Source organism: Geotrypetes seraphini, chromosome 3, assembly GCF_902459505.1.
Source record: "Geotrypetes seraphini chromosome 3, aGeoSer1.1, whole genome shotgun sequence".
NCBI lineage: Eukaryota > Metazoa > Chordata > Amphibia > Gymnophiona > Dermophiidae > Geotrypetes > Geotrypetes seraphini.
In genome coordinates this window covers 102,268,778-102,340,866 of record NC_047086.1, presented here as the reverse complement: position 1 = coordinate 102,340,866, position 72,089 = coordinate 102,268,778, and the positions used below count along the sequence as shown (strand labels likewise).

At 40.6% G+C, this 72,089-nt stretch overlaps 1 protein-coding gene and 2 long non-coding RNA genes across 4 annotated transcripts; 1 reads left to right on the top strand and 2 right to left on the bottom strand.

The window, feature by feature from the left end:
* Positions 1–26,959: 26,959 nt before the first annotated feature.
* Positions 26,960–58,566, top strand: LOC117357346 (protein odd-skipped-related 1). 2 transcript variants are annotated; one of them, XM_033937782.1, is made up of 6 exons: positions 26,960–27,091; positions 28,331–28,421; positions 48,316–48,464; positions 55,044–55,124; positions 56,318–57,014; positions 57,576–58,566. In XM_033937782.1, exons 5-6 carry the CDS (start codon positions 56,374–56,376, stop codon positions 57,709–57,711), a joined length of 777 nt encoding a protein of 258 aa, XP_033793673.1. In that variant the 5' UTR covers positions 26,960–27,091; positions 28,331–28,421; positions 48,316–48,464; positions 55,044–55,124; positions 56,318–56,373; the 3' UTR covers positions 57,712–58,566. The 2 variants fall into 2 exon arrangements, with proteins under 2 accessions (XP_033793673.1, XP_033793672.1); XM_033937781.1 differs by lacking the exons at positions 26,960–27,091; positions 28,331–28,421; positions 48,316–48,464 and adding an exon at positions 49,712–49,921.
* Positions 46,385–49,537, bottom strand: LOC117357347. The gene is made up of 2 exons (XR_004538787.1): positions 49,404–49,537; positions 46,385–48,095 (listed from the first exon to the last, which is right to left on the bottom strand). It is a non-coding gene; the product is annotated as an uncharacterized LOC117357347 (long non-coding RNA).
* On the bottom strand, positions 50,672–55,133 carry LOC117357348. Its single transcript, XR_004538788.1, has 3 exons — positions 54,883–55,133; positions 53,260–53,331; positions 50,672–50,820 (listed from the first exon to the last, which is right to left on the bottom strand). It is a non-coding gene; the product is annotated as an uncharacterized LOC117357348 (long non-coding RNA).
* Positions 58,567–72,089: the final 13,523 nt, after the last annotated feature.

Genomic DNA, 72,089 nt, shown 5'->3' with positions numbered 1-72,089 from the left:
GAGCTACAAGTGTCAGGACACATCTCCACGTGTGCTGGAATGCTAGTCAGGAAACAAATATCAGTATTAACAAACATTTATTTCACATAGCATTTTTGTGATGCTAATATTTATGTACAGAATAACATTCCAAAAAACATACAATATTTTTTCTGCTCAAACCTACATGCCGTGTCTTTCCATTCTGTCTTAGCAGTTCTGGGTATAGTTATATTCATAAGAAAAGGAAGAAACTGGCACAAAATGTTCATAGATCGTACTGCAGAAAAATGAGCTAACCCTTCTGCAACTCCTCAGATCTAGTGTTCATGTCTTCGCCAAATTTCTCTGCACTGGAGATAAATAGCCTGTAGCCTCATTATTCATTTTAGCATGCAGTGCACTCTTGTCCAATGTAACTTCTGCACAAGACTCATTTCTGCATTGTGCACTGAGAAACTTTTATACAGTCTATCTTTCTGCTTTGGGTCCTCAGACTATAAGCCCTCCAGGGACAGGAAAATGCCTAGTGTACCTTGTACCACTGAAAATGGTGTGAGCTACATCTAAAACACTATCACTTTTTTACAAATTTCTCAAATATACTCCCAGCCTTTGCAAGAACTAGAGGCTGGACACGGCATACCTCCACAAATAAGCCCTTGATAAATGCAGTGGTCATCTGGTCAGTTTGAGCACCTTTGTAGCACTTACACACTTCTAAAATAGGTCTAGTTTCATATGCATAAGTTCTGTCCAGGATGTCTTGAAATATGTTTGATTATCACTGTAAGACGTCCATGTCTAACCCACCCTTGAGATTGTCCAAAGCCTGCCCATATCATGCCTCCACCACACCCACCTCGGGCTCAGGACGTACAGAGGCTGGAAAACCTTGCTAGATGTACAGAAAGATGGTTTTGATTATCGGCACTTGGACGTCCTGGCAATTAGGACGCACAAGTGCCATTCTAGAATGCTTTTTGGACATCTATACTTTTTGATTATGAGCCTGATATTACAGGAGGTACATTATTTTTTTCCATTTTTGTCAAGTAAGCAATAAGACCTTAAACATGCTACATTTATGCATGGGCAACCAATGCAAGCTGGTTGATGTGGTGTATCTAGATTTTCAGAAAGCTTTTGACAAAGTTCTTCATGAGAGGCTCCAGAGAAAATTAGAGTCATTGGATAGGAGGCAAATGTTCAGTTGTAGATTAGGAATTGATTATCAGACAGAAAACAGAGAGTAGGTTTAAATGGCAATTTTTCTCAGTGGAGGAGGGTAAATAGTGGAGTGCCACAGGGATCTGTTCTGGGACCAATGTTGTTTAACTTATTTATAAATGATCTGGAAATTGGAACTATGAGTGAGGTGACTAAATTTGCAAATGATACTAAACTGTTCAAAGTTGTTAAAATGCATGTGGACTGTGAAAAATTGCAGGCAGACCTTAGGAAATTGGAAGACTGGCCATCCAAATGGAAGATGAAATTTACCCCCTCTTCTACTAAGGTGCACTATGTTTTTAGCGTGCTAAATATTAGTGCGCACTAAACACGCACTATATGCAAACGTGTGCATTATACTATGGATGCGTTAGCAGTTAGCGCACGCATTGATTTAGTACACGCTAAAACGCTTAGCGCACCTTAGTAAAAGAGGGCCTTAATGTGGACAAATGCAAGTTGATGCATATTGGAAAGAACAACCCAACTCATAAGTTACCAGATGCTAGGGTCCACCCTGGGGGTCAGCACCCAAGAAAAAGATTTAGATAATATGGTAGACAATATGCTGAAACCATTCACTCAATGTGTGTGGTGGGCAAAAAAGCAAACCAGATGCTAGGAATTATTTAAAAAATGATGGTAAACAAGACTAAGGCCCTCTTTTACTAAGGTGTGCTAACTGATTAGCGCGCACTAATCAATTTAGTGCGCGCTAAACGCTAACACGTGCATGTTAGTCTATGGACATGTTAGCGTTTAGTGTGTGCTAATTTAATTAGCGCACCTTAGTACAAGAGGGGATAAGAATGTTATAATTCCTCTGAATCACTCCATGGTATGATCTCACTTTGAGTATTGCGTTCAATTCTGGTATTATCCCAAAAAAGATATTGCGGAACTAGAAAAGGTTCAAAGAAGAACAACCAAGATGATAAAGGTGATGGAACTTCTCTCGTATGAGGAAAGACTAAAGAGGTTAGGGCTTTTTAGCTTGAAAAGAGACTGCTGAGGGGGAGATATGATTGAAGTGTACAAAATCCTGAGTAGTGTAGAATGGGTTCAAGTAGATCGATTTTTTTATCCATCAAAAATTACCAAGACTAGGGAGCACTTGAAGAAATTACAGTGAAATTCTTTTAAAACCAATAGGAGGAAATATTTTTTCAGTCAGAGAATAGTTAAGATCTGGAATTTATTCTCAGTGGATGTGGTAAGAGTGGTTAACATAGATGGTTTTAAAAAAGGTTTGGACAAGTTCCTGGAAGAAAAGTCCATAGTCTGCTTTTGAGACAGACATGGGGAAGCCACTGCTTGCCTTGGATTGATAGCATGGAATGTTGCTACTATTTGGGTTTTTGGATTGGCCACCTTGAAGACAGGATACTGGGCTAGATGACCAAGTAAGGATATTCTTATGTTCTTATATTCGTTGTGAACCATTTGTTCTCTTTGTAAGAAATCTAGCTACTGTATTCTGGGGAACCTGCAATTTTTGCAATAAATTTCACTATAGACCTACTGTATATAAAAAGCAAACTGTTCCAGATAGACCCTTATCCAGAAAAGGTCTGAAATTTTTGCAATAAATTTCACATAGACCTACTGTATATAAAAAGCAAACTGTTCTAGATAGACCCTTATCCAGAAAAGGTCTCAATTTTCTAATAAGCTGAATCTTAAAATAAATTTGCAAAATTTGATGTGATCTGCCTGTGCTAGCAACTCTGTTGAATGTCTGTGTCAAACTGTACATTGTAACTTCCTGGGTAACTGACCTAACCTCTTATAATATAATCCAACCTTGAACTGAATAGGTAAAGGTGGAATAGAAAACATTACATTACATTACCTTAGTGATTTCTATTCTGCCTTTACCTTGCGGTTCAAGGCGGATTACAAAAAGGATCTATCTGGCCATTTCCAGAGGAATTATAGAATAGTTAGGGATCAGTCAACTTGGTTCTTAGAGATGAGGTGGTTCTTGTGGCGTTAGGTTGTTTTAGAGAGTGGGGAGGCGTTAGGTTGGTTTCGATTGTTGGGTATCAGGGATTTTTTTAATAGTATGGTTTTTATTTCTTTTCTAAATGCTCTGTAATCAGTGGTCGTTATCAGCAAAGTAGAGAGTTGGCGGTCTAATCTCGCTGCTTGTGTGGCCAGGAGGCCATTATACCGTTTTTTCCGTTTGACTTCTCTGATTGTGGGGTATGTGAATGGAGCGTGGGTTCTCCTTTGTCTGGTTGAGGTGGTTCGGATTAGACGGTTGTTTAGATATATTGGGCTGTTTCCGTTCATGGTTTTAAATAGAAGACAGTAGAACTTGAATTGTATTCTTGCTTGAATTGGAAGCCAGTGTGAGTGGAGGTACACTGTGATGTGTACACGGTGATGTGGCCATGTTTTCTCAGAGAGTAGATGAGTCTCAGGGCTGTGTTTTCGATTGTTTGCAGTTGTTTAATCATGGTCGCGGCGCAGGGTAGATAGAGAATGTTACAATAGTCTAGTACAGTGTTCTTTAACCTTTTTACACCTATGGACCGGCGGGGAAAAGAAAATTATTTTGTGGACCGGCAAACTACTAGGACTGAAATTTAAAAACCCCGTTTCCGCCCCGTCTCCGCAAGCTCGGTCCTCGCAAACCATCTGATCCCATCCGCACAAGCCTCAGTTATGATTTTATACTGAATGTATTTTATTAAAGTATAAAAAGAAACAATATTCTGTACAATTGTCATTTTATAAATACAAATAATACGGAGCAAGGATCAACAAAACCCCTGCTCCCCTCCCCTTCACATATATCCCCTCTACTATCAAGAAAACTGAATAAGCCAAATTATTACACAATGCTATACAGAAATATCATGCTAACAGAATACCGCAGTCACACATAGCAGGAATAGGGATAGGGGAGTGCAACTAGGGCAACTGCCCCCCTGGTCAGAGAGATCCCTAAGCCACTGCCTGGACTTTGCAGTCCCCAGTTATGTCTAACACCAGCTCTAGCAGGATATATATTTCAAATCTGATATATTCTAATCACAAAATAGAAATAAAATTATTTGTTTCTACCTTTTGTTGTCTCTGGTTTCTGCTTTCATCTTCTTTTCACTCTCTTCCTTCCAGCGTCTGCCCTCTCTGTCTCTTCAATCCAGCATCTGCCCCTTCCATCTACTGTCTGACCTCTCCCCCTTCCATATGGTATTTCTCTTCTTTCTATGCCCCCCTCCCCTTTCCATCCAGCCTATGCCCCTCTCTCCTTTTTACACAATTCATTCCAGCTTCACTGCTCTCTTCATTTTTATCTCTCCTACACCAGATCTAGCATCTTTGTCCCTCTCAATTTCTCTGCTGACTCCCCTTCCCATCTCATTCCTGTCTCTCCCCTTCCCTCCTCTAATCTCCCTGCAAGCCGTTTCCTTCCTTTTTTCTTCTCCCTTCCATCCTCCCCCTGTCCAGCAGTAACTCTCTTCCCTTTCCTTTCCCTCCTCCCCTCCCAGCAGCATCTCTCCTTCTCCCTCTCCAGGTCCAGTAGCAGCTGTCCCTTTTTATTTTCACCATGCCCAGCAGCTTCCCAGACTCCTTTCCTTCCTCCCCTCCCAGCAGCATCTCTCCTTCTCCCTCTCCAGGTCCAGTAGCAGCTGTACCTTTTTCCACTTGCCCAGCAGCTTCCCAGACTCCTTTCCCTCCTCCCCTCCCAGCAGCATCTCTCCTCCCTCTCCAGTTCCAGTAACAGCTGTCCCTTTTTCTTCACCATGCCCAGCAGCTTTCTTCCCTCCCAGCAACTATCCTTACTTGCCAGTGCTGCGATTCAGTAAGGCAGCCTCGGGTCCTTTGTTGGGTCGCACCGCCTCTGAGGAAAGCGGAAATTGCATCATCAGAGGCGGCCCGACTCAGCAAAAGCTCCAAGGCTTCCTTCCTGAATCGCTGCGCTTGTAAGGAGAGCCGCTGGGAGGGGAGAAAGCACAGTCTGAGGCTCCCCATTATCTCTCCGGCCCTGCGCAACTACAGCTCCTCGATCTTGCCGGTCCTGCGCGGACCGGCAAGAAATTGAAGATGTTGATCTCGCCGGTCCTGCATGGAGCAGCAGGAATTTTCTGCGGACCGACATCGGTCCGCGGATCGGCGATTGAAGAACTGTGGTCTAGTAGACCCAGCATTAGGGCTTGAACTAGGATCCGGAATTGAGTTTTGTCGATGAATTTTTGCACTTGTCTTAGGTTTCTCATGATTGCAAAGGATTTCTGTATTATTTTATTGATTTGTGGTTGCATGGTACAGCACCTGTCGATCGTCACTCCCAGTAGTTTTAGAGTGGTTTGCATGGGGAATGTGGTTGAGTTGATTTCTAGGTTTGTAATGGATGGTGTCCTATCATTTTCTAGGAGAATGAATTTTGTTTTTTTCTGAGTTTAGTTTCAGTTTGTGGTCTTTCATCCATGATGTTATTGTTTCTAATGTTTTATGTATAGTGTCTGTCATGGAGGGTTTTAGTTGATCAAAAGGGAGAAGAATGGTGATGTCAACTGCGTAGCTGTAGGAGATTATGTTTGATTTATCTAGACAGGTGCCGAGGGACACGATGTAGAGGTTGAATAGTGTGGGGGATAAAGGGGATCCCTGAGGTACACCACAGGGGTTGGACTAGGGTTCTGACTTTTCATTGCTTGATTTTACTCTGTAGGATCTGGTCTTTAAGAATCCTTGGAACCATGTGTGCACTTTATCTGTGCACACATAGTTCCAAGTATGTTTAACATAACATAAACATACTATTCCTTCATTTTACAGAATCAACCCTAATACCCTCAAGTGAGTTACCCCCCTTCAGAGTCATCTTCTCTATTAAAACTTGCAAATGAAGATCTCCTTAATCAATGTCCCTGAAGAACAATGTAGCTGATTTACGTACACTCCACACTAACCCAAACTGAACAAAGCAACAAATCCCTGCTAGGCATTATGGGGCACTCAACCCAGAGCACAAATACCCTTTACAGAATAACAGTGAGCACTAATTTTTCCCAGTGCCTATTTTTCGGCACCATTTACTGAATCCAGCCTATAGAATACATAGATGAAAATGATAAAATATTTTGGATGACCTCCTTATGAGAGGCTAAAGCAGCTAGGGCTCTTTATCTTGGGGAAGAGATGGCTCAGGGGTGATATGATAAGAGGTCTATAAAATACTGAATGGAAAGGGTAGATGTGAATTGCTTGTTCATTCTTTCCAAAAATGCTAGGACTAGGGGGCATGCGATGAAACTATTAAGTAGTAGACTTAAAACAAACCAGAGAAAATATTTCTTCACACAATGTTTAATTAAACTCTGGAACTCGTTGCCTGAGAATGTGCTGAAATCAGTTAGATTAGCAGGGTTTAAAAAAGGCTTGGATAATTTCCTAAAAGAGAAGTTCATTTAAGATTACATAAGAATTGCCGCTGCTGGGTCAGACCAGTGGTCCATCGTGCCCAGCAGTCCGCTCCCGCGGCGGTCCTTAAGTCAAAGACCAGTGCTCTAAATGAGTCCAGCCTTACCTGTGTATGTCCCAGTTTAGCAGGAACTTATCTAACTTTGTCTTGAATCCCTGGAGGGTGTTTTCCCCTATAACAGCCACTCTCTGGGTGAAGAAGAACTTCCTTACGTTTGTACGAAATCGATCCCCTTTTAACTTTAGAGAGTGCCCTCTCGTTCTCTCTACCTTGGAGAGGGTGAACAACCTGTCCTTATCTACTAGGTCTATCCCCATCATTATCTTGAATGTTTCGATCAGGTCCCCTCTTTTCAAGGGAGAAGAAGCCCAGTTTCTCTAATCCAGGGGTAGGGAACTCCGGACCTCGAGAGCCGTATTCCAGTCAGGTTTTCAGGATTTCCCCAATGAATATGCATTGAAAGCAGTGCATGCAAATAGATCTCATGCATATTCATTGGGGAAATCCTGAAAACCCGACTGGAATACGGCTCTCGAGGACCGGAGTTCCCTACCCCTGCTCTAATCTCTCAATGTATGGCAACTCCTCCAGTCCCTTAACCATTTTAGTCACTCTTCATTATTGAGATGGCTGGGGGGAAATCCACTGCTTATTCCTAGGATAAGCAGCATAAAATCTGTTTTACTACTTAGGATTTAGCTAGGTACTTGGGATCTGGGTTGGCCACTATTGGAAGCAGGATACTGGGCTTGATGGACCTTTGGTCTGTCCCAGTGTGGTAATTCTTATGTTCTTAAATTTGTGCACTGACATATTTGCACTGTTGGGGCTGGGTCAGATAACCTTTTGCTGTCTTTAATGGATAGGCTTAAAATAGGTGCTGCTTTGGTCTTCTGTTATAGACATCCTGTTATAAAATCAAGTCCTATGAAGGGATTCAGGTCTGAAATGTATGAGATACCTTATCCTTTTTCAGTCATTAAAAAAATTGGCCTCTTAATATCAGAAGCATCTGGGGTTGGGTGGAGAACCATGGAACAAAGTTACAGTGTGATGTCAGTGTAATCTAAGGACAAGAAATCAAAATCTTTTATCCAGCTTTAATCAGTTCATTGCTTCATTCACACGTATGTGACCTGTCTCCATACTAACTGATGTGCAGGAAAGAAACAGCAATGCATGCACTGAAAATTATTATTTCCCTCAAAGGAAAATGTCAGTAATTGAGAACACATGATGAATTGCAGTCACCGAAGGACAGTATGGCCATTAGTTTGGAAACATTAAACTGATGTACAGTACATAATGGTGTTCAGACATGTATGTCACACATGCACATACCAGTTTCAGAATGCCACTGATTACTTGTGAATATCAACACCATATAGAGTTTCATGGGGTGTGGTTTGGGCATGACATCATTGAGACTAATGGGCGGGGCTTAATTTGTGGGGGGGGGGGGGGAACAGTCTGAAACAAGTTCTACCACTTATTTTCGGACTCTGGTCCAGCAGGGGCATTCTGCTTTATCCCTTCCATTCAAAGCAGCGTGCAGGAAAGGGGAGGGGAGGTGGTGATCCTGGAGCAGTGCAAAGAACAGTTACTAATCCAGACCTTCTTCTCCTGTTGCTCCTGGCCCACCCAAGCCTCTCCTGGCTCCAGAGTTCCAGAGCTCTCCTTCCTTTTTATCTACAAATTAAGCCCTTCTAAGGGGCACGCTTACCAACGTGCATTATGCTTTTGCACTTAACATGGGTTAACAGCCGTAATTAACCTGAGTTAAATGCATCAGCCCTTCAGTAACTGTTAGGGGCGTGTCCAGCATTCCCACTGTGGTTTCTGCAAGGACGTTTCCTAATGTACTTGACATTCAGGTGCTATGAAAGAAGATACATTTAAAGCCATTTATTGAAGTGGTTTTAAGTGAAGCAACATTAACTGCACATTTGCCATTTAGTGCAAGCTACCCACTGCAGGTCAAGCCCAGCCTCTGCCTTATTCCACACTAAACAGTGGGGGCTGAAGTTTTAGCACACTTGTATTAATGAGTGCATGCTAGTTGTGATAAAACTCATGCTGTTTAAGTGTGCTATAGTATACATGCGCCTAAAATCTACATGTGAACTCTCCAGGTTTTTTTTTAAGAGATCACTGGAAATCAAACTGCTAAAAATAGTGTAGTCCAGTTCTTAGTGCAGTTTAATAAAAGGGCCCCTTTATAACATATCTGTAATATTCTTAATACATACTGTATCTATAATACATTTTTAAGGCCACTCAAGCAGCCAAACTAGACAACCAAATCGCCAATCTACTGATGGCATCCCTCGACTACAAGACTTTTAGAAAAGAAATAAAGACCATACTCTTCAAGAAAGCCCTGAAAAAAGAAATAACACCGCTAGTTTCAAACACCACCTCTCACTAAAGCCAATTACCCCAAACAAATAACAATTCTCATTTCTTACTCTCTTTGAAAATGACCAAATTTCTCTTTTTTTTTTGGTAAGTTCTAGTTGTAATACATCCTTGATAATTCTTTTGTAATCCAATTGCAAGGTAATGGCGGAATAGAAATCCCTAATATAATGTAATGTTTGCATACACATATATAGCTATATATATTTATATATTACATTAGTGATTTTTATTCCGCTGTTACCTTGCAGGTCAAGGCGGATTACATAAAGGATCTATCTGGACATTTCCAGAGGAATTATAGAATAGATAGATTGGTTCGTAGAGATGAGGTGGTTCTTGTGGCGTTAGGTTGTTTTAGAGAGTAGAGAGGCTTTAGGTTGGTTTCGATTGTTGGGTATCAGGTTTTTTTAAAATAGTATTTTTTTATTTCTTTTCTAAATGCTCTGTAGTCTGGGGTCGTTAACAGCAAAGTAGAGAGTTGGTGGTCTAATGTCGCATATATTTTAGAGTGGCTGTATGTGTGTGTTTTTCTTTTTATGACTCCTGATAAAGGCATAGTGCCGAAACACAGCTGTGTCAAGTCAGTCAATAAAGGATTTCTTTTTTGGGAGTTTTATCTCGGTTTGTGGTCATTTCTGTTCCTGTTTGGCCTATACTATAGTCTGTGGAGCTTTGTCTTCTCTTAGGGGAAGATTCTCAAAACTAAACTGTGTCTTTAACGTGCTTGGTAAACCGGTTCCAGCCAGTTTAGCGTGCATATATTTTAGTGGTGAATTATCAAAATGGCTTACCATGGCCTTTTCTAAGTTTTTTAGCAGTCTCTGATACTGTCATGCAAATGTAGTATAATGAGGTCATTAATATTAAAATGAGCACTCCGAGCGAGTCTCTATAATCACCAAATGATTCCCTAACCTCATTGTGCCACATTTACGGCCAAAATTTGCCAGCAGGTCAAAGCTGCCATAGCCTTACTTTCTCATGAGTGCCTGAGTGCTGATTGACTCAGGCACTGACAGGAAAGTAAGGTTCGACAGCTCAGACCCATGGGGGGGGGCTCCATGAAAATTAAAATTAAAAAAAAAACCCAAATCAAAGATTGGCAGGAGATATGCCCACTCTCTCCTGTCACACCCGCACAACCTCTGGACACCAACCCCTGGAAGTGGGATAGATGCCCACTCTCTCCCGCTGAACTCACATAATCCCCTGATTCTATTCCCCCCATGCAGAAGAAGGGATGCCCACTCCCTTCTACCGTTGCACAATCCCCCCAACAACTTCCCCCATGTCTCTGACAATCCCCCACCCCTCCCTACTTTATTCAGGAAGTTCAGCCAGAGGGACACCTACCCTGCTCTGGATGGCATACCCGCCTTTTACAAAATGGTGGGCCTTCCCCTTCCCAGTACATGCTGGGATGTACTAGGGTGGGGCCTAAGGCTCCGATTGGCCCAGGTTGCTTAAGGCCTTAGGTGTCTGGACCAATCAGAGCATTAGGCCCCCTCCCTAGATGTGACATTTTGGTAGTATTTTAGCCATAATGGGTGCATATAACCACAATATGCACATGCATGACTTCATGTAAAATACCAGCTGTCACAAAAGTATATGTTTTGACGTGATGGCACATTCTTTGCTGGTGGATGTGCATAGGAGTGGAATTTGGATGAAGCAAGGGAGAAGTGCACATGTATGTCTGAAGATTATAAAATAGTATAATTTATGTACATACTTGAAAAATATTGGCCCTAGGGCTGGTGTAAATATCTGTGCCTGCCACTTATGTTACTTTCTTTTTATAAAAAGTAGCACGCACCTGATTTTATAAAATAGGCATTAACGACTGGATTCTGTATACAGCACCACTATCGGGGGCCACCTAAAAAGCTGATCACGTGTCAATCATGTGACAGCACCAAATACGGAATCGCACCTCCAGACACTAGAAATGTGGGCCAGTTTCAGCGCCGGATATAGAATTTCCCCTTAAATGTGCTTTAATCAAAGTCAAAGGTTAACAGAGAACTTGCCCCCTTTTTTACAAAGGTGCGCTAAGCTTTTTAGCGCGCCAAATATTAGCGCACGATAAACACGTTGTAAACACTAACACGTGTATGTTATCCTATGGACACATTAGCGGTTAGCGCACACGTTGATGTAGCGCAGTGGTCTGAAACTCAAACCCTTTGCAGGGCCACATGTTGGATTTGTAGGTACTTGAAGGGCCGCAGAAAAAATAGTTAACATCTTATTAAATAAATGACAATTTTGCATGAGGTTAAACTCTTTAATAGTTTATAAATCTTTCCTTTTGTCTAAGTCTTAATAATAATGTTGTAATTTATAGCTATAGAGACACATGATCAAGAAACTGTTTTATTTTACTTTTGTGATTATGATAAACATACCGAGGGCTTCAAAATAGTACCTGGCGGGCCGCGAGTTTGAGACCACTGATGTAGCGCGTGCTAAATCTGCACTAAAACACTTAGCGCACCTTTGTAAAAGAGAGCCTTGGTTTAAGACAACTATTCACAGAGTCATGAAGCATTGACATCGATACAACGGCACTTAAAAACAACATCATTAATATGATTCAGTCCATTTGTCTTAACCTGTTCATATCCAACAGTCAGATGCCATCATATCATGTCATCAGTATGAGCCTACTTTTCTTGTCCCTGAGTTTCTAGTTATGCCATGGTCCCTGATATGGCCAACTTCATCTTGTTAACCTTCTGCTTTACAAATTAGTTCCCCCAAGTTCAAAGCCACAATTCTTGTTCATGTCCAGTGGCTTTGAACTGCACTCGTTAAACACAGCTACTGAAATCCTTATGTGGATGACATGGATCCCTCTGAATAGCAAGATGAAAAATGTTGTACATCTGTCAGGGTTTAGAAACAGGCAGTATCTTTTGCCATATGTTATTTTATTTTATCTTGGTCTTTTAAAAAGTAGTGAACCCTAATAACAATGCAAGGGTTATTTATTTATTTATTTTTTCCTGGACTAAAATAACTGCCACTGCAGAACACTACGGTATAGAAGATATCACATTTTACCCCTGTAAACAGAGAAATCACTAGGGAGTGTAATCTTACATATTCATTTATTTTCCATGCTTATAGAAATGTTTGTGTACATAAAAATGACCGGGTCACTAATCAAAGTGAAGTCAACCATGCCGTGTACAAGAACAAGCACTTTTGTTGCCCTTGAGGCAGTGATTTCCTTCCAGCTCATGAGACTATGCCTCAACTGACACAAAATGTACCCCTGAGGTAGACTCTCTGAGCCAAAATACAGTCCATGTCAGGTCAAGTCAATAAAAAGTTTAGGAAATAATTCCTTGCCATTGGGACTCTATTGTATTTACATATCACTATTCTTTTGGAATTTCATGGCTAGTTAAATCACTGGTTGTGGTCTAACTGGTTGTTTTCAGTGGAACTTAACTGGTTAGTACTGCAGAAAATGTCCTATTTCTAAACCAACTATTTGGGGGGCATTCCAGAGGGGGGGGACTGAGTCAACACTTAGCCAGTTAAGTGCCATTATTTAGGGGTTCTTTTATCAAGGCGCGGTAGGGGTTTAACGCGTGGAATACCACATGTTAAACCGCCTTCCGCGCTAGTCGCTAACACCTCCATTGATGAGGCGTTAGTATTTTGGCTTGCCGTGGGGGTTAGCGTGTGATGAAATGTCCGACGTGCTAACTCCCATAGCGCACCTTGATAAAAGGAGCCCTTAGCATCTAACTGGCCAAGGTAACCATATAAATTGGATTGCCAAAAAGTCAGTCCTATTTTTATGCGATGCGCCTTAGCAAGTTAAGTGCTGAATATTGCACTTAACCAGCTATGCTTTACTTGGATCCACATACTTGGAAATTCAGTACTGAAGCTTAAATATGGCCTGTCAGTTATTTATTTAAAATATTTATAGCCCGTTCCATCTACAGTTCTGGACGGATGAATTTTTGGGCACAGCACCAGTGTCAATCAACAAAATGCCGAGTGCTACAGTTGAATATTGAGCCTTATATGTAAAATGCATTTGCACATGTAAAATACTGCAAAAAAACTAAAACAAGCAGGAAACATAAATATTGGGGAAAAAATTACTTCTTGTTGAATAACAAGAGCAAAACACCCAAAAACTTTTTCTTGCAGTTTCCTAGAAATCAAAAATAATAAACTACATTAGTTCTTTGTAAGATACTGTGGGCTATGAAAACTCCGCATGTACTGCCATAAATGACTGATACTGATCCAAATTAACTAATTTGAATTATTTTCAGGATTCATAGACATGAAGGACTGAATTCTGTAAATGGCACCCAAATCAGCGGGCGCCTTGAAAAAAGGCACTGGCCGCATATCAATCACACTTAGAATCGCAACCTAACAGCGCCTATCACAAAAATTAGGTGCCAGTAATGTAAGGCAGGGTTTTACTGACCTATATTGCAGGCGCCTATCTCTATCTCTGCCCCCAAACATACCCATTAAGTGTTAAGCGCCGCTAAAAATCGGTTAGGTGCCCATCAGCCAATTATTTTTTTTCCAAATTATTCAAGTTTCCAAGTTTATTTATCATTTTATATACCATCTATCAGGAAAATAGCTAAATGGTTTCCAACAAGAATTATTAAAGTAAATATGGTAAAACAAAAATGACAAAGACAATTAAAAATAAGATCATGTAAGATCAAATAAAACAGGGGACTAAAAATGAACAAGAACAGACATTGGCAGAGGGAAAGAACACTGGGGAGTAAAATTATATAAAGTTATACAGTAACTAAAACAAAAGTGATGAGGGGGGATGGAAAAGCACGAGAGGAAGGGGGTTGTTTCTTAGGAAGCGTTTGTTGTTCTCTGCTAATGTATTTATCCATGTTTGGAGAAGAGGAGAGATCTCTGGTGTTGTAGGAATCCTTGAAGAAAAAGGTTTTGATTCTGGAACGGAATTTTGCCAGAGAAGGTTCTAGCTTGATATCTAGTGGTAATGCGTTTCAAAGCGAGGGAGCAGTAACCGAGAAGATTGCCTTTCGGGTGGTATCATAGAATAGTTCGCGGGTACAGGGAATTTCTAATGAATTCTGGTTATTGGATCGTAGTGTTCTGGTGGAAGAATAAGGAATCAGATGTTTATCAATGAATGCAGGTATTGTGTGTTTGGTTTTGTAAGTAAGGTTTGTTTAAAGGTGATACGGTATATTATGGATAACCAATGCGCATCACGAAGGAATATTTGGAGTCATCAAATTTCTTTCTCATTATACCTTGGTACAGTGAGTTACAGTAGTCGATATGTGACATGACTAAAGAGTGAATGAGCTGTTAAAGATTGTTAAACCTCATTTACCCTCCCCACCCCTTTTATGAAGCCACGTTACGGCTTTTTAATCGCAGGATATGGCTGTAAAATCTCTGACGCTTATAGAATTCCCATGAACATCAGAGCTTTTACTGCCATGGCCTGCAATAACAAACCCTAATGCAGCTTCATAAAAAAAGGGGGGGGAGGGGGTTCATTAATGTAAGCACCAATTTAGGCTCCTCTTACAGAATTTGGCCCAAACGGTCTATACTTTTGAATCCCACTGGTTGTTTAGAGAGGCATATGTCTTTGAACTTCTTTATTTGACTTTTTCTTATGAATTTTTGAAAACTTATTTTTTTGCAACCCATGACCTCCGCAAAACACTTATGCTCAGTGTGAAAACTGACAAATTCAAAACTTTTACGGCAATGAACACTTTAGCATATAGGACTGGCTTATTGCTTCTGGAGGTAGAAGCAAACGGCAACTGCAGTAAAATCAAACAAAAAAAAAAGCATCCTGGCAGCCAAAGAACTCAAATCTAGCTTGTTGGGCCAGTCCAATAGACTATCCATCCAATTTAATAGAAATTTGTGGACTGCTTCCTCTTGAAATGAGTAAGAGCAGCTAAAGTCTTAAGTTTTTACTGTGTTAACTCTGGTATTTGAAATAAATAGTAAAAAGCAATGTAATGCATACAATCTCATCTTGATGTAATTAAAGTAATATGAATTTGAAATTAAATTAAATTTAACAGCTTAAATTGTTGTTTGGAAGGCTTAAAAAGATTTAATTTTCTTTGGAATTGCTCTAGCTGGAGTGGAGGAGTAGCCTAACTGTTAGAGCAGTTCCCTGAGGTTGTGAGTTCATTTCCCATTGCAGCTCCTTGGGACTTAGGGCTCCTTTTATCAAGCTGCGGTAGAGCCTTTTACCACAGGCCGGTGAGGTGGACCCTAGCATCCAGTAACTATGATTTGGATTATTCTTCCTAAAGTGGATCACTTTGCATTTGTCCTCATTAAATTTCATCTGCATTTGGATGCCCAATTTTCCAATTTCCTAAGGTCTTCCTGCAGTTTTTCACAGTCCGTATGTATTTTGACAACTTTGAACAGTTTAGTGTCATGTACAAATTTAATCATCCAATTTTCAGATCATTTATAAATAAGTTAAATAGCACCGGTCCCAGTACAGATTCCTGCATCATATCATTATGTACCCTCCTCCATTGAGAAAAATGGCCATTTAACCCTACCCTTTGTTTTTTGTCCAATAACCAATTTTTAATCCACAATTGAACATTGTCTCCTATCCCATGACTCTTTAATTTTCTCAGGAGCCTCTCATGAGGAACTTTGTCAAAACCTTTCTGGATATCTAAACTACATCCACCAGCTCACCTTTATCCACATGTTTATTTACACCTTCGAAGTTAGGGAAGGCTGGAGAGGGACACGAGAGGCTGGGAGAAGACTGGAGAGACTGAATAAAGGATTTGTGATGGCGGTATGAGTGAGCAAAGAAGTCACGCAAATTGGTGAGGAAACACCTGTCTCTGCTGAACCCATGCTGACTCTGTATCATTAAGCCATGTTTGTCTACATGTTCCACAATTTTATTTTTTATAATTGTTTCCACTATTTTGCCCGCCACTGAGGTCAGGCTTACCGGACTGTAATTCTTCGGATCTCCCCTGGAACCCCTTTTAAAAAATCGGTGTAACATTGGCCACCCTCCAGTCTTCAGATAGTACAGACGATTGTAGTTCCTGAAGAAAAAGTCCATAGTCTGTTATTGAGGAGTGGCCTTGTTAGAGAAGCCGCTGCTTGCCCTGGATCGATAGCATGGAATGATGCTACTATTTGGGTTACTTTAGGTACTTGACCTGGATTGGCTACTATTGGAAACAGAAAACTTGGCTAGATGGACCACTGGTTTGACCCAGTATGGCCGTTCTTATATTCTTATGTTCTTTTCTCTTTCTTTCTACCTTACTCATCCTTTAAGGAGAACTCAGAGAATGTAAAATATGTTCCTTGATGGAAGGCATTTGACTTACATAATGCATTGCTGCCTTTCCCACTGTGACACAGCCACCATCCTCAGGAAGTGAATGGAAAGTTGGGTTTAGCTTTTTTTAAAAAAAATATTGTACTTTTCTTTATATATATATATATATATATATAAGTTGTGCATTCTAGGCAGAGATGGCTCAAGGCAATCTGCTGCCTGAGGCAAGGGATTACCTGGTGCTCCCCCAGAGCATCCAAAATAGGGATGAGGCAAGGGCTGCCTCAACTATTAGGCAAGACTGGCCAGCTGCTTACAGTAGTAGTTTCTTAGAGGGTAGTAGCTTCAGTAACACAGTAAATGACAGCAGAGCCTCGCACACCACTCCTTTTAGGCCCAGGTCACCCATGTTTAAAGCAAAACAATAAATCTTGCCAGACAAACTCAAGAACCATGTTTCGCGGCAGGGTTGCTCTGTAAATCACTGCCGCCACCGACAGGGGGGAGGAGCGGAGAGATAAAAATGCCAATAGGGGGGAGAGAGGGGGAAAAGATTAGATGCCGGGACGGGGAGTGGCAGAGAGAGCTGTCCAGTAGGTGGGCTGGCCAGCAGCAAGTTACCGCTCCCTCAATAAATACAATACAATACAACTTCTTATATCCTGCAGTTTTCAACAGGGAATCATTGCGGCTTGCAGCAAGATGAGTTACATTTGTGATATAGTGTTAGAGATAAATGAATTTAACATTGTTACGTTAGTTTTAGGGTGGCAGTCTGTGGGATAAAGAGGACTGGGATGAGTTGAGACTACTCGGGGGAAGAGATACGTCTTTAATCTTTCCCTGAAAAGGCAGTGTGTGGGGAGTTGTCGCAGATAGGCAGGTAGACTATTCCAGATATGTGGTCCTAGGAACTCGAAGGTGGAGTTAAACATCCTCTTCTGATGTACAGTACAAGCAAAGTCCTTGGCATCATCATAGACTCCTCTCTCTCCTTCAATGACCACCTCAACTTCTTGGTAAAAAAATGCTTCTTTAGTCTTCATATGCTGAGGAAAGTGAGATCGTACTTTCATCATTCTCACTTCATTCTCCTTGTTCAATCCACCATCCTCTCTAGACTGGATTATTGCAACTCCATCTATTTAAGCCTAACTAAAAAAAAACTCCATAGACTTCAGCTAATCCAGAACGCTGCGGCCAAGCTTATTTTCGCAAAAGGCACGTTCGACCACGTCTCCCCACTCCTGTCCAAACTTCACTGGCTCCCAGTTCACTCCAGAGTCCTCTTTAAATGTGCCTGTTTAGCCTTCAAGATCCTACATGGCATCCTCCCTCCCGTTATCCCACTCTTCTGGAATTCCTCTAACCCTAATTCCACTAGATCCTCCCCAAAACTGAAACTATCATTCCCCTCTACAAAAGGTATATCCCACATAGGAAAACTAGGAACATCCCTCCCCTTTAGAACCACAGAACTCTGGAATAACCTCACATCCCCGCTCAGAGTTTCAAGTTCCCTCCAATCCTTCCGCAAACACCTGAAAACTTGGCTCTTTTCAAAAATCTAACACTTCCTGCTTTTTGGTTCCCTGTCCCTCTTTATCTTCCTAGCTCCTTTCCTATAACCCTTCATTGTAGCTCCTTTTCAACCTAACCCTGTAAACTGTGCCGAGCTCTACGCTTGTGGAGATGGCACGGTATACAAACTTAAGGTTTAGTTTAGTTTAGGATGGAAACGGTATCTTAAATCGCTGCATAGTCCTTGAATTGAGGAAGGTGTGTGAGACCGAAATGCTGGCCACTAGTCTGCTGTTGGCCTTATTATAGGGCTGTCCCTGATTCTAGGGGAAAATATCTTTACATTGCCTAAAGTCAGCCACCAGGATGATTAGAATTAAGCTCAAATTCTATAATGGCAGTTCTGCGCACAAATGCATTATAAGATGTTAGCCTAACTTTAGGTATGAGCACATACACTAGCTCAACGGCTGGTTCAAATGCTTGCATCTAACTGTAAGTAGTTAGGTGTTAAATGCTAGACTTTGAGAACCCATGAATGTAACTCTCTGATAGGCCTCTTCTAGGTCCAAAACTTCCTTGAAGTTGCATACTCTGGAATTAGAGCACACAATTTATAGAATACCGTCCCTAGGTAGTTATGCAGTAACCCCCAAATTCTGTATATGACGCCTAAGGTTGTACTGTATATGCATATCGTCACATGTAGCTGATGTTCGCATACAAATTAATTTATTAACTTAATCGGTGCTGAAAATTGGTAACTAACACCTTATAATTGATACTAATTGGCATTAATTAAAAGTTGCATGCACAACTCAGAAAGTGCAATTCTATAAAGAGTATCTGTCAGTTCCAGTACACAAATTTGAAAAGGGTCCATGGTCAGGGGAGGATCATGGCATTCCTAAAAGTTAGGTACATTGTTATAGAACATGCCCGATTCATGTACAACATAGGCATAGGCACTTAGGCCTGGTTTTAGCTGGTTTAAATGGGTGCGCCTAACTTATATAATACATATTGGCACTGTTAATTAATTAAAAAACACCATTTAAAATGGCAAAAACCCACAATGTTAAAGTATCTACCAGTGCCTAAATAAAAGGCGTCTGTATCGTGCTTTATGGTGCCTAAATCCACAGTGGGCCTGGCTAACATCAGAACTGGTATTAGGTACCATAAAGCACATACGTAGGCACAATTCAAGGCAAGAGAGGCACCAGAAATGTAGGCCTGGAAAACCTTGGCCTACATTTCTAGTACCTATCTTTCTCGGAGGCGTGATTCTCTATATGACGCCATTGTGTGATTGACACATGATAAAAGGCCACTTTTTAGGCAGCCACTGATATTGGCGCCCTACAGAGAATCCGGTCCTAAGCATGATTTTATAAAAGGTATGCGCACCTTGTAGAATAACACTAAGCATCATTCTAGTTGGTGTTGATTTTTTGGACACCATGAATAGAACAAGGCCCTAAATGCAAATTACTGCCTATTTGTGCCAATTATAACCAATAACTGATCAAAACCAATTTGCAGCTAATTAAGTCATTAAGTTACACATGCAACCAAACTTATTCTATAGGCTGTACACATAGGGCTCCTTTTATCAAGCCGCGCTAGCGGGGATAGAGCGTGTGACTTTTAATCATGCACTAACCCCCGCCCTGGCCAAAACACTACTGCCTGCTCAAGGCAGGCGTTAGCGGCTAGCGCAGCCAGCGGTTTAACGCGTGTTAAACCGCTAGCGCGGCTTGATAAAAGGAGCCCATAAATTTGCACACTTTTCTAGAATAAGGAAGTCTGTGTATTCTATTGAAACATGAGTTTCAGTGCTGGTGTGTGAATCCACATGAACAGCAAGTGCAGCCAATGTAGGCATGTGAGAATTAATGTGAGGAAAAAATCTGAATGCTGAACAATACACACATAATTAGTGAGTTTGTTGGGATACCTTTGCGTTTCAGTAATCAGTGCTTCAAAGTATAGCAACAGATGTTTTTATCTTGTTATGGGCTCCTTTTACGAAGCCGCCTTAGCGGTTTAACGCGTAATAGCGTGCACTAAACCGCCGGACGCACTAACCGCTACCGCCTCCTCTTGAGCAAGCAATAGTTTTTCAGCTTGCGCGGGGGTAGCACGTGACTAAAAGTCACATGCGCTAAAGAAGAACACCAGATTCATCTGGTGTGATATAACATTAGCTGAGCTGATGTCACCAGCTGGTAATATTTATTGAATGATGGTGTGGGTAAAATGGGAGGGGGGACAGATAGTGAGGGGAATATATGAGGTGTTATCAAGGGTCTGTAGAATAAGGATTGACAATTTTATAAGAGGAGGTAAGAAAGGGTTAATAGATAGAGCTTGTAAGAAAGAAAAATGATTAGGGAGGTTGCTAAGGTGATGGGGTGGAGCAGTCATGTGATTGGTTGGATGTTGTGGCACTCTGGAGTGAATTCTGTGAGGAAAGGGGAACAGTAGAGTAGTCTCTTCAGGAAAAGATTATCCCTCCCTCCCTCCCATTTGTGCTGATGTTATGTTTTGTGTCAGTGTTGTGGGGTGGGGTGGGGGGTTTACATGTTATATGTCAACTTGAGTGGGTTTGGTGGAGCTTATGGGGTTGGGGGGGAGGTGGTCGCAGCTTTGGGTGGGGCGGAAAATGGGGTTTGGCCCAGTTGGATCTGGGAGATGAGCAGTTAATAAATAAATAAATGTGACACTCGTATGCGATACCGCTGCGAGGGGAAGCATGACCTTGCGTCACCGTGGATCATGTTTGGGGGGAGGGGAAGCATGACCTTGCGTCACCGTGGGTCATGTTTGGGGGGAGGGGAGGGGAAGCATGGCCTTGCGTCACCGTGGGCCGTTTGGGGGAATGTTATAAATTTAAAGACTTAACTGGAGCTAGTTTCGACACCGAATAGCTCCCTTGGGGTGTGTGAAATATGCATTGGGGGTTTGTTGGTTTTTGGACACAGATTGCATTGTAAGTGAAGATAATATTCAGATAGATAATAAAGCTGCGGCCAAATATTTATTCCAATAAAACTGAGTTGTGTGATTATTGATTGATGGTGATTAGCTTTCAGTTGCAGGTGACGGGAATGCGAATGCTAATGTTAAGAAGAACACCAGATTCATCTGGTGTGATATAACATTAGCTGAGTTGATGTCACCGGCTGGTAATATTTATTGAATGATGGTGTGGGTAAAATGGGAGGGGGGACAGATAGTGAGGGGAATATATGAGGTGTTATCAAGGGTCTGTAGAATAAGGATTGACAATTTTATAAGAGGAGGTAAGAAAGGGTTAATAGATAGAGCTTGTAAGAAAGAAAAATGATTAGGGAGGTTGCTAAGGTGATGGGGTGGAGCAGTCATGTGATTGGTTGGATGTTGTGGCACTCTGGAGTGAATTCTGTGAGGAAAGGGGAACAGTAGAGTAGTCTCTTCAGGAAAAGATTATCCCTCCCTCCCTCCCATTTGTGCTGATGTTATGTTTTGTGTCAGTGTTGTGGGGTGGGGTGGGGGGTTTACATGTTATATGTCAACTTGAGTGGGTTTGGTGGAGCTTATGGGGTTGGGGGGGAGGTGGTCGCAGCTTTGGGTGGGGCGGAAAATGGGGTTTGGCCCAGTTGGATCTGGGAGATGAGCAGTTAATAAATAAATAAATGTGACACTCGTATGCGATACCGCTGCGAGGGGAAGCATGACCTTGCGTCACCGTGGATCATGTTTGGGGGGAGGGGAAGCATGACCTTGCGTCACCGTGGGTCATGTTTGGGGGGGAGGGGAGGGGAAGCATGGCCTTGCGTCACCGTGGGCCGTTTGGGGGAATGTTATAAATTTAAAGACTTAACTGGAGCTAGTTTCGACACCGAATAGCTCCCTTGGGGTGTGTGAAATATGCATTGGGGGTTTGTTGGTTTTTGGACACAGATTGCATTGTAAGTGAAGATAATATTCAGATAGATAATAAAGCTGCGGCCAAATATTTATTCCAATAAAACTGAGTTGTGTGATTATTGATTGATGGTGATTAGCTTTCAGTTGCAGGTGACGGGAATGCGAATGCTAATGTTAAGCCGTTAACGCAGCTTCGTAAAAGGAGCCTTATGCTTGTCTTCTGTAGTTTGTGATTTATGTTGTAGATATCATCCTTGGGCCTATTATTCAAGCTGGCAATTAATAATTTGATAGATAAAATAATAATAATAATTTTATTTTTATATACCAAAAATGGTTCTAGGCGGTTTACAACAAAAAAGCACAAGTCATACAGTGGAGAGTACAATTTAAAAGGAAAAAACAATTCAAAACAAAATACAATAAATAAGAATTGGTCCTACAGTTGAAAATATGATTTAAAAGAAAAATGCAATTTAAAAGAATGGTTCTTATCGAATTACAACAAATAAGAACTGACCATACAGTAAAAATACAATTTAAAAGAAGATACATTGCAAGACAGAAGCATAGACATTATTAAACGAAACAACCAGTTAGGATACAAATTTTTCAAACAGTTGAGTCTTCAATAGTTTTCTAAAATCAAGATAAGAAGAGGATCCTAGCATTATGAAGCCCAAATAAAACAAAGTAATCCTACTGGTCAACTTCTCCAAAATAAGACTGCAAGGGGTCAGTCAGATTACCTTTATTAGGGATAGTAAAGAAATCAATTTCTTCCTCTATCCCTTCAGTTTTCCTTACAGAACTAGGAACATTTGTATACTGATGGTGTAGCCAGCAGGGTGTCTGGAAAGAGGTATAGTACTAAAAGTATATACAAGTTGAACACTTCAAAAGGAGTGTTTCTCTGTGGGTGTCTCTATAAACATAACTATATAGACATATTATGTATTAATAATGCAGGTGGTTCATTGTGTGAGGTCTTTTTAAATGAAATCTTCACAGTAACCTAAAATAATATAAAGGAGTTTTGAAGTAGGGGTGTAACAGTGCCTTTAGAAGATAATTGGAATCTGATTCAATGAAACCATTGAAAAATCTATGGTATTTTTTTACCTGTCTAATGAACTTGGGTTTATTAACTTTATTGCTGTTTCAGAGCTACATAATAAACGATGGCAGACACAAACCTGCATAGTCCTTCCAGTCTATCCATCAAGGGCAGTTAAGTTTAGTTGGTTCAAAGATTGTTTTTTTGCAACTGTTGTATTTTTGTTGTTTTTCTTTTTGTAATACAGGGTAATTGTTTGACTTCGGTCAGACTTAGAAAGTTTGTGAGAATCTTTGTGCATAATTGCTGTCTGTGGTTTGAAGGAGAGTGTTTTGATAATTTTATGTGCTTTCAAGGTTCCAGGTGGGATATGAGAGCTTCAGGCAAGATTTTTGGGAGTTTTATGGGGTTTGTTTTAAAATTGGAGAGGACTTACTTATGTTAAACATTGGCTAGAATAACCTTTTATTTTTAATATTGGGGAAATATGTTGTTGGAAATGGGGAGTTAATAAAATTTCAGTTATGAATTTTGATCGTTATGATCGAAAATTTGCCAGGGTGCCGGATCAAGATATTAATACCTAATTCAATATGAATTATATATGAATAAATTGTATTGAGTTAATCAATTTTCAGGAATCAGGGAACAGAGAAAGTTATAAATCTAATAAGCTGCAATATAAGCAAAAACAGCAATCGATTGTTCTTAGGATAATAAGATTTTGTTTGTCCTAATACGAAGTTATTCAGAGTAGTGAAGATGCAGGGGGATTGTGAAGATCTGCAACGTGGCATAACCACACTCAAGAAATGGGCAGCGACATGGAAAATGAGGTTCAACGTGGATAAGTGTAAGGTGATGCATGTCGGTAACAAAAATCTCACACACAAATACAAGATGTCCGGGGCGACACTTGGAGAGACCCCTCAGGAAAAAGACTTGGGAGTACTAGACGACAAGTCAATGAAGCCGTCTGCACAATGCACGGCAGCGGCGAAAAGGGCGAACAGAATGCTAGGAATGATTAAGAATTGGATCATGAACAGATCGGAGAAGGTTATCATGCCGCTGTACCGGGCCATGGTACGCCCTCACCTGGAATACTGCATCCAGCACTGGTCGCCGTACATGAAGAAAGACACAGTACTACTCGAAAGGGTCCAGAGAAGAGCGACTAAAATGATTAAGGGGCTGGAGGAGTTGCCATACAATGAGAGATTAGAGAAACTGGGCCTCTTCTCCTTTGAAAAGAGGAGGCTGAGAGGGAACATGATTGAAACATTCAATATAATGAAGGGAAAGACTTAGTAGATAAAGATAGGTTGTTCACCCTCTCCAAGGTGGGGAGAACGAGAGGGCACTCTCTAAAGTTAAAAGGGGATAGATTCCGTACAAACGTAAGGAAGTTCTTCTTCACCCAGAGACTGGTGGAGAACTGGAACGCTCTTCTGGAGTCTGTTATAGGGGAAAACACCCTTCAGGGATTCAAGACAAGGCTAGATAAGTTTCTGCTGAACCGGAATGTACGCAGGTGAGGCTGGTCTCGGTTATGGCACTGGTCTTTGACCTGGGGGCCGCCGTGTGAGCGTACTGTTGGACGCGATGGACCACTGGTCTGACCCATCAGCGGCAATTCTTATGTTCTTATGTTACTCATCTTGCAGCACTCAAATAAATGGGGGTGGAGGTTACATATAAAGGCAGAAAGAATACAAAAGTATAGGAAAATAAGAAAGAAAGAACTGACAATGTGTCTACAATCCTTCATATTGGACAAGAAGCCTAGAAGCACAAAGTATCTTCTAGCTTTTGGGAGGAGTCAAAAACATATACTTCACTTCTTTATATTTAATCACACATTTACATGAGTACTTCAGTAGGAAAGTAGCTCCTACAGTAGTTGAAGTACTTTTGGCCACAATAGAAGGAATTCTTGCCTCATCTTTCATGTTAAGCATGCAACATCTGGAATAATTTGTATTTTTAAACCACATAAGGGTAGATCTCTGTGTGGAAAAAACAATCTCACTATTTTATCTTTATCAACCTCAGATACCAAAGTCGCTATTAAAGTAATTGGAACAGCTTGCTTCTCTATAGAAGTGTCAAGAAATGTTCTTAAATCAGTATTATAATCCTGTTGTCTAGGTTACAATGAATCTTCCAACATTTCTGGTTGCAAAGACTATTAGGCCTGGATTCTATAAATGACACCATTGTCAGTGGCCACCTTAAAAGTGGCTGCTGATTACGTGTCAATCAATTGACGGCACCGTTTAAAGAATCGTGGCTTTGGAAAAGGTAGGCACCGGAAATGTAGGCCAGGGTTTTCAAGACCTACATTTCTGGCGCCTACCTTTTACACGAATCATGCCTATGGAGGCATTTCACGACACCTAATGCCACTTCCGGCATTAGCCACACCTACAGGGATGAAGGCGCCTACATTTTCCATTGTAAAATGCTTTAACAGCGTTTGCAACTTAAGTTAGGTGCCAGTAGAGTGCCTATTGGTGCCGAACTTAAGGCGCCATTTATAGAATATGAGCCTTTAGGGATACCAGGAAGATAATAGATATTCAGTACAGGTGCAAGTAGTGACTGGAATATTTAACATCTCTACCATATATTCAATGAATATCTTCAGGTGATATATTTTTAACTTTGGCAATTTGATAAAACAAAAATTTATTTTCTTTGAGATATTTTCTAGAATCTCTATTTTATTATGAAATAAATTAACATCCTTCATTAATGCACCTTTATTTTGGTAGGCAGATTCAACCACTTGTTCAACCTGCACTATTTGAGTCTTAAGCTCTCCCAGTTTTAATTCTTGTATGTCATTCCTGTAGAGGAAAGCTGAAGATATAAGTCTTACCAAATGATTGCCAAATGGAATCCAATGAAACTGATTTTGGTTGCTGAAGTAAAAATACAAAGCTTGGAGGTTGCTCACCATCAACAGCCTAGTCACCCTATGTTCCAAGTGTCTTTGGGGGCAACTTCCCCTACTATGTTTCTTCCATCGACTGCTGCATTTCCCTAACTGGGTTGGATCTTCTGGCAGCTGGATTAGGAGGAGCATGTAATTCATCCAGGCTTAAAGATATCTCTGATGCCTTTTCAGACACTTCTTCCATCAACCAAACAGTCCCATTGCTGTGCTCATGGGCCTTTGAACAGTCAGAGCTGAGCATAAAATGTGTTAATCTATTGGGCCTGAATGTGGAGCTACAGTTGCATCTAAAAATAACTACTGCCCTTCCTTCTCCCCTCCCAATACAAGGCCTAAAGATAAGAGGAATATGAATGAAGAAAAAGCTCTCATACTCAGAAATCCATGTCAGCCATCTTGTTCCAACCATTCTTCCCCCAATACCAATTTTAAATATAAATTCCAGATCAGTTGTCAATAAAGTGGATGTTGTTAATGACTGGCTTGTTGAATAACAGCCTAGCCTGGTATTTATAACTGAAACCTGGCATCAATTTAAGGATGACCCAGTTATTGGAGATTTATGCCCAGCTGTTTACAAGTTTTGCCATTTTTCAAGAAATAAAAAAGAGGAGAAGAAATAGCATTAATATAAAAATCATCTTTAAAAAGTTCAGGTGCACTCTCATTTTATATCTCCATCATTAGAGATTTTTGCTTGCACAATTCAAGATGACTTGTTGCAGAGTGATCTACTACTACTATTATCAATTCTATAGTGCTGCTAGACGTATTATATAAAGAGAACAATAATTGAATGTTTGTATGTTTGTCTCAGAACTCTGAATTTGATCTTGAAAACGGTCCTAAGGATTTTGATAAAATGGGGTGAATGTATGGTTTTCGGGTTTGATTTAGCTACGTCTGGAGTACAGGAAAAATAATTTTGAGGGTCATCCGGGGCTTGGAATGCACAGAGAAAATTTATTAGAGCACCAGAATGAGGCTTGAAACACACTGAGAAAGACTGTTGGAGCACCAGAGTGAGGTTTGGAATGCATTGAGAAAGACTGTTGGAGCACCAGAGTGAGGTTTGGAATGCATTGAGAAAGACTGTTGGAGCAACTGACTAGAACTGTGCTGCAGTCAAGAGGTTTCCTGACTGACAGGCCCAACATCCTAGAGCCATCAGGGCAGAAGGAACACAAAGTGGTGACTGCTTGAAGAATTCCATTTCCTAAGGTACTCTCTCTGTAGCAAAGGGGTTCTGAAGGAAACAGAGCCAGAGGGAAGAGATAAAAGGGAGAACACAGCTGAAATTAAAATGGATACAATGATAACTGCAGCACATTGGTCAGACGTTGCTAAGGAAGCTTAGCCAGCCAATAGGCTGCAGAAACAAAACAAGACTCAAAGTTGCTAAGGTACTGCCTCCCCCTGCAGCTCATTGGTTAATTATTCCTAAAGAACCTTAGTCAAGGTTGATGTCTCATAAGCAATTGGTCCTATCTCCTCTGCAACTTATTGACTGGCTAAGGAATCTCTGAGCAATGGACTAACAGCACACAACACAGAAGAACTGTACTGTTGTTAAGGAGTTGCGAGGGGAAGAGAGGCTGAGGGAACACATATGGAATGAAAAAGAGAGAACAGAGCAGAACTAAATGAAAGCTGGGGAAGGCATGCACATTGATACAAAGATAAGTAGCTGAGGGATCGGCTGAAGAAACAAACAGATGAGGATAGAGGAACTGGGTGGAATTCAAACAGAAGGGCTGATAGAGGTTTCTCAGAAGAGAATTAGGTTGAAAAGAAGAAGTGCTAAGGAGTGAGAAAAGGGTGAAAGTGGCAATAGAGCTTACAATCTTGGCGCTGTTTTATTCTACTTTCCACCTGGCCAATGGAAACAACTAAAAATATGTTTTTGAATTTATAGCAGGTTTTAATTTGGAAAATGGAAATACTGTTTAATTTTATTGGTTGTCTATAGGAGTCACCTTCATTGTCAATTCATTATTAAACCAACAATCCAACAATGTTACTATCAACCTTTTATTTGCTAATTTCAACCTTAAGGCGTCTTTGCCTATCCCAGGGTTAGGCAATTCCGGTCCTCAAGAGCCGGAGCCAGGTCAGGTTTTCAGGATATCCAAAATGAATATGTATGAGATGGATTTGCATGCACTGCTTCCTTGAGATTCAAATCTAGCTCATGCATATTTTTTGTGGATATCTTGAAAATTTGACCTGGCTCCGGCTCTCGAGGACCAGAATTACCTACCCCTGGCCTATCCCACTCTGGTACACAGCACTTGCACTCATTGCATATAAAATGAATGTAATATAAAATATACATATTTGATCCTAATTTATCTTTACTACTGGAGTTACATTGAAGACTGGTCTAGCTCATCCATATTCAGGACCCAGATTGCAGAAGTTTGACATTATTCTTAACTGCTGGAGTTTCTCTCTTTTCAGCTCTTCATCTTTGAATGCTGTTTCCTGGATAGCATGTCCACTTCCTGCTTGATATGTCTACTTCTTGGATGATATACCCAGTTCCTGGATGGTATGTCCACTTTGTTCTAGGAACCTTTGAAATCCCAAGGGTTAGAGGACTGTTTTGTGTGCATCACATCCAGAAAAGCCACTTATTGGTTGGCAGCAATCACCATTGTTGGGATAACCTTTTCATTTCCCAGCAATTCACTCTGTGATATGACCTGAATAACAGGTCTAAATTAAACAGTTTTTACCTCGATAGCAGCTGAATATCACTGTTATCCAGATAACTTTAAAGCCTGCGCTAACTCCATCCACACCCATACTCATTATACAGGCAGTTCAGTCTTAGGGCTCCTTTTACTAAGGTGCGTTAGCATTTTTAGCGCATGCTAACCCCGTGCTACAAGGCTAGAACTAATGCCAGCTCAATGCTGGCGTTAGCTTTTAGCGCGCACGGCATTGTAGCGCGTGCTATTCCGCGCGTTAAAGCCCTAACGCGGCTTAGTAAAAGGAGCCCTTAGTTTCGGCCCAATAATCTCAGCATAATTTTTTTTTTAAATAAACTCATCAACCACTAGTGAATTTAAACTTTCAATATCAGCTAAAAGTAATTTTCCCAAGCTCATGTTGAGAATTAGCAGTAGGGTTAGACCCAGCATTTCTCTAGTTTTTAGCATTTTAACTAGTAGGCGCAGTGCTAAGGGTGCCAGTATAGTGCTCTGAGACACCACTCCCCTCTTACATAAGACAGCACCAAAGACCAGCACCCTACTGCCTTCAATCTATAACCCTACTCCACACTGCCCTCCAACCCAGCCAACAGATTAACCATTCCCATTAACTGTATCCATGACATCCTGTTTGTCTGTTTACACTTCTCCCTCGGTATTCACGGGGGATAGGGGAAGAGCCGAACCGCGAATGGAGAAAAAACGTGAATATCTTCTCGTCCGGCTCTGACCAACCCCCGCCTCCCTCCTGCCTCCCCCCCCGGCATCCCGGCCTCACCTGGTGGTCTAGCAAACTTTCGGACTATGGCGGGAGCTCACAGCAGCCATTTCCTATTGGCGATCTACACGGAGAAGGAGCGTAGGAAGATCGCTCCTGCCCCGAAAGCCTGCTAGACCACCAGGTAAGGCCGGGATGCCGGGAGGAAGGTGGGAGAGAGGCAGGAACATGATAAAATATGGTTTATCCCCCCCCCAAAAAAAAAAAAATCACAAATTTGTGAAACCGCGAGTGTGGAAACTGCGAATAGGGAGGGGGAAGTGTAGATTGTAAGCTTTTTCGAGCAGGGACTGTCTTCTTTGTGACTCTGAACAGCGCTTATTATGTCTAGTAGCGCTATAGAAATAATTAATAGTAGTAGTACTGAGATCTCACATATAAGATGGAACTTCAAGTGTGATTTTTATGACCTACGACACAAAATTTCACTTTTAAATATCTTAAGGATTTCTTGTAAGCATATTCATTGCTGTGGTGTTAGTCTCTCTTAGATATATATATATTAAATAAGGAACGTGTATTCATTTTAATGACAGGAAGAATGGCAGCAAAATATCCCATGTCAGTTTTTTTGCCTGAAATGAAATTTTGAGTTTGCTCTTGAGTTGTCAATAAAGCACATTCTTTTATGATATTTTACCTGAAACAAAGAAATACAAATAACAACATGAAAATTCTTGGAAACAACATTGGAAACTAAACAAATGCAAATTTTTTTGGCTACATACTCCTAATAGATTATAGATAAGAACATAAGAATAGCCTTACTGGGTCAAACCCATGGTCCATCAAGCCCAGTAGCTCGTTCTCACGGTGGCCAGTCCAGGTCACTAGTACCTGGCCAAAACCCAAGGTGTAGCAATATTCCATGCTACCAATACAGGGCAAGCAGTGGCTTAGATATCTGGTATGAAAGATGAACAAAAATGTACTAATTTGTTGGGATTTATTAATTGCCTCTTCATGAAGAGATTCACCCAAAGCGGTCTACAATACATTGACTGGTAATCAGGTATTCTTAATTTTCTACCTACATCCAGTTTTATAGTTTGAGTTAATATGTAGAAATAAAACAAAAACAAAGGAAAACAATAATACCTTTTTTTATTGGACTAACTTACCCCCACTTTTTCGAACACATAGCGTGGGTTTTAGCGCCGGCAGTGGCGGTAACTGCTCCGACGCTCAAAGAATTCCTATGAGCATCCGAGCAGTTACCGCCACTGCCGGCGCTAAAACCCACGCTCTGCGTTTGTAAAAGAGGGGGTTAATGTAGTTTATGATTAGCTTTTGAAGGTAACCCCTTCTTTCTCAGATCAGAAGTTCATAATGCTCTTTTCTCTTTGCCTAGAAAACAACAGTAATAGGTTATGGACTAAAATATGCCACTTCAACTACTCCAAGCTGGAATATGGAGGAAGTAATATTTCTATTCTGCACCTGGTCCACATAAAAAGGACACTGCTGCACTTGACCTGTTCTGCCCTTACAAATCATGAGCCTGTTAGCTGGGCTTCACAAGAAGAGAATGATCCCATATTTGACCTAATTCCATATGAATCTGGTCAGAGAAAGCTGCTGCTCTAGAAGAGGTAAAATTGCATTAAAATTCCCCAGAACAACATGAATAACAACTTAGTAGAGCTCATACATACAGTGAGCACTTCTGGCTAGCTTTAGCATATTTTGAATGATGCTTCCTGGAAACAGCGCACTTATTAAGACTGACTATTTTAGCTGTTATGGAAAACATTGCCTATTTGTGCAATAAGAATAGATTTAAAGGCACTAAAGCAGTGGCTTGTACATCAGTGTTAAAAGCTCTAGCGCTGAGTTGTGAATATCTTGTCATTGTTAACACTGTCGTGAAAGGACCTATTTTTACAGTTATTTTCATGCACATATAACATTGAGACATCCGGATTTTACTTCCATTGAAAGCAATGGAAGTAAGGAAGACAGCCTTACTGGGTCAGACCAATGGTCAATCAAGCCCAGTAGCCCGTTCACACAGTGGCCGAACCAGGTCCCTAGTACCTGGCCAAAACCTAAGGAGTAGCAACATTCTATGCTACCGATCCAGAGCAAGCAGTGGCTTCCCCATGTCTTTCTCAATAACAGACTATGGACTTTTCCTCCAGGAAATTGTCCAAACCTTTCTTAAAACTAGCTACGTTATCCGCTCATACCACAACTTCTGGCAATGTGTTCCAGAACTTAACTATTCTCTGAGTGAAAAAATTTCCTCTTATGGTTTAAAAAGTATTTCCCTGTAACTTCATCGAGTGTCCCTTAGTCTTTGATGGAGTAAAAATATCGATCCACTTGTAACTGTTCTACCCTACTCAGGATTTTGTAGAGTTCAATCATATTTTCCCTCAGCCGTCTCTTTTCCAAGCTAACGAGCCATAACCTTTTAGTCTTTCCTCATACGAGAGGAGTTCCATCCCCTTTATCATCTTGGTCGCTCTTCTTTGAACCTTTTTTAGTGCCGTTATATCTTTCTTGTGATAAGGGTGAACGCAATACTTTAGGCGCGGTCGCACCATGGAGCGATACAGGAGCATAACATTCTTAATCTTTTTAAATAATTTCTAGCATCCTATTTGCTTTTTTGGCTGCCACTGCACATTGGGCAAAAGGTTTCATCATATTGTTGACGATGACACCCAGATCCTTTTCTTGGGCACTACCACCCAAGGTAGACCCTAGCATCTGGTAACTGTGATTTGGGTTATTCTTCCCTATGTGCATCACTTTGCATTTGTCCACATTAAATTTCATCTGTCACTTGAATGCCCATTCTTCCAGGCAATTTGCTACTGTTCAGTTTGTCAATCTGATCCATTACATCATCCAGTGTTTCAGAGATTGTTTGAGCTTCTCCAATTCATCAGAATTAAATTCCATTTCTGGCACCAGTAGCTCCCCTATATCTTCCTCACTGAAGACTGAGGCAAATAATTCATTTAGGCCCTCTTTTACAAAGGCGTGCTAAGCATTTTAGCGTGGATTTAATGCGCGCTGAATCATTAGCATTTAGCGTGTGTTTAGAACACGCTAATATGTAGCGCACCTTTGTAAAAGAGGGGGTAAATCTCTCTTCTCTGAGAACTCATTTTATCCCTCGGTCATCTAGCAGTCCAACTGATTTTCTTCCCGGCTTCGTGCTTTTAATATACCTAAAAAAGGTTTTTATTGTCTGTTTTTGCTTCCAGCATAATCTTCTTTTCAAGGTCTCTCTTCACCCTCCTTATTAGCGCCTTGCATTTGACTTGACATTCCTTATGTTGTTTTTAATTATTTTCAGTTGGATCCTTCTTCCACTTCTTCCTTCACCTCACTCGTTAACCACACTGGCTGTCGTTTGGTCTTCCTTCCTACTTTTTTAATAAAATAAATATATCTAGTCTGGGCTTTCAGGATGATGTTTCTGAATAACATCCACACCTGATGTATATTTTTGACCTTTGCAGCTGCACCACTAAATTTCTTTTTTTACCATTCTCCTCATGTTTTAATAGCCTCTTTTTTAAATTTGAGTGCTGTTGTATTGGATTTCATATGCAAACTTATTCCAGGGATTATATTAAATCTGATCATATTATGGTCACTGTTATTAATCGGCCCCAGCATCATTACCTTCTGCACCAATTCATGTGCTTCATAAAGAGCTAGATTTAGAATTGCTTCACCTCTTGTTGGTTCCTGAACCAGCTTCTTCCTAAAGCAGTCCTTATCTCCCCCAACATGCCTTGATTTTACCAATATTGGGATAGTTAAAATCACAAAGAAAAAACAAAAGGCAACTCTCTTCTGTCAAAGGAAGGAGATAGACTGGCCCATTTATATCATAAAAATGGAGAAAAAAGACCGCCAAGCAGTACATGAGCATTACAAAACAGCACAAAGTTGCATCAGAATAAGCTATCTGTCACCACAGGTAAAAAAACAACACTCCACTACATATAAGCCAGACAAACTTCTTCCTTAACAGGTAAATAATATTGTTGTGAACATCCACTAAAAAATGGAAACAGCACAGCAGTCTCACAACAATATCAAACCATCTCCATAATATATAAAATCAGAAAAGTTCACTTATCTGTTGTAACATTCAACCGCTGATAGTTCCAAGCTTGTAAATCCCAATGGGAGATTTTGTTTCATCAAAGCGTCGTCAAAGGAGGAACACTTCACAGCACATTCAGACGGCTACTTAAGGGAAAGTTTCTGGCACCCCGACATCATCATTTCTTGCCAATAACAACCTGGCACGTGGGGAAACTTGCAATTCATAAAAATGCCTTCCATTCAATAGAATAATTAAGGCCAACAAGATTAACCAATTGCAATTTGAATATCCAACGTTGCTCCCTCTGACAGCGGCAGATGTTGCCACAAGAAATATTAGCATGTAGTTGTTCAAGTACCAAACATTGAAATGAAGAAAAGCCATGATTCTCAGCAAGGCAGTGTTCTACTAAAAACTCCATGGTTTTCTTCACAAAAACACAGTTTGTGCTCTATTATGCGAGTCTTAAGATGGTGGGACGTTTATCCCACAGACAGAAGACCACAGGAGCAGATCAAAAAAGATATAACACTGTGCGATATACAAGTAGTATTGGGATATAAAGTATATACTGTGTTTCCCCGAAAATAAGACATTGTCATATTAATTTTTGGTCCAAAAAAGGCACTAGGTCTTATTTTCGGAGATGTCTTATTTTTTTTCATGTACAATGATCATCTCTCCCTTCCTCTCCTCTACCCCAATTCTTCCTATTTCCTTTCTCTCCCCAACATGTGCAGCATCTTTCCTCCCCTCTCACCCATCCCCTTGTGCAGTATCTTTCTATCCCTCCCTCTCATCCCTTGTGCAGCAAAACCCTTGCAGCTTCTATCCCTCCCTTCCATCCCTTGGCTTGCAGCTTCTATCCCTCCCTTCCTCCCATCCCCCCGTATAGCATCTTTCTATCCCCCCTGCTGCCGCAGCACACCCCCCTCGCCCCTCCCCACACTGACCCATCTCTCCCGCCCATCTGAACCGCGAGACAGAAATAAATATCTTATAACAAACTGGCAGCGTCGTCAGAAATCTAGACAGGCTGCTTCGCGGCCTGGGCCGTTCCTCTGCCACATCACTGATAAAATAATCAGCAATGCAGCCTAGGCTCCTAGAGGTGTTTCAAATGTAGGCAGCCTACCTTGGGATGTTTTTTTAAATACATGCATCCTGATTGGCTGGTTAGACAGCGGTAGGACGCCTATCACTATTCTTTTATTTAGTTCCACGGTTATGGAATAACCTGCCTATAGTCTTGAGAAAAGAAGAATCCTTTATACATTTTAAAAGACGTTTAAAAGCACATTTTTTTCAATTGGCTTTCCCAAATTAGAACAGAGTTAGGGACTGTGTTTATACAATGGTTGATTTTTTAATGGAGAATTTTTAGCTGTCTATATAAATTATGGTTCATTGAGATTTGAATGTTTTACTGTTTTGTCATTAGAATGGTTTTATGGGGATGTAGTTTGTTATAATATTTATGAAGAAAAAAAAAGGTTTTTAAAAAAAACTTTTGTTCTTAATCTTTCCTTTTCTATTTTTAATGGAGTTCTTTTCATGATGAATGTGATTTATGAATTGTAAACCGCTTGGATCCTTTTAGGCCGTTATGCAGTATATAAAGTTTTTAATAAACATAAACATAATTGGGACACCGTTTATAGAATTTGCCCCAGAAGGTGTAAATTATGCTTTTTCCATGTTAACTTCTGCCACTTTGGTTTTTTGTAAACAGCTGAGCTGATGACATTCATTTTGTGCATTTGTATATGTGCAAAATGAAAGCTTTCATTATGGAAGCCAAGAAATACAGGTGTACTTATAAACACTACCCCCTCCGTATTCGTGGGGGTTAGGGGCAGAGCCAGCCCGCGATTAAGGAAAATTTGCAAATAACTTTTGGGCTGACTCTGACCCACCCCTAGATCTTACCTGGTGGTCTAGCGGTGACGTGGAGCAGGAGCGATCTTCCTACATGCAGAGCCGTGCTGTGAGTTCCTGTGGTCTCACGAGACTACAACGGGAGTTCCCATTGTAGTCTCGTGAGGCCATGGGAACTCACAGCACAGGTGCACTGCATAGGGCAGGAATGTAGGAAGATCGCTCCTGTCTTTCGTCACTGCTAGACCACGAGGTAAGGTCCGTGCTCCTGGGGCAGCTGCTCGCCTCCGATTGCTACCTCCTCCTCCAATCGCCCCCTTCCTTCTCCGATCGCCTTCTCGTCCTCCAGTCATTCCCCTCTTCATCCCGATTCAAGTCTCGGGGCCGGTTCAGGTCGAAGCAGGCTGCCTCTGAACGATTCTCTAGGGGGGGGGTGCTGGGGAAAAAATTGCGAATACTCTAAACCGTGAATGCCGAAACCGTGAATAGGAAGGGGGAAGTGTAGAATTTACAAAAGGCTTCATATTCAGCAAAAGTTTTTGTAAAACAAAGGGGAACTAAGCTCATCTGAACCCAGGCATTTCCATTCCAATGTCAGTGACCTAAAAAGGAATTTTAAAGGTTACATGGTAATAATAGCAGAAATGGAATTGAAAGCAGCCTCAAAGAAAGCAAACAGAATGTTGAGTATTATTAAGAAGGGTATTACAACCAGAACGAAGGAAGTCATCATGCCGCTGTATCGTGCGATGGTGCGCCCGCATTTGAAGTACTGTGTCCAATATTGGTCACCGTACCTTAAAAAGGACATGGCGATACTTGAGAGGGTTCAGAGAAGAGCGACAAAAATGATAAAAGGTATGGAAAACCTTCTATACGCAGACAGGTTAGAAAAGCTGGGGCTCTTTTCCCTGGAGAAGCGGAGACTCAGAGGAGACATGATAGAGACTTACAAGATCATGAAGGGCATAGAGAAGGTGGAGAGGGACAGATTCTTTAGCCTATTGGGAACCACAAGAATAAGGGGACACTTGGAGAAATTGAAAGGGGACAGGTTTAGAACCAATGCTAGGAAATTCTTTTTCACTCAGAGGGTGGTGGGCACCTGGAATGCGCTTCCGGAGGTTGTGATAGGACAAAGTACATTAAAGGGTTTCAAAAAAGGATTGGATAAATTCCTGAAGGATACAGGGATTGAGGGATATAGGTAGAGATAGGATTATGAAAGGGTATAGATAGATGGACAAAGGGGATTGAGGGGTTTTAGACAAAGGATCATCTTACAGGTCATGGACTTGATGGGCCGCCGCGGGAGCGGACTGCTGGGCGCGATGGATCTCTGGTCTGACTCAGCAGAGGCAACTTCTTATGTTCTTATGAAAACAAGGTTTCTGAATTGTCATGTTGGAAGCAAGTGCCATACTATATGAGGGGTGCTGAAATGTTCTCAGTCCTACCAAGAATAGAATGACATAGACATGGTTCAATCAATGATCTGAATCAATGTCAAAATATAGATTTGTTTCTGCAAATTGGCATTTAAACTAAACTAAACCTTAAGTTTGTATACCGCATCCTCTCCACAATCGTAGAGCTCGGCACGGTTTACAGGAACTGGTATAAAGAATGAACTCCAATGAAGGGTTACAGGAACTTAGTATAAAGAATGTTTAGAGCAGTGGTCTCAAACTCGCGGCCCCCCAGGTACTATTTTGAGGCCCTCGGTATGTTTATCTTAATCACAAAAGTAAAATAAAAGTTTCTTGATCATATGTCTCTTTAGCTACAAATGACAATATTATTATTAAGACTTAGCCAAAAGGAAAGATTTATAAACTATAAAGAGTTTTACCTCATGCAAAATTGTTATTTCTTTAATAAGACATTAACTATTTTTTTTTTGCGGCCCTCCATGTACCTACAAATTCAAAATGTGGCCCTGCAAAGGGTTTGAGTTTGAGACCACTGGTTTAGAGGGACTTAGTGTGCCATAGAGGGAGGAAGTATTATATTTTTGAGAATAGCCAAGTTTTCAGATGTTTTCGGAATAGTTGGAGGGAGCCCAGATTCCAAAGTGGGATAGTAAGGTTATTCCAGAGCTCTGTGATTCTGAAGGAGAGGGATGTCCCTAGTTTTCCTGCATGGGATACGCCTTTTAATGAGGGGAAGGATAGTTTGAATTTTTAGGTGGATCTGGTGGTATCAGGATTCAAGGAATTCCAAGATAGTGGAATAAGGGGAGGAAGGATGCCGTGTAGGATCTTAAAAGTTAGGCAGGCGCATTTAAAGTGAACCCTGGAGATTACTGGAAGGCAGTGAAGTTTGGGCAGGAGCGGGGAGACATGGTCAAATTTACTTTTTGCGAAGATTAGCTTGGCCCTGGTATTCTGAATCCGCTGAAGTCTTTGAATTTAACAAAATAAGATGCCTAATACTCTTTTCAGCTACAGTGGCAGAATAAAGCTCAGAATTTAGGGAGTTGGTTGGTTGGGCTGAGAACTTTTGAGCACCCCCTAGTAGTGATTGTGGTGATGGGATAATCGCGCGCCAGACACCAGCGCACTGACAATCCAGCGCTGACAATTCGGTGCAAGAAAGAAGCGCGCCGCGGGAAAACTTATTTTTTAAGAGTTCTGATGGGGGGTGTTTGGGGGGAACCGCCCCACTTTACTGCATAGTGTTCGCGCTGCCATTGGGGGGCAACAGCAGCGTGAACACTATGCTGTAAAGTGGGGCGGGTATCCCCCCAAACACCCCCTATCGGAGCTCTTTAAAAATAAGTTTCCCGTGGTGTGCTTCTTTCTTGCGCCAAATTTTCAGCGCTGGATTGTTGGCGCGCTGGTGTCTCGCGCACCACTGACTATGTACCGTGATTGCAGTCTATCACATGACTTCAGCTTTTCTTTGCATTAACTTGACATTTTCTTCTTTAGCTCACAGTACTTGCTCTTGAAAGATAGGGCTCCTTTTACTAAGCAGCGCAAGTGGTTTTAGCGCGCGCTTAGCTTACGCTATATTACCACGTGCTAGACGCTAACGCCTCCATTGAGCTGGTGTTAGTTTTTGGTGCGCAGCGCGGGGTTAGCGCGCGCTAAAAACACTAGTGCAGCTTAGTAAAAGGAGCCCATAGTCTTATGTCAAGCATTATATGCAGCTGATGCCATTTAGTTTTCAGGATCTGATAGGTTTAGTTTCTTGAACGATAGTATTGCTTAAATGCTAAAATCTCGTGGGTTCGTTTACATATTAAAAGTTTATTTCAGTTGGGTTCCTGTGCAAAAAATCATACCCAGTTTATTAATAAGAAATTCCATTCTTTTCAAAAGGAGACATGCTGGGAAGAAAAATAGGGAAATGTTTGTACAGATATTTTACTAAACAAGCTTAAGATTACCAGACTAGACCATTACAGATATGACTCTGTACTAGAAAAAAAAAGTTCAAACTCATATCTTTTCAACTCATGCAAAGCCCCTAGAATATAGTCAATCCTGGTTTAAGTCCCAGCTGTAGGAGATTTTGACCCATCATGTTGCTTTAGCCAATGCATTCAGAAAATGGAACCCCCCCACCCCCTGATTTTCAAAGAATTTTGATTACTTTCATCTGTCACTTCTGCCTTCGTAACAGTACCCCTGTTCTCCAGACCTTATTGTCTAACCAAGAGAAGACAAGCCTTTGAAATATCTTTTAAAAACTTGATTGTAGACCAGCGGAAAATGCTCTGAATTCCAATCAAAATGCTTTGGCATTCAGGAATTTTTTTAAGAGAGTAATGCTTGAGTACCTGGATAAACGTATGTAAACCATTCTGGGCTCCCCTGGGAGAATGGTATAGAAAACAGAATAAAGTCATCAATTTTCTTCTTGTTTTCTGGATTGGTCACTGCAAAACTCAAGATGTTGGGCTATATTGATCCAACTCTAACACTCTTAAGAAACATAGCTGTCATAAAAAGATACTATATCTGACACATCCCACTTTGTACCTGCAAGTGTTTAAGAACCTGTAAAACTGTTACTTTGCATGCTGTAATTCTTTTTTAAACCACTCATCTAAGCATCTGTTTCATGTCCAGTCCTAAGGAATGTTCCATGATCTAAAGAACCATTTCTTATTCTAGGGACAATGTAGCTGCTCTAAATCCCTTAAGTTCTGTCACTCTGGAACTCCCTTCCCTCTGACCTTTGTTCAGAATTTTCTTACCCTAAATTCCATGTCCTCCTTAAAACTTTTATTTTTACTCAAGCGTTTGGTTGGGATGGCTGAGTATGCTGCCCTGCAATTCTTTTAATGAATTTCCTTTCAATATTTATAATTTATAAACTACCTTGATATTTGTTGAAAGGCTGTCTATAAAAATTGTAAGAAACATAAATATAAATATAATGAAATTTAGCTGGACAACAAGTTCAAGAAAAATGTGTGCAGTAGCATAATAAAAAAGTCTGTTTTGGGCCTAAGTTGCTAGTTGCCCAAAGTCGGAAATGTCCAAAGTCCATTTTCGAAAATATGTCCCAAATTTTTTGATCGTCCAGACTGCTAAGTCATCTATCTTTATACCCCATTCTTGTCCAAAAATTTGTCCAAGTCAAAAGCATCTAGAACAAGACCTTTTGGACATGGGAGTGGCTAGCAACGTGATGGACTGGATACCCAGACATGGCAATAGAGTACTGTATTTTCACGCATATAACGCGCGCGTTATATGTGTTTTTACAAACCGTGCATAACCTTGCGCGGTATACGTGTGAGCGTGTTGTACAAAAATTTTTTAATATAGTTCCCCCCCCGACGTCCGATTCACCCCCCCCCCCCCGCAGGACCGCTTGCACCCCCACCCCAAAGGACCGCTCGCATGCACCCGCACCCGCACCCCCACCCCGAAGGACCGCTCGCACGCGCTCCCACAAGCACCTGCATCCCCACCATGAAGGACAGCTCGCACGCACTCCTGCCCTCTTGCCCCAGCCAACCGCGGCACCCCCGACATGATCGGGGCAAGAGGGAGCTCAAGCCCTCTTGCCCCAGCCAACCGCGGCACCCCCGACACGATCGGGGCAACAGGGAGCTCAAACCCTCTTGCCCCCCCCGACACGATCGGGGCAAAAGGGAGCCCAAGCCCTCTTGCCCCGCCGACTCCCCAACTCCCCGACAATATCGGGCCAGGAGGGAGCCCAAACCCTCCTGGCCACGGCGACCCCCTACCCCCACCCCGCACTACATTACGGGCAGGAGGGATCCCAGGCCCTCCTGCCCTCGACGCAAACACCCTCCCCCCAACGACCGCCCCCCCCAAGAACCTCCATCCGCCCCCCCCAGCCGACCCTCGACCCCCCTGGCCGACCCCCACGACACCCCCACCCCCCTTCCCCGTACCTTTGTGTAGTTGGCCGGACAGACGGGAGCCAAACCCGCCTGTCCGGCAGGCAGCCAACGACGGAATGAGGCCGAATTGGCCCATCCGTCCCAAAGCTCCGCCTACTGGTGGGGCCTAAGGCGCCTGGGCCAATCAGAATAGGCCCGGGAGCCTTAGGTCCCTCCTGGGGGCGGGGCCTTGAGCACATGGTCGGGTTGGGCCCATGTGCCTCAGGCCCCGCCCCCAGGAGGGACCTAAGGCTCCCGGGCCTATTCTGATTGGCCCAGGCGCCTTAGGCCCCACCAGTAGGCGGAGCTTTGGGACGGATGGGCCAATCCGGCCTCATTCCATCGTTGGCTGCCTGCCGGACAGGCGGGTTTGGCTCCCGTCTGTCCGGCCAACTACACAAAGGTACGGGGAAGGGGGGTGGGGGTGTCGTGGGGGTCAGCCAGGGGGGTCACGGGTCGGCTGGGGGGGCGGTCGGAGGTTCTTGGGGGGGGCGGTCGTTGGGGGGAGGGGGGTTTGCGTCGAGGGCAGGAGGGCCTGGGATCCCTCCTGCCCGTAATGTAGTGCGGGGTGGGGGTAGGGGGTCGCCGTGGCCAGTTGGGTTTGGGCTTCCTCCTGGCCCCATATTGTCAGGGAGTTGGGGAGTCGGCGGGGCAAGAGGGCTTGGGCTCCCTTTTGCCCCGATCGTGTCGGGGAGTCGGGGAGTCGGCGGGGCAAGAGGGCTTGACGTTAGAGAAAGGGCGAACCGCTGGAAGAGGAAGCAGCGCAGGCGCAGGGCTCACGGAAGGGCCGGGACCGCCAAGAGAAAGCAGCAGGACACCGGTAGGAGCTTCTACATGATGGGGGGGGGGTCAGGAGCTGTGGGGGTGCGAGCGTTCCTTCAGGGTGGGGTGCGTGTGCGGGTGGGAGTGCGTGCGAGTGGTCCTTCGGGGTGGGGGTGCGAGCGGTCTTGAGTTGGGGTGAATCGGATGTCGGGGGGGGGCATCAGGTTTTCAGGGTGGGGACAGGACTTCAAGGGGGAGAGGAGAGTCGGGGCGGGCGAAAGGAGAGTTGGGGTGGCCAGAGGAGAGTCAGGGCGGGCGAAAGGAGAGTCGGGCGGCGACGGGAGAGTCGGGCAGCATGCGCGGTATACGGGTGTGCACGGTATATAAAAATTTCTGTACATAAATTTGTGTTTTCCGCGCGCTATACCCGTGGGCGCATTTTACACGGGTGCGCGTTATCTACGTGAAAATACGGTAGTGGGGCACCTTACAGGGCACTGCTGTGAACTTCACAAAAAGGGTGCCACATAAACATCTCACTACAACTCCCTTATGGGTCATGGTGAGCCCCCCAAATCACCTCCCAAAACTACTAGACCCACCTGTCTACCACCCCAAAAGCCCTTATGGCTGCAGGTGCCACCTATATGGCAGTACAATAGGGTTTGAGGTTTTTTTTGGGTGCACATTTCACCATGAATGCAGTGGTTATAGTGGCTTATGGGCCTAGGTCCTCCTCTCTATGGTTCACTAGCCCACCCCCCACACTACTTAAGCCACCTCTGTGCAACTCTACTAGGCTTTCCTATGCCAAGTGCTGATGTTCTGCAGGTGGGTATGTACGTTTTAATTCTGAATTCTATGACAGTGTGTGGGGGGATTCTTGATCACTGAGGGAGTGTGTGTGGGTCTTTAGATTGTCTCTGCCGTGGTTATCTGATCACTTTGGATACCTTCTGGGCATTTAGACCTGTTTTTAAATCGCCTAAGTCACTACGTATAAGTTCCGTCTAGTCAGTCTCGTTAAACTTTTGGTTATACTTGCAGTATGACTAAGTCTAGGTTGGCCCACATCCCGCCTACCTCCCTGCCGTAACTACTTAATCAAAAACGCCCCTTTTCACTCTGGGCGTACAGCAGCACTGAAAAGGCCTAAGCTAGATACGTATAAAACCCATTTCGATTATCGGCACTTGGACGACCTGTCTTTTTGATCGTCCAAGTACCGATTTAGGCGGGTTTTTAGGCGTATTTATTGTTTGATTATGAGCCCCATAGAGTACAGGCGAGCACAGTGCAGGAGAAGCCTCATCTAAAAATAAGGTTGCCCAACTCTTAATTTTATTTTCTTAATACAGTATGGTTTATTTTATTTATTTTAAAAATTTCTATACCGTTTAAAACTAAACGGTTTTAGAATCCTGTTTAAAGCCTGCCATTGATACAAATGGGGAGGTGAGACCATTTGATATGGAACCCTTATTAGCATAAAGCTGAGCTTACTACTGCCCTCCAGTACACCAATCAATGTAGCATGGAGACCAAAGTAGGAGGAGAGTTGTGGTCTCATCTTTGTTCCCTTTTTTGGCTAACCACAATACTAAGCTATCCTTGCAGCCCTATCTTTAGCATCAAAGAACCCTTGAGATGAGTTCCGGGTAGGTCCCACCAACCTTGAGGCACGAGTAGGTGCCGTGCTTGCCTAGGGCAGCAGCTTTTGAGAAGCAGCAAACAGCCACTGCAGACAAAGCAAACCAGATCCTGTTAGTCACACAAATTCAACAACTGACATATAATTTACCTACAGGAAGGGTGGGCAATTTTCAAATACCCATTTACTTGGGTAAATTACTTTTGAAAATCACCTTCATTATTTGTATTTGTGTGATAAGCATATGTATGAGGGACCGCTGAAAAGTTCTCAGCCCAACCGACAAAGTTGGGGCAGTCTCCATAGAGGGCTATACACTAAGTCCAGTGATCTCCATCTTTTTTTGTTTCATACTTTTCCGACAGAATGAAAAAAATGGGAAATCACTGGACTAAGGGGCAGACTCTCAAAACTAAATGCAAGTATTTTAGCAGCGGATTATTAAAACAGCTTACTGAGGTCTTTTCCAAGTTTGCTAGCAGTCTCTGATACTGCCATGCAAATGTAATACAACGGGATCATTAATATTAAAATGATCACTTCGAGCGATTCTCTATAATCGCCAATTTTCTAACCTCGTTGTGCCACATTTGCAGCCAAAATTTACCGAAAGGTCTGAGCTGTCGTTGCCTTATTTACTGATCAATGCCTGAGAGCTGATTGGCACAGGCATTGACAGAAAAGTGAGGTTTGACAGCTCAATCCCCCCCTCCCCCCACACACACACACAAATTAAAATAATAATTAAAAAAAAACAAAAGTGGAAGATCAGCAGGAGAGATGCCCACTCTCTGCTGCCAAGCAATGCCCCCCCCCTGGCAGAGGGCGAGATGTCCACTCCCTTCTCTCCCTCCTACCACCTATCAACACCGCTCCCCCACACACCCCGGCGAAAAAGATGCTCACTCCCTCGCTCACTCCCTCCTGCCGCCAAGTGACACCCCCCCAGCAGCGGGAGAGATGCCAATTCCAGCCACCAAGCAACCCCCTCCCCGCCCCCCCCCCCCGTGTCTCCAACTCACCCTTACCTTACTGGATGGCTGGCCGTAGGAATGCCTACTACCTCCAGCCAGAAGGCCTGCCTCTTTAAAATGGTGGGCTTTCCTGGGAGTTGGCATCTCTCTCACTGCCTAAGGGGTGTTGGGGGGGGGGGGTTGTTGCCTAGCGGCAGGAGAAAGTGGGCATCTCTCCCGCTGTCGGGTGGAGGGTTGCTTGATTTGTTGTTGTTGGGGTTTTTTTGTGTTTATTTATGAACATGTGCCCATCGCTATCACCAGTGATGGGCACATGCAGATTTATTGAATCTTCGCTACTCTCCGCCAACCTTATTTGCATGAGCATTTTTTGGAGAATGACTTGCTTTTTTTAAATCGCTACTATAACGGCTGTGTCAGCGGCCTGTCGGTTTTTAACACAAATTTTTGAGAATCTAGCCCTAAGTGTGTAGCTCTCATTAGACTGCCTCAACTTTTTGGGTTGGGCTGAGAACTTTTCAGTGGCTCCCTCATACAACAACAACGCCACTCAAGCTGCAAAACTCGACCCACAACTCTACAACCCATTGATCACGACCACAGACTACAAAACCTTCAAAAAAAGAAATAAAAACCCTTCTATTCATAAAACACATAAAACCGAACTAACACCTACTTCACCTGCAACTACTACATATGAACTTCTAATATCATGTCAACTCAGTTGTAATCCTTAACAACTCTAAGAAATGTACAAACTACTCCCTAAATACCTCTAGTCTCCGGACAAACCATTTGTAATTCGCCTTGAACCACAAGGTAATGGCGGAATAGAAATCCCTAATGTAATGTAATGTAATGTAATTAAAGATGGCAAAAAGTGCAAGATACTTTCCAGAGTGCAGAGGTATTTTGAACAAACAGTTGGAGGGTATTTGACTTTATAAGTCTAAGGAGACACCTATAGAAAGCAGCTCAATAAAGATGAAGAGAAGAGTAAGGAGAACTAAAAATATTATATATTCAGAATATAATTTTGGTTTTTGAAATTGAAATGGACAGAGAAACTAGAATAGAAAAGTTAAATAAACAGGAAATCAGTTTACCAGCTGTATGTATTACTGCCTGTCACCAGCAGATGGCAAGTTTTCTTCAGAATTGAGCACTGCCGATCCCTTTCGCTTCTGTGTGCCCTTGATATAGTTTAGACAAGCAGTGGCAAATCTTAGTTTTTCTAAGAACCACTAATTACTAATGCTTGTATAAAGAATGTACTTTATTGAGAACACTGGACCACTTGCTTCTTACTAAAAGCAAGAGGTGAATCAAAACCACACTTGTTGAATTCTAGCAAGAATATATATAAAAAGGAATCATATTTTTATCAGCAGATAAATCTATATTACTGTCTAGCTGGCTGTCTCTCTCACTACTCCTTCTTCTAATCTCTTATATATGAGTTTGGGAAGAGAAACCAAGTCATTTTTGCTTCTAAATATTTTAATGCATACAGGATATTTATCTTCTTATATTGAAATGATAATTCTCGTGGGGGTGGGGAGGGAACGCATCAAAGCGAGTTTCCATTATTTCCTATGGGGAAACTCGCTTTGATAAATGAGCATTTTGGATTACGAGCATGCTCCTGGAACGGATTATGCTCGTAATCCAAGGTACCACTGTACCTGTCTGCAATACAGTATTGTAAACCCAGTGAATTTAAAGTTAAGAGAAATTAGAGGCAATTGTGTATACTGTATAATATAACCACTTTATTCAATATGAACCATTTGCTTCAGAGAACTTGCAAAATGTTTTCCTTCCATTTGCACAGTATTTATGAAAAATGGAGGTTCATCTTTATGTTTATTAAAAGATTTGTTATACCGCCCAATCATACTTCTAGGCGGTTTATATCCAAAGGTCTTAAACAAAATTGGATTCTCCAGTTTCTGAAATGGTTTGTTTTGTTTACCTCCCCACTTGAATATTAAACTGCAAACTTTGAAATGAAGACTGACTACCCAACATGCACCTGTGCCAAATCTATTCTTGTGTTATGCAGTTCGGCAAAAGAGCACCTGATTTTATGGGGTTTAACTGAGCGAGTGTCTTTCATTGACTGACTGTTCCCAAATGCAAAGTGGCACATGTGCTTATGTTTGAACACTCTGTAAGGGGGGGGGTCAGGATTTTGGTCTAGGAATACACATGCCACTTCTTTCTTGCTAATCCATCCCCTCACTCAGTATGGAAAAATCTAACTTCACACAACTGTATGTTCCCATATTAAAACACAATTCAGCAGTAATGCTTTCCAAACAAGGAACCACCATTTATTTGTCAGTGAATTATCGAACTACTGCTTTTTTGTGGGGGACAAAGGAAAACTGGGCTTGACAGATCTTGCTCAAGATATGACCACTCCTGCTTTAGAGTGGCAGCATTAAATGGAATTAGCAAATGGATGGTCTAGTAACATTTAGCTGTTTCTAGGGAATAAATCTTTAATCGCTTTATGAAATATATCTTTATTTTTATTAAAAATTTCTATAACATTTATAAGCTGGATTTTACAAGGTTTCTATCACACGCTGGTGAGGTAAATGCTCCAATGCTCATAGAATTCCTATGAGCATCGGAGCATTTACTTCGCCGTCCCATAGCAGAAACCTCTATCGTGGCTCTGTAAAAGGAGCCCATAACGACTAGTCAGTTCCAAGCGGTTTATAATACACATCCTTAATTTCAATAACATTACATACACACAGTTTCACATAAAAAATTCCAAGATTTCTACTAATGACATCTCCCTATAGAGGACTTTTTAATGCTAATAATATATACATTTATTTTAATTTCACAAAATGTCTGTTCCACTTTGCTAAAGAAATTTCATTAAATCGAGCTATTCCATCATATGATCATGAGAAAATAATTAATTGATCTCTTATTTGCATTTTGTCCGTTTCTTTGCCCACCCCTTCCCCGGAATGTATGATCGCTGCTTTCCAAACCAGAGTTGTTTAGGGACTTGTAAACATTCAACTTTGTGAACATTTGCAAAGCTCTCCAAGAGCTGATGAATTTGCTGGCATCTGATTTCTCATTTTGGGGGGCTTGTTTTTTGCTTCCAGCTTCTCTAATCTGTATCAGAAGCAGCTTCATAGCCAAACTGCTGATGCTGCTGGGGGATGAGATATCTGCCAGATCCCAACACTTACCCTTCGTGAGGTTGTAGATTCATATTTAATTAGATATATTACAGGTGGTTCTGTGTTTCATAGCGCTGCAAAATGACATAATGTAAATTACATTAACATAAGTGTTGGAATGTCTTACATGGAAATATGCTGCCTTCTGGCTCATATTCACTCTAACTTAGCTAAGAAGCTTCTCATCCAAATATAGTTTGCTGGACAGCTGCAAATTGTAAAATTAAAACAAGCTTTAGTACAAAAATCATACAGGATATAAAGAAATCAGAAAAAAAATAATTAAAAATATTCTTTACAGCATGAAGGAAAATAGTTAACTATGAGTAACCTATTCAAGTACAGCTTACGAGGAGCTGCTGAAAAGTTCTCAGCCCAACCAAGAAGAGAATGATGTGGTTGCCATGAAACCTATGTTATTCTGCACTTTTCTTGACCCTTTTCATTTTGTTTCATATCATAGAAATGAAAAGGGTCAAGAAAGTGTGGAATAACTTGTAGGTTTCATGGGTCCACATCATTTTCTTCTTGGTTGGGCTGAGAACTTTTCAGCAGCCCCTCGTATGTGTCAACTACAGATGGAATTCTCCTTGCTGTTTGAAAACCTGGGCTTTTTCTTTTCTTTGACTCAGCGAGGTAATTATCCACTGCTGGTTTTCTTCAGCTCTTATACTGATGGCAAAAATGCCAGGCTGTTTGAATCAAAGGTTTGCCTCAGTTGTTGCAGTGACTGTCAGTGGCTGCCTCTCAGACTGGTCTCCTATCTGCCCCATTTCTTTGATGAGTCGGCTCCTCTCCTGATTCCACCTGTGAGAGATGCAAAAATACAACATAGTGCGTCACACAACTCAATGTTTCATTTCCCTCTGACTAATTGAGTGTATTGGCTTGAATATCAAAGGAAAAAAAAAAAAGAAAAGATATTTTTAATGATAGTTTGACTAGGGTGAACAATTTCTCTTAGTTGAGTACATGTTAGCAGAAGAACATCTTGATTTTCTCTTAATTTCCTGTGATTTTTCAACAGGTCAAGAATCACGGGACAACCAATGATCTTGGAGTACCTGCATGCCCACAGTATTGCCATATGACAGACAGGCAGAGACACGTAGGCTCTTATTTACAGAAAACAAGGCAGGCGGTCTGCAAAATCCAAGGCAGTGATCGAAACAGCAGGTGAAGTATGCATGTAACTTTATTGTTACAGTGATACACAGCACATAAAAAGACCCGACACAGGCCGTGATTCACCCACGCAAGGGCTGTGTCAGAGGCTCAGTGCATCACCAAACCAGGTTACAACTTCAGCTTGCCTCCTCTTCAAGGTTTGCTCTTTTGACAGCTTATAAAGCTGTCAGTGGAAAGGCTAAAGCTAAATGCCTCCCCTCCTACACCCCACACAAAAAGAATGTATAAGGTCATGCAAAATTGTGGATAGGGAACTGTTCGTATTGAAAACTAAAACCTATCTAAGCGACTCCAGGACTTGGTACACTAACAAGCATTAATGGGGGGGGGGGGGAACTTTCTTGGCAAAAAACCAAACCAAAACTCTATTCGCTCATATTTACTTCAGAGAAGGCAGACTCAGGAATCATGGCAGAAAAGTGATAATAATTTTCTTACAAAATCTATGTAGTGCTATTCTTACAGGTCATGTCTCATGATGTACTTTAACCTTATAGTAATGATGAGTTCAGGTCTTTATTGTTTTGTCTTTGGATTTAAGTTTACTTGGGCTTTTCACCAATCACAGGCTTCAACCAGAACTGGAGGGCTATAAAAATAAGCAAAGCAGCTTAAGCACTCAGATTCCTGATGGTGCATGATTTGTCTCATTCTGAAGTGTTAACACACAGCTGTACAATATGAGCAACAATATCTATAGGTATTAGATGCCCAGAACAGATGGAGAATGTTACATCTGGCATACCTAAGTTATAGTACAGCTAACATTTTTTCTCTAAAATCATAAGCAGTCCTCTATTGATAATTTTTTTATTAGGCTATTGAATTAAATCAATTTAATAATGAGGTTTAACAATAATAATAATTCAAACCAACATGCAATGAATATTAAAGAAAGTGTGCAATCAATGTTATGGCAAGTTTTACTTTTTCTCTGAATATCATCTCCAGTCTCAAACCAGCTTCCATGGTCCTCCTTCTCCGTCATCCAGCTTACCGAGAAACTCTTTTCTCCTTTGGGAGATTCTCATGAAGTATTCACATAGCTGAACCATCCAAGTTCCACTGGACGTCTTTCTTCCCCAAGCCCAGCTGCTTAAAGCTTCTGCTGCTCCCCAGCTGTTGCATGGGAGGGCTGGCTCTGAGGGGCTGGTGTGCATGCGTGCTGACAGACTGATTGAAAAAGGAGGCGGGTAGAGGAAAGAGTTCAGTGTGATCTGAGTTCTTGTTCTTTGCACAGCCCGAGAGCAGGGACAGGAGCTAAAGGGGCAGACAGATCTAATCCCCCCTCCTCAACCCTGTGCTGCTGCCACAGCTCAGAGCATGCCTGCTCCCGCTCTATCCCTGGCACTCCTTCCTGCAGAAATTCCATCGGAGCTTTCTACCTCATTGCCAAGGATCCACGGCTCTTCCACTCAGCCCCAGGCATCAGGCACCGGCAGTAGGTAAATACTAAAAGGGCTTCTGCTCATCTTCTCACCGGACTGGACGCAGCCTTCTAAAACAGAAATTTTGGCCATAGAAAGGTGATCCGGGTGCTTTGGGGGAGGGAGAAGGGAGAGAGACTTTTCTAGGCACTGCACGGAGGTGATCACTTTGAGACTAATAGGGACAGCTTTTGCTACCATATCACTTTTCATTATATTTAATATTATATATACCTTATTAGAAAAGTACTAATTTTTTATCAAGCTCTAATCTAAGAGCTCCTTATACTAAGGTGTGCTAGCAGTTTTAACGTGCGCTACAATGCCGAGCGCGCTAAACGCTAACGCCTCCATAGAGCTTGCATTAGTATTTTTCATTTAGCGTGTGGTTTGCGCGTGCTAATCTTGAGCACACGCTAAAAACGCTAGCGCACCTTAGTAAAAAGAGCCCTAAGTATTCAATAGCGACAGTTGCATGCATGCTGGGTAACTTTCCAAATGTAATCAAACCTGATTAGCCTGTAAATTTATCTAGATATCAGGATACATTACATCTAGTATATAATTGATTTTCTTTGAACAGGTAGGTACATTTCTCTGGCTCTATTGAACATTTTATTTCCAGTCAGATAGGAGACTTATTTCTAAATGAATTTCCACTTGTCAGGTCTGGCTACAGGACGTAATATCTGGAGAGCATTATTTTCTTAATGACCTTTTGGGAGTTGCTTTAGTATTTCAAATCGGTAAATTTTTATGTGAATCTAGTGCGGTTATGTCTGCTTTTGCGGCCATCATAAACTGATGTAATCAAAGGCACTTAACTTACCAAAATTACCAGAGGGGATTGAAGTTATTTAAATGCACATATGTTTTTAATGTGCATTAAGGAACAATTTTAGAATGGGCCTCAAAATCTAAAAAAAAAAAAAAAAAATGCTTTAAGGGTAATATCACAATAGTAGTTTCCAGCTGTAAGCATGTAAATAGAAGTTGAGTTTAGTGATTTCATATAAGATTATCAGATTAGATTATGTGAACAAACCAAGCAGCAAACAGGTGTATAAACATCTAAAAGTATAGGAAAAGTAAAAAAAGGTTTAAGCTAAAACAGGCTGAAATAATTATCAATTTTCAACATACTTACCAAGTTGCTATAAAAAAAATATTAGGATAAACTTGATTAAAGTGAATTCCTCAAGGATGATTTGTTACAATCATATTATACTAGAATTGCATTGATTTTTTTTCTATGGTATAAATGCTTTCTACCCAGATGGACTCTTTATAATTTGGTGGTCTATGGCAAGAAAATGTTCACAAATGTGAGGCTTGTCTCTTAAGCATTTCCTGCTTCCCAAAACTGGTATATGGAGGTTTATTTTCAGTGACCCATTAGCACCTTCCATATGAAACAATTGAAGATTAGAACAGAATAGAAAATTGTGCCAGAAAACTGCTGACGTTCATTTTTTTTTTTTTTTTTTTTAATTCCATGGCTGGGTACAGCATGGCAAGAACCAAACACTAACATTCTGAAAGAAGTAAAAATGTAATAACTGTTTCCAAAACATACGGTAATTTGCTTCTTTGGAAACAGATGAATATAAAGTGCATGTGCTAATTAAATTAGACTGAGCAGTAGATACAGACGCATGCAGAAGACAAGTCAGCAGGAAAAAAAATAGTTTGCTCTAATCAAGTAGGCATAACTGTATACCTAGAATTCTAATAATCAGCACAATACCCTAGGACCTCGTAAACCGTTTTGTTTCAGAATTCTCTATTAATCAGCATTGCTGTTGGTGGTCTTTTAGCTTGTCACTACTGATTTCCTGATAAAATGTGAATGGTGATTTTAGTTTAGTGAAGATATCCAAGGCGCATGTTGGCTGACTTCTTGCCGTTTCCATTAATGTGAGCAATTATCTCTTCTGTGTTCCCTTAAACCCGTGTGAACTGCTCACATGTTCTACGGTCTTTAGTTATATTTCTAGCAAACTTGAAATAGCAAAGCTCAAGACCAGTTGAGGCTGCTGAATTACATCCAAAATGAATGAAATAAACCCTATCATGTCTCCGTTTGTATTGAATGTACAAGGAACTTTCAAAGAATATGAAGCATGCTGGTAAAATTTCTCCTACCTCACCCCACCAGGTCTGAGGAAGTTGCAATAAAATGCTGACAAATATCATTTTTGTATAAAAGTGTGGACAATAGATTCAAGCATGTCTCAATCATGTTTTGGAAGAGGATCCTAGAAAACTGGATTTTATAAATTAATGTTATCACATTCAAACAACGTGCATACTGCCTCCAACCAGTCATATTTTTTTTAGTAGACTAAAGAATTGCATTATTCTCTTATTTAGCATATTAAAAAATTCCAGATACAGCTTCTTTCTCAGACCAATGCTCAGTCTAACCAATATCTAGGCAGGCAAGATATAAGACACGGATAATTCAAAGTGACAAATACAAATGGAAAGAAAGGAGCAAGCAAGAAACACACTTTCCAGCAACTCCAGTTCATACAATATCAGAATGTGAGTTAATTAAAAATTTTAGGCTGCTATCTAGAAGATAATTTTATATAATGGGAAAGAACAGTTTCTAGCACCTAGTGTGCACTTTAGTACAAAGAGCAAGAAAGCCTGGGACAGATGCAGTCTTTCAAGTTTATGGTCCTAGTTTGCAGGGTGAATTTATCTTGGCAGAGAAGATTTTGTTTCAGTCGTAAGTCAGCGTACTAGCGGTCTGTTCTAAATTACTCAGCAACCAGGACTTGTGCTTAAAAATGGCACTATTTTATTGCTATGGGGCACCCAGACTCTTCTGTAAAATAGATAAGGTTCTGTTTACATGATGCACAATTAAAGGTAGAGGTGGTGAAGTGATGAAGAAATTAAAGAATATTACTCCATTTTGGCGGTGAGCAGTAGGGAAGTGGACAATCACGCCACTGCAGAATGGAAACTTGAATTAAATAGGTCTCTCCTCTTTCTTTCTCATATAGTTACAGATAGAGATCATAAATCAGATACAGAAAATAAAACAATCAGAAGGTGATTGCAAATTCTAATTTCTTCCTCTCTGTACGAGTTTTATGCATGCTAAATTGTCTTTCTGTCTCATCAGTGCTGCCAAAGAAGTATGTGTGTACTTTTTTTTAACATAACTGCTCCGAACAAACACAATTATCAAAAGTGGTGTATGTTATAAGTAATTTTTACCAAAAGAAAAGAATTATCTTCCATGGCTTACTTAAGAAAATTGGGTCAGAAAGCATGTTTATTTTAGATCTTACAGGAAAGGGAAGGGATCCAAAAGTGTAGCTTCTCCCTTTTTCTCTTACTTTTATTCATATAAGGACATCATGAATTTCTAATCATCTGCAGGTAAATCCAATTCGTTCCTCTTTTCAGAGCTGGAATCAAGATTATGGACAGAAATTTAATATTGCATACAGGCAAATACATGAGTTTGTCTGTTTCAGTATAAAATTCTATAATTGTAATGATCAACTTAATATTACATTTACTGTATTTGGAAAATAGTGAAGAACCGAGAATCTTTGTGACAATGCTTACAGTTAAAAGTATCTTTAAAATATAGCATTTTGCAGGATTTACTTTAGGGGTCATATGAGGGGCTGCAGAAAAGTTCTCAGCCCAACCAACAAAGCTGGAACAGTCTCCATCCAGGGCTATACACTTAGGCCCTCTTTTACTAAGGTGTGCTAACTGATTAGTGCGCACTAATAGATTTAACGTGCACTAAATGCTAGTCTATGGACATGTTAGCGTTTAACGCGTGTTAATCGGTTAGCGCACCTTAGGGCTCCTTTTACTAAGCTGCAATAGCGGTTTTAAGCGTGCGCTGAATTCCTGCTCATGCTAGACCTTAACACCAGCGCTGAACTGTCATGTAGCGCGGGTTTTGCGTGCGCTAAAAACGCTCTCGCAGCTTAGTAAAAGGAGCCCTTAGTAAAAGAGGGGCTTAGTCCAGTAATTTTCCACATTTTTCGTTTCATCGGAAAAATATGGAGCGAAAAAAGTGGAAAATCGCTGGATTAAGAGTATAGCCCTCGATGCAGACTGCCCCCAACTTTGCTGGTTGGGCTGAGAACTTTTTTTCAGTGGCCCCTCATACATCAGTTTCCATTTCAAGTGGTTAAAAGTGGAAATAGCTTTCTATCAGTCAAATTCATAATATAGCCAATTAGCCCACAATCTTGGCAAAATATCATGTTTTAGTCTGGGTCATTGCTATGAAATGCCACAAAATCTTCCCCCCCTCCTGGTGCAGATTCATATTGACTGTTGTGAAAGGTCATTTTTTTTCCCTTTGGAGCTGATTACAGCTAAAGTCTTCTCACCATGCTTTCCTAATTTTTGTCCAAAATAATCTACTTTGCTTCCTTTTCCTTTTCAAACCCTTTCTCCAGGTCTGCAACATTCACACCTCTGCTTACAAACACACTAAATAGGCATGGGAGCAACAACCCTTACAGTTCTCAGACATTTTGTATTGTGACATTTGGTACCATCAAATAAATATAATGTACCAAATTATGGAAAGGTAGAAACACGACCTAACCATTCATTCTCCATAGTCATGCATTTCTTATTCAAGAAATGAATCCCAAAAGTTCAGCATTTCTATAACTTACATGTCCAAGGGTGATACTGACCTGTTCAACCTTTGTTATAAATTGAGCATAACTAACTGTTAAACATCATAAGTAAGCAAAGAAATAATTTCCATAGGACAGAAAGGCCATCCTAATAAAGTATGAATTACTAATGAACTCATTCTCCCTCCTTTCTTCCCTCCCCTGCGCTGCTCTCCTCCCCCTTCAGACAAGAACAGCTTCTTGAAAATACCTAGGGAGCCAATTGAAGCACACAAATTTGAGATAATTAGAGTTAATTCTGCTGGTAAACAAACGAGAGATTTTAGTGCTGGGCGTATTTACCTTTCAGTTTCCAGGGCAGGTCCTTTTCCTTGTATGACTGGGACTGGGGTAACCCGTCTCTGTATAGCTGTACCTTTCACCGAGCTGTCCGACTCTTCCAGGCTAGGATCTGAGATTTCACTGATTTAAGCACTACATGAACATTTTCCACTTTTTCCTAGGTGGCGTCCAACGATAAAGGCAGTTTGATCGCTTTCTCACTTGTTTCCTGACTTCTGGTACAGCGGTTTCCTTTGCTTTAGGTAAGCTTAGATTCTAATGCAAATAAGATAGATGAGAGACAAACACAATTATAACTATAATATGGTAATTTTGAAGCAAATAACTATAAGAGCTGAAATTTAGTGTCTGCCTTCCTTATCTTTTTTTCTCTAAAGATATTTTAATGCAGGCTGGAAGGCAGAAGAAGGATACCTGCTCCAAAAAGTGATTTACAAGGGGCCGCTGAAAAGTTCTCAGCCCAGTCAAGAAGAGAATGAGGTGGAAACATGAAACTTACAAGATATTCCACACTTCTCTTGACACTTTTCGTTTCATTTCATATCATTGAAACAAGATCTGTTTAGAAAAGAGAGGAATCACTTGTAAGTTTCATGACTCCACCTCATTCTCTTCTTGGCTGCGCTGAGAACTTTTCAGCGGCCCCTTGTCTACATCTATTAAGTGAAACTAAATTAAATACTGTCTGGAAATATACAATATACCAGTTTTCAGAGGATGCATTTCTACCTCTGAGATTTTGGCCTAAATCTGAGAATAAGTAATGCTTAATTTGAACATAAAATAAATGCAAGGTTGAAATGCATTTTGCTAGCAAATCCAGTTCATTTTATCAGGAAAACAGACACTTTGGACCAGGAAAAAAAATTATATATAGTCTGCTTATTCAGTCAACAGAAATCCGACTCTACAATAAGACCTTGCCAAAATATCATTGAATGAGTTTCTCAAAATGATTGGGAATTAATCAAAAGTTAAATTATTATTTTAGAGTTAAAATGTAAAATATATGGAAGTCCTTAAATCATTATCTGTGCCAATATGCACAACAGGATTTTCATAGTAGTATTTGGCTTGAATTTCCCTTTAGAGTACTGGTACACCTGGAAATTTTTAGAAAGCATGTTCCAGGATACATTTTCTTTTAGGAAATATAAAATAACTAAAACTGATGTCACTCAGAATTCTAATGATTATTTTGTGGATGTTTGGTACAAATATTTGAAGACAACAAGCTCAAGGTAGTCACCTGTCCAAGGGCTGCCCACAGGTATAGCTACTTTCACTTATGTTTTGCAGCAAAACATTGCTACTATTACTACTAGTCTTGCTACTGCTAGTAAAGTAGTATAGTAGTGGAAATAGTAGCATTATTAGTTGTAATAGTAGAAGTAGTAGTAATAGTAATGTTATTGTTTTGTTATTTTTTTTTAAGGAAGTTTTGGAGGGAGACTGAAAAGCCTCATCAAGTTGACTCTACAGCCAACCATTATGGGCAGCAAGACTCTTCCAGCTCCAGTGCCAATTCACCCTTCTCTACAGCTTACTAACTATTCCTTCCTGCAAGCTTTTAATGGGCTACCGGTGCCAACAGACCATTTGCCCAATCTTTACGGCTTCAGTGCCTTACATGCTGTTCATCTCCACCAATGGACTCTGGGCTATCCCGCTATGCATTTACCACGTTCCTCTTTCTCCAAAATTCCTGGGGTTTCAAATTTGATGGATGCTAGGTTTCACATACCTGCGTTCCCTCTGTTGCCCCATACTATCCACCCTAAAGAAGAATCCACAAATATGCCACTTAAGATCAAACCCCGTTTTGATTTTGCCAATCTGGCTGTGGCAGCCACTCAAGAGGATCATTCAAAAATGGCTCACCTAGATAGCCAAGGCTCTCCTGTTTTGAGTTCCCTTCTTGATGTTACGAAACTATCACCAGAGAAGAAACCAACCAGAGGCAGATTACCATCTAAAACCAAGAAAGAATTTGTGTGTAAATTCTGCGGCAGGCACTTCACCAAGTCCTATAATCTTTTGATCCATGAAAGAACCCACACTGATGAAAGACCGTATACTTGTGACATATGCCATAAAGCTTTCAGAAGACAAGACCATCTTAGGGATCACAGGTAATCAATTCTTTAACGTGTAAAGAAGATTAGGAATGCTATTACTAGAAATAGTTTTATCATGTAAAACTACATTGCTTCAACATATATTTCAGTCTAATTTTCACAGTTCTAGTGGAAAATTTCACTTAAGTGTGATTGTTATTGTCTATTCTCATTTCCAGGGGGTGTTTGAAAAAAATGTCTCCATTCCATTTATATCTATTTCCCCTATACTTTGTTATTTTTATATCAAGGAATGCACACAGTTATTATTGTGATATTTTATATGCCTAGATCTTAAGATATTTTGTACAATTAAAAAATAATTAAGTGTAGTCAAAATTTAACATATATAATCTTGATTTATCCATACTTTTCAATGTTGATTCATACCAGATGAATTAATTTCATAATGTCTTGATAAAATTCATGTTCCATTGTTGATTATCTTAAGGCATTAAATATTTTAAAAATAATTAAGATGCAGACAGCAAAAAATTTAAGCTAACATCATAATGCACTATTGATAAAATTGAGTAGAAACAATTACTTATATATATTTTTTTCATTTTCTCCTAGATATATTCATTCTAAAGAAAAGCCTTTCAAGTGTCAGGAATGTGGAAAAGGATTTTGCCAGTCCAGAACACTCGCTGTTCACAAGACACTGCACACACAAGTAAAGGAGCTTAAACCTTCAAAAATAAAATGCTGAGCTATTGATTTTATTTTAAAGAACTATTACATCATTTTATTATGCCAGAAGTGGAACTCAGTCCAAAGAATAAAGCACTAAACTTTATGACAAAATGCCCTTCCAAATGTGCTTTGTTTAAACAGAGAAGCTGCTCTGGAGAGCTGAAAAGGGTCCCTAGGACTATAATAAACTTTGTGCCAAAAGGTGGAGCTCAAGAGTTGAAGAGACATCTTGATCAAACCTTAGATTTTGAAAAGTATTAATCCCCTCTTTTTTTACACACATCTAAGATTCATGGAGTAGGGGTGGGAAGTTCTGAGAATAAAATGTATTATAATACACAAATATTAAATGCTGATGTTCACTGATCCTTCCTGTGAAGAATGATGGTTTGAAATAGGGTTAAAGAATGGTTCTTTCCTGAAACATACCACACCATTTAGACTCTTCATGGCTAATGCTCTAGTGTGGACCTGGAAAAGCAAAGTACCTGAACTCTGGACATAAAAATTCCTAACTTTCTGTATGTGTTAACGTTTTAATCTGGTGCCTTGGGCAATTAGGTGTGGTTGTTTGGTGGATTACTTTGGTTTGGGGGCACGTCAAAGCACAAGGAAAGACAATTTAATAAACAATCCAAACTAATAGCCATGAAATTGTACCGGGTGTACTTTAAGGCAGCTGACAATCATTCATGACCTTTTTTTTTGTTTTGTTTTGGGTTTTGTTTTAACCAGTGAAGAAAAGACATTCCAACATTTTGTAAGGGGGAAAAAAAAGTATGTTTATGTGGCACTTTATGCTGATTCTTGTTAATTAACATTTATCACTGGATTTTTAAAAGTATTAAAATAAATGGTTATTTTACAGGCATATTTAGCAAACTGAAATTTACCCTTAACAATAACCCAGTTTTAAAAATTATGTTTAATTAATTCTGCATCTAACTGAGCAAGTGTCACACACAATTTCTGTTGAAAATATTTTAAAATGGGGTACAAGAGAATTGATAACCACTGAAAAAAAATAGGCTTTTCCAGTTAGCTCAGAAATGAGTGATTATGTGATTAGGACTTGTAAAAGGCTAATGAAAGCATTTTGCTCCTTCAGGTGAGGTCAAATTCAGCATCTAGTATTCAGAGCTTTAGATATTAGTAGGTACGATTTTAATGTAACAAATTAAATCATTAATAGCAAACCCTTTGTCTTTAGGAGGAAGTGAGTGCAGGCACTGATAATTCCCTGCTGGTAGCATTTTATTCTGATCTTTTGCAGTTCATTAGTCGGTCTTAGATTTCAGTTAGCTGTTTTAAATCAGAAATGTTTATTCCCTGGAAGAAAAGTTTGAATTGAAACGTGGAAAGGGCTCCATGCCCAGACCACTAGTTAAGCATTTGAAGTGTGCACTGCCTGTTCTGGATTTCCTAAATACCACCTACCTCCAACTGGAGCAAACAGCTCTGTAGGGGGGAAAGTTTGGCATCACCATCTCCTTCTTAAAAAGTAATCTGAAATGTATTCCAAAACAGAGTCTGAACTATTAGAAGAATTCACTCTATTTTGAAAAGAATTGTTTTTAGAAAAAAAACACCACCACTTTCAAAATGATGTCCTCAGATTTCAGTTACAACATATGAAAACCTAACGCAAACAAAAAAATATAGTCGTGCTAAACACACAAACATTGATCTGATTAAATCCCTTTGGCAATGTTTATTCCAAGTATTGGCAATGTTTCCGACGCTGGGCCAGCAAACGTACCCCGCCCCCTTTCATTAACACGCCCTTGCTCATAACCAAAGTTCTGTGCCCTTAAGTAATTCTGGTACAGGGCTTGTGAGAACTAAATCTTTCATTAACAGATGTGATGGTATTAACCTGTTTCTTTCCCCAGGACCCATTAGATGCCAGCCCACACATGCAATACTTGCAAAGAGGAAAATATGGAACTACTTTGCCACCCCCAATAATAACACCTTCATAAAGCAGCATTTATTACATATATGCTATTTTACTTTCTGTGCAGTTTAGAAATTTGGAGCCAAGTAATATGCTTTTTTCCACATCTGAGTTTATCTTCCCTGTATTTGTTTACCTAAAATATTAGCAATTGTGTCTTCCAGAATATTACCTTGGCAAGGAAAAGTGTGCCTCTTCATCATTGTTTCATTTTTAGAGGTGGGTGGGGAAGGATGGGAAAGTCAGAAACTTAAACTCAAAGGACTTTTAGGAATGAGTTGGCATCCAAAGTTTACAGAAGGGCCCGACACGGGCTGTGTGTCTGCATCAGGGGTCTAGTAAAAATAAAACTAAAACGTTTTTGCATAGTCAACCTTATAAAACTTATGTACACATACATTTAAAATGATAATTAGCATAAAATGTGACATACAAGTGTAAATATGATATAATGAGAGTTTGGGAAAAAAAAAATGAACCAAGCCGATAATTAGCAGACATAAAGAATTTGAAAACTTTAAAGTAATAAAATGAATTGCCATCAGTCTAAGGGTCCTTTCTATAAAGCCACAGTAGCGAGGCCCAGTGCAGCAAATGCAATGCAGCCCATAGGAACTGAATGGACTACGCTGCATTTGCCAAGCAGGAATTGCTACTGTTGCATTGTAAAAGGAGACCTAAGTGGGTAAAACCAACATATACAAAGATTTAAACTGAAGAACACATAACAAAATTACAAATTTGTTTAAAGAATACATACCTCATATTCTCTTTAGAAAAAATATTATTATTTATCATTTCTATGGGCTCCTTTTACAAAGGTGCGTTAGGGCTTTAACGCATGGAATAGCGCGCTCTGAATTGCCCCGCGCGCTAGACCTTAATGCCAGCATTGAGCTGGCGTTAGTTCTAGAAGCGTAGCACGCGGTAATTTCCTGCGTGCGCTAAAAACGCTAGCGTACCTTAGTAAAAGGAGCCCTATGATTGGTCATAACTGCTTACTGCTTTAAAGAGATGAATGAGACAGGACCAAAAAGGAGTGAACAAATACTAGTGTGAGTGCTTAAGTGTGAATGCCAGTAGAATGTGCTCATGAATATGATACTATTTAGTGAAAACGAGACTGCTTTAATATAAGCTTAGAATAGAACTTTACTCTTGTAGCTAGACAGCACAACTGAATAGAAAATGCTTGTCAGAGTCTTGACAACAATACATGGAATTATAAAAGATTAGCAAAAAATTGGGGAAATTATTGAGTGTACATTATTAATTGGGAGAGTGGACCATCAATCCTTAAAAGCATCTTAGTAATTCTAAAAATAGTACTTTATAATTTAAGGTGAGATCAAGAGTTGAAATATGAAAACTATTTTAGGAAGAAATAAACTGATGGCAACATACAATGGTTAAGCATGTAATAAATTGAAATGAAGATTGCAAGCATCAAGTGAATGATCAGTTTTTCCAGTTTCAAAAATTCTAAACATGCAGTAAAAACACATGTTAAAAGGCAGTAAAAAAAAAGTTGCCAGATAAAGGCAAGAGTGGTATGTCCCTAATATTATAAAACAACTTCAATTGACGACAAAGAATAAACACAAATTATTCACTAGGATTTATAAAGGAAATGGTGCTGGAAATTATATTATAGTTCTCATCCCAACCAACCAACCAACTTCCTAAATTCTGAGTATTATTTTGCCACTGTAGCTGAAAAGAGTTTGATCTTATTTCGTTAAGTGACAATCTGCAGAAAATAAATTCTATGTGTTTTTTTTTTTAAACATTGCTTCAGATCAATGATTGAACCATATCCATGTCATCCTCTTCTTGGTTGAACTTAGAACATTTAAGAAACAACTGGGTAGATATTAAAACAGCAAAAACGCTGTATATATCAATAGAGCTTAAAACTAGTCATTGTCAATTCTGACCGGTGCTTAATTCTTTGTCTGAGCTGTTATACATAGGTTTAAAAGGAACCCAATTGACAACTTCAGTCATTTACATAATGAACAGTATGTTTTGAATTTCCCTAAATGTCTTTTCCTTGGGGGGAGGGGACAATGTCTGGAGTTGGTCAGTGGAGAAATCTAAAATAATCACATTAACAAAGAGTACAACAGCAGATGCTATTATTATTATTATTTTTTAATTCTTTATTAATTTTCAAAACTACAACAGTGCAATACAACCAATGCAACTCATAGTAATACAATAAAAGTACATTCATCTTTCTCATGTTCATAATCATCCTTGCCCCTCCCCCCATCCACCCAAACAATTATCATTCCGTATAACACAAACATATATTATCATAAATATCCTATCTATTCTGAATAATGATATCTTCACACCCATCCCAATTATAAATATTTAAAAATCAATTTATGAGATAAAGAATCCCTCTCTCCCCCCCCCCCCCCCTGCCCTGGATATTCTTTTTAAGAATAAAGGTCAGGCTTTCTAGACTGCCATGAGAAATCCTTTAAAAAGTAGTACGAGTACTAAAATACCAAGAAATGAGCCCCAAAATAGTGAATTAACTGTAAACTAATTACAAGCAAATACAAAGGAGCATATTTGTGTTAAACACTTACACTGTGAATTCATCAAAATTATAATGAACTACTAGGGAAAAAAATAACAATTCTGCAACAACGAATAGACCAGCATATAGTGAAACGTATAAACATCAAGTTGGTCAGTCTGTCTTGCTAGGTAGCGAGAAACGCTGCACATGGATGAGAGGTCTAAAAGAGCAGGAGCGCCATACCTCTGACGTCACAATAGTCCCCGGATAAGGAAAAACTCCAGGGCTAAAAAGGAAACAATGTTACAACTGTATAAACTGCAGATTTTAAAACGAGCGCATGCGTAAACTTGCGTTGTGCTTCGCCCTATATAGTTTATGGTGTAATACTAAACGCAGTCTTAAACGGCAGCGTGTGAGTGATTGACAGTTCAAATGCTGGAGTGGAGAGTGCTGGTTTCTGTAGAGCAGAAAAGCCAATACAGCATGTTAGGAACCACAAAAAGGTCCAGATGAATCAAAAGCATTTTTAAGTGTCTGAAACAAGGCATCCATTTCAAAATACAGAGCGTATAACAACTTGAAAAAAACATCCCTTCCCATCTTGGTTTTCATTTAACTCTTAAAGTTCTTTTAAATAAAATTGGCCTTGCTTGCCCACGAAAAAGTGGCTGTAGGTAACTTTGGAGCTTAGAAACTGAACTTTATCGTGACTACGATTACATGCATTTTCTTTTTTTTTTTTTTTTTTTTTTCAAGTTCAATAATTTTTATTAAGTATTTTAAAGGATACAAGAATCATTTAAAGTACATAGAAACAAAATAAAGCTTTCTGTATATAAAATATATAAATCTATGTTTAACTGTATAGGAGCAAAGGCTCCAATTATTAAAAATGTATGTAAGGGATATATAAGATAAAGATTTTCTGTACAGTTCTCTCCATCTCATCTCAGGATGAGTTCTTTCAGCAGAAGGATCCCTGCAGTTTCCATCCTGATTGTTGATCAATTAGAGGGGCATTTATAGCCTATTAGTGGCTCGCCTGGTTAGCTAATGAAGCATCTCCAGGCAATTACGAGAGAGTCCCATGAAAGATTCAACAAACAACCCAGAAACAGCCAAGAAAGGGAAACCTAAGGGACCTCCTTGGGCCTGGCTGTCCCCGTCGTGTGTTTATTTGTCCGCCACCAATTCCGCGTAAATAAAAAGGAAGAAAACAAATGTGCCTACATCGGCTCCACGCAGAGTCTCGAGGTGGAGGGGCAGAGGACAGAATAAACAGTTTCTTCCGATAGGTCAGGGAGAGAATTATCTTTATCTCGGTAATAAATACAAAAGCAGTTTTCAGTTTCGAATCTTGGGAACAATTAATCAGAGGAAGCTGTTATCTGTCAGGGCTATCTGCTGGTAAGATCTCTGAGGGATGGTAGGGAAAGGGGGGTTTATTGAAGCCCCGGACCTGGAGTGCATGGTTTGATCTATGACCCCTCTATTGGTAGGGAGGGGAGAAACCGCCCTGGTGAATCTAACATCCTTTCAAAGAGTCCTTTACATAGAGGTGCTAATAAACACAATTGCTAGATAATGTCTCCAGGCCCAAAGAAATAGCTGTGAAATTAAATAGAAAAGAACACTTTTAACCTGATTGACATCTACATTTCTGCCTACTCCTGCTAAGGGATCACAGATCTGTAGCAATAAAATATTTGTTTTAACATTCAGCTTTGGAGATACCACTTTACACACACACACACATATACACACAATTAAAAGGAGCACAACGCATTCAACATTTTTAAATTGCTTTTGACTGATCTGCAATTAATTATTAAGAATTCCGTTTTGCATAGGCACAGTAGAAAATAATTTGGTTAAATCATTTTAGTACAAGGTAGAATAAAATCAAGAGGCAGAGGAATATTAAGTAGCTGAAAACAAGATAATGTATCACTCCTATATTCACTTTTATAGTTTTAACCTGACAATTTGCTTAAGCATGGATTTTCTTTTTCTCCTACTGTGCACTATGAGAATTTAAAATGTACGTGTGCAATGCAAGAAAATCTACTTCTAGCCAGATGAAACATGCTGATGCCCTGCATTAGAATATATACTAAACCTGTACTTTAGAATGCAGTCACAAAACATTAGTTCACTTTACATTTAAGGGCTCCTTTTACGAAGCTGCGTTAGCGGTTTAACGCGCGTAATAGCACACGCTAATTTGCCGGCCGCGCTAGCCGCTACCGCTAAAAATGTGTGTGCGATAAAGCCGCTAAGGCGGCTTCATCAAAGGAGCCCTAAGAGATGGATTATCTCTAATGCTTAGGACGATCAACGTTTAGATTCTGCTGTTTACTTCTTTTCACTTTCTTTTTCCCTCCCTCAGCTTGTCTCCCTCTCTCTTTCTGTCTTGTCCTAATTTACCTAATAAGCCAAGTTAGTGGTTGATGGGTTTTTTTTATCGTCGGCCATAGTGGTAAAAGTTCCAAGCCCACAGAATTCCGATGAGTGTCGGAACTTTTACCACCATGGCCAGTGATATAAACTAAAAACCACTAACGCAGCTTCATAAAAGGGGTCCATAAGTATTTTTGGTCTTGCACCAATTATCCAGTTTTTAACTTTCTGTTTCTCTAGCCATCCATTGTATTCCTCCTTTATAGATTCCAGGGGCTCCTTTTACTAAGGTGCGCTAGGACTTTAATGTGCAGAATAGCGCGCGCTACATTGCCGCGCGCGCTAGACCTTAACGCCAGCATTGAGCTGGCGTTCTTCTAGAACAGGGGTAGGGAATTCCGGTCCCCGAGAGCCATATTCCAGTCGGGTTTTCAGGATTTCCCCAATGAATATGCATGAGATCTATTTGCGTGCACTGCTTTCAATGCATATTCATTGGGGAAATCCTGAAAACCTGACTGGAATACGGCTCTCGAGGACCGGAGTTCCCTACCCCTGTTCTAGAAGCATAATGCGCAGTGGAGCGCACAGTTCCTGCATGCACTAAAAATGCTAGCGCAGCTTAGGAAAAGGAACCCCAGGTCTTTGCCTGCATGGGGTTATAACAAGGATCAACAACCTGGGCCTTGATTTACTTAAATTCCTAGTACTAGTATTGACAAAGTGCAATAAGATCAATGAAACTTTCAAACAATTATATCTATATATCTCTTTTTTTGGTAGCAGACTGAATTATCTGTATACCATAATATTATTCCTGTAAGCCAGGAGCCTGTGGGAGCTATTTGAAGAGAACAAAGACTGTCTCTTTGAGTGCAACAAAGCTGGTGGGTGAACCTGGAGATGAAACTGGCAGCCAGCCAGTGAACTGGAGTCAGTAAAAATGATCTGTATCAAGAGTATTTAAATATCAGTAGAATTAGTTGTAAGGAAACCAAGGAAGTGTTTGAGTAGAAATGATACATATTTCAACACAAAAGATTTGGGGAGCACAAAGATTCCTCTTTCAATAGAACTATCCTTGAGCCAATGCTGTTAAGAATACAAATAATGGCATTTCTGCAAATTTTCCATGTGACACTATAAATATGTGCTCTTTTATCATTTTTCTTTTGCAAAAGTAGAGAAACATTTTTAAATTTATTCTCTAGTAAAGGCTGGCTTTTTTTTGCTAATGTGTTTCTTTGTAATATGGTTATTTTAAACTTACATTTTGGCTACTATCTGAAGGGATATAAATATACAATTTTTCCTGCTCTATGAAACCTTTTTTGGAGGGAGGGAGGGGGGATATAATTCTAAAATGACCTTGAAATTTACAAGATTTTTAAAAATGATGAATATGAGATTAGCATTACCAACTTATTGTGAATTTACTCTGTTAGAAATATTCCCAATTAAAGATAATATAATATATAAAATTTGAACAACTGAACAGATAATAATAACCTAGTAAGGGTAAATTACTGGTAGCTTTAGGGTTCAGTCATACACATAGGCATTCATTTTTGAAGCAGATGAATATCTGAAAATGGCCAAAATAGAAAACCAGACATCCGTGGAAAACATCCAAATTGTGATTGTCAAAAGGCAGAAGAAGTTGGACATTATATGCTGCAGTTTATCTAAAAAGCCTGTTTTGGGTAGGTCCAGGGCAGACCCAAATCTGGACATCCTTCAGCAATAATAGAGTGAGAAGTTATGAATTATAGTCAATTATTTATATACCACTTATAGTCTAAGTGGTTTACATTCAGGTACTCCAGCATTTTTCTGTATCTGTCCCAGCAGGCTCATACTCTATCTAATGTATCTGGGGCAATGGGGGATTACCGGTATATGACTTGCCCAGGGTCACAAGGAGCAGCATGGGATTTGAACCCACAACCTCAGGGCACTGAAGACGTAGCTCTAACAACTGTGCCACACACTCTCCACAGAAATGTTCAAAGTGAAAAAGAAGGATGTTTTTAGGACTGTTTCAGTCATATCCAGTGTACAAAATGTTACCCTAAATGAGCAGCTGACCACTGGAGGGATGAAGGCAAGACCTGTCCTGCAACTCCCAGTGCTTACTGACCCTCTCCTATCCCCCTAAGAAGTGAAAGTGACAGCGGAAACCAGGCTTAATGACAGCTTCAGGTAGTTCTGGCCATTCCTAATAGAGCAGCAAGAAAATGTAAGGAGTACCCTGGTGGTCATTGGAGTGGACTATGAACAATGGGATCTAGGTGCAACTCCCTCTTTACCTCTTTTGTTTCTGTGAGCTTGCCTAGAACACAAAAATACCTACTGCACCAGAAATTGTATGAGTAAGACCCCAGCAAGCATGATGGCTAATTGTAGTGGTGTACCTTTGGGTACCGGTACAGTAGGATTTTATCTGTTCACAAGGGCTCACACTACCATATGAAAGAATGAAGGTGGAATTTGAATCTGGAGCCCATTGTTTAAAGTCTACTGCACTACCCACTACATTACCCCTCTGTTCTGCAGGGACATCTGTGTGGCCATTTGTGCCTGCTCTTTATGGTGTTTGAACATTTCATTTTGAACCACGGCTGTTCATTTTGGATGTTTTCAGTACAATAACTCCCTTCTCATATATTTTTGAACAGAAAATTCCAAGGCTTTTCTTGTTTGAAAATGACTGTGGAATGGACTTTTTTTTTTTTTTTTGGGGGGGGGGGGATTTCGTGAACCTGAGGTTACAATTCTGACTTGGAAGTTCTTTCAAAAATGCCCCTTTTAGTATACTTTGCTCATTGATAGTATACTATGATCATTGATAGCAAAGCTAAGTTTCTAGCAATAGGTAGGAAGAAGCTACAGTCTTGCACTGAAGACAAGCTGGACCTGACAGAGCCAATCTAATACTAGTTTCCTCACTATCAAACCTCAGGATTATTTCCAAGAACAGTTCCTCTTTCATTTACAGATTCATCATTATTTTAGTAATTTATAAAGAAAATGTGAATTTTAAATCTGTTGGACAAGCAATTCTTTGAAAGTAATTCCTGATGGTTAAATATCTGATTTCCTAAACCTGCTATAATGCTGACCCATTTCAGAATAACTGGCAAATTATTAAGACCTGTAAAGTGCACCTGAGCATAGCATGAGGAGCTGAGCCTGGTGTGGGAGGAAGACTATTTCTAAAAATAAATGGAGTGACTATATCAAAAGATGTAAACTCTTCACCTGGAACGGTACAGAAAGCTGGACAATATATATTAACAGATCCAAAATCTTGAATTTACATATAAAAACATCTGGAAATAAGCAAATTGGTATCTTTGGCAGATCTAGCTAGTACATAACTGCTTTCATAACTGAAATACCTAAAAACTATTTTCTGAGATTACTTCTGAGTCTATCCTCTTTCAACTTCATCCTATGCTCTCTCATTCTAGAGCAGGGGTGTCCAACCTGCGGTCCCGGTCGAGGGTGATGCAGTGTTTTCCTCTGCTGCCCCTAGGTGTTTACTGTCTTTCAGGCTCCCTCCTCTGTCTTGCTGCAGTGTTTGCGCATTTGTGCGGCCCCAGAAACATTTTTTTTCGGCCATTGCGGTCCAGGGAAGCCAAAAGGTTAGACACCCCTGTTCTAGAGTTACCTTTCAATTGAGAGACTTGCTTCATGTTCATTTAAGCCACATTGGTATTTAAACATAGGCCACACAGCACGTAGTTTGAAAACCAGATTGTTTGAACATCGTTCTAACATAGCCCATAAACGGCAAGTGGATGTACTAACTCGTCATTATGTGGAAAAACAACATTCTTTTGAGGAGTTTAGATGTTATGTGCTGGAACATATACCAATGACGTCATGGAGGGGTGACGTGAAGATGAAACTTTACCAGAGCGAACAGAGATCGATCTTCTTTTTGGATACCATCTGGCCTAAGGGCCTTAATCAGAAAATAGAATGGTGTGTGTTTTATTGATGATAGTCTGATTTTTATTTTTTGTTTTTGTTTAGTTTCCTGCTGAAGTGACGTCATGTAACTCGGAGCTTTAATTCATGAGCCATTTTGATGCCAATAGTGGACGGAGCAGGAATGAACGAGAGCTTGTCGTGGAATTTTCCCTGATGCAGCCATAGTTTGGCGAAAGAAGAGCCTTGTTGGAAGTACAGTCATTTATCTTCGCTGGAAGTTTGTAGGTGACTTTATAAAGAACATCATGTCACTGGATGGAGTCGTGTAACAACTTTGAAGATAAGTGTGATTTTTAGTCTCTTGTTTATTTTTCCTTTTCCCTGTGCACAGTGATGGGATGTTTCCTGGTTTTTGAAAATAACATTTTGAAATTAGTGGAGTTTTTTGCCTGTGATACAGAATAAGAACGGCTTAAAAACTCATTGGGCTGCCATCTGCATGTTATTGATAGTTGAGGCCTTTTCTCCACTTTTGAGGAAATGGTTTTCTGAGGGACCTTCCATCACTTGGCGAATAACATTTGTTCTAGATTTTTGATTTAAACATCTATATCATATCTTCCCTCTCTCACCTTTCCTCCAAAGTATACATATTGAGATTTTTAAGTCTGTCCCCATACGCTTACTGATGAAGACTACTAAAACATTTTAGCAGTCGTCCTCTGGACCGACTCTATCCTGGTTATATCTTTTTGAAGGCAGAATTTCCAGAATTGTACACAATCTCCCCCCTTTTCGAAAACCACAAAAGTGGTTTTTAGCATAGGCTGGTGCGCTGAATGCTCTGCGCTGCTCCCGACACTCATAGGGTTCCTGTGAGCATCAGGAGCAGCACAGAGCATTCAGCACCCCGGCCTGTGCTAAAAACCGCTTCCGTGGTTTTGCAAAAGGGGGAGAATATTCTAAATGAGGTCTCACTAGAGCAGGGGTGTCAAATGTCAGTCCTCGAGGGCTGCAATCCAGTCAGGTTTTCCCCAATGAATATGCATGCGATCTATTAGCATACAATGAAAGCAGTGCATGCAAATAGATCTCATGCATATTCATTGGTGAAATCCTGAAAACCTGACTGGATTGTGGCCCTCGAGGACCGACATTTGACACCCCTGCACTAGAGTCTTAATCAGGGACAACAATAGCTCCTTTTTCCGATTGGCCATTCATCTCTTTATTCCTTATAGCTTTCACTGTCACTTTTTCTACCGGTTTGACCACCTTAAGATCATCACATTCTATCACACCCAAGTCCAGCACCTCTTTTGTGCACAAAAGTTCTTCACCCCTTAAACTGTACTGTTCCCTCAGGTTTTCGTAGCTTGATTGCATGACCCTGCATTTCTTAACATTAAGGGCTCCTTTTACAAAGGTGTGCATGCGTTTTTAACGCATGCACCGGATTAGCGCGTGCTATAGCGCGCGCTAGCTGAAAATCTACCGCCTGCTCATGAGGAGGCGGTAGTGGCTAGCGCACGTGGCAATTTAGCACGCGCTATTCTGCGCGTTCAGGCCCTAGCGCGCCTTTGTAAAAGGAGCCCTAAATCTTAGCTGTCAAATTCTGGACCATTCTTCAAGCTTTACTAGGTCTTTCTTCATGTTATTCTCATCATCAGGGGTATCTATCCTATTGCAGAGTTTAGTACAGGGATCTCAAAGTCCCTCCTTGAGGGCCGCAATCCAGTCGGGTTTTCAGGATTTCCCCAATGAATATGCATTGAAAGCAATGCATGCACATCGATCACATGCATATTCATTGGGGAAATCCTGAAAACCCGACTGGATTGCGGCCCTCAAGGAGGGACTTTGAGACCCCTGGTTTAGTATCATCCACAAAGAAGCCAAACCTTACCAGTCAGCTGTTCAGCAATATCACTTACAAAACTATTAAAAAGAACAGGCCCAAGAACCAAACCTTGCAGCCCCCCACTGGTAATAGCCCTTTCCTCAGAGTGAGCTCCATTTATCACTATCCTCTGTTGCCTTCCACTCAACCAGTTCCTAACCCAGTCCATCACTTTGTGGCCCTTCATTTGGAAGAGAGAGTCCTGAAGAAATATTTATAGCAGTGATTCTTAACCTTTTTTGAATCATGGACCCCTTTAAGAATCAGAATTTCCAGAATTGGACTGGAAAAGAGGATAGAGGGGTATAGATAGAAGATTACTGCACAGGTCCTGGACCTGCTGGGCCACTGCGTGAGCAGACTGCTGGGCACGATGGACCTCGGGTCTGACCCAGCAGAGGCATTTCTTATGTTCTTATGTTCTTAGATGAATGCTATGGACCCCCTTCCCAGAAATATTCACATAAACATAACTTTGCATGCAATAAATATAATCTACTTTATTTATTGAGATTTGATTATCTCATAGATATATGACATACACAAAGTATTACACTTTAAAGCAAACAATCTAACAAAAACACTTCTTTTTTTATGCAAAAGGTAATGGCCATTCATTATTACATTAGAGATTTCTATTCCGCCATTGCCTTGTAGTTTAAGGCAGATTACAAAAGAGTTAAAGAAGGTGGGTTACAAAAGAAGAACATTCGTCATATCTAGTAACGGTAAAGAATAGATCAAGTAGTATCGGTAAGTCGGGAAGAAGGTGGGAAGAGGAAGGTATTCGTGGTGTTAAGACTTTTTCATGGATTTCTTGAAGAGTGTAGTCTTTATTTCTTTTCTGAACATCTTGTAGTCTGGGGTAGTTATTAATAGATTGGAGATTTGGTTATTTAGTTTTACCGCTTGAGTGGCCAGGAGGCCATCGTATAGTTTTATCCGTTTAACTTCTTTGATTGGAGGATGAGTGAATGGAGTGTGTGTTTTTCTATGTCTGGTTAAGGTAGATTGGATGAGGCGGTTGTTCAGGTAGGTTGGGCCTTTGCCATTTATAGTTTTAGATAGTATGCAGTAGAACTTAACCCTTTCAGGACCATAAGGATTGTAGGCCAATTTTTGTGGTTTTGACGACATTTTTATGGTAAAAAGGGCTTGCAGATGCCAAAAAATTGATTTTTTTTGTGAAATATCATTTTTTTTTTTTTTTTTAAATCACACTTCTGGCTTGTGGACAGTGTGGCAAGTGAATCTTCTCGTCAATCTGGCAACGACGCTAATGAATGAATGTCGGAACCAGTTTGTTTACATAAAGGCAGTATCATATGGAATCCGTACATATCAAATTTAGAACTGTAGACTATCCCAATCAAAATTTATAGGATTTTAAAGTTATGGGACAAATATGTCCCTTGGTCCTGAAAGGGTTAAATAGTATTCTTTCCTGAATTGGAAGCCAGTGGGAGTTGAAGTATGCCTCTGTAATGTGGTCATGTTTCCTCAATGAGTAAACAAGTCTCAGAGCTATATTTTGAATTGTTTGTAATTGTTTAAACAGATCTACTACTACTACGTTTTCTACTACCATTACTACTACTACTACTATATCTATTATCTCATTAGCTGTGAGAAAAATCAACAGTACTGGGCAGTATAGTG

Bases quoted from the DNA above. Each gene is read 5' to 3' on its own strand.
- LOC117357346 (XM_033937782.1), top strand. From the start codon at position 56,374: ATGGGCAGCAAGACTCTTCCAGCTCCAGTGCCAATTCACCCTTCTCTA. The intron at 57,015-57,575 runs GTAATCAATTCT...ATTTTCTCCTAG, and splicing joins GACCATCTTAGGGATCACAG to ATATATTCATTCTAAAGAAA.